This window comes from Hyaena hyaena, unplaced genomic scaffold (genome assembly GCF_003009895.1).
Source record: "Hyaena hyaena isolate Hyena2069 unplaced genomic scaffold, ASM300989v1 scaffold_1628, whole genome shotgun sequence".
Classification (NCBI taxonomy): Eukaryota; Metazoa; Chordata; class Mammalia; order Carnivora; family Hyaenidae; genus Hyaena; species Hyaena hyaena.
The window spans coordinates 199,476-264,005 of record NW_024082258.1 but is presented as its reverse complement, the minus strand read 5'-3'; the positions used below and the strand labels follow the sequence as shown (position 1 = coordinate 264,005).

The window sequence follows — 64,530 nt, the reverse complement described above, 5'->3', positions numbered from 1 at the left end:
GCTATAGAATATACAGAAAAGAAATGAGAAGGGACTTAAAACATTTTACATTAAAACAATCAAAATCAAAAGAAGACAGTAATATAGGAAATGGGGACCAAAAAGACATATGGAAAACACATAGGAAAATGACAGAAGTAAGTCCCTCATTATAAGTAGTTACTTTAAGTGTAAGTGTATTAAACTCTCCAATCAAAATAGTGAGATTGACAGAATGGATATTTAAAAATGATCCAACTAGGGGCACCTGGGTGGCTCAAGTCATGATGTCACAGTTCATGAGTTCGAGCCCCACATCAGGCTCTCTGCCCCTCCTCGCTTTCTGTCTCTGTCTCTCTCTTAAAAGTAAACATTAAAAAATAATTTTAAAATTCCAACTATATTCTGTCCACAGAAACCAACTTTACAGCCAAAGACACAAGTAGGTTGAAAGTGAAAGGATGGAAAAGCATATTCCATCCAAATAATAAGCAATTAGACTAAGGGTGGCTATATTAATATCGGATAAAATAGACTTTAAAAAAAGCTTTGAGACAAATTTAGACATTTTTATATTGTAATTAAAAGGTTCTATACACCAAGACGGTAGAATCATAAACATGTGTGAAACTAATAAGAGACCAAGAAAACATATAAAGCAAAAACTGATAGGAAGAAATGAAGTTTTACAACAGTTGGATACTTCAGTACCTCACTTTCAATAATAAAAAGTCAATAAGGAAATAAAGGTCTTGAACAACACAATAAACTAATCAGATCTAATGGAAATTTACAAAATACTCTAACCAACAACAACAGAAAACACACTGTTCTCAAGTACACATGGGATATTTCCATGTTAGGCCACAAATTAAAGCTCAATAGATTTTAAAAGATAGATATTATGCACAGTTTTTTCTCCAACCTCAACAGGATGAAGTTAGAAATTGATAAGAGGCAAACTAGAAAATCCATAAATTTGTGGAAATTAAACAGCACACATTTAATCAATGGAACAAAGGAGAAATCACAAGCAATCTTAGAGAAAATACTCAGAGATGAAAGAAAACAAAAACACAACATACCAAAACTTAAGAGATGTGGCAAAAGGAGTACAAAGGAAGCTTACATTATAAAAAGAAAGATCTCAAATCGACAATCTAACTTTACAATTTAAAGAACGTGGAAAGAACAAACTTAACTAAGAACTAGACAAAAGAAAAAAATAACAAAGGTTAGAAATTAAAGAGAGAGAATAGAAATATATTAGGGAAAAATCAACAAAACCAGAAGATGGTTCTTCAAAAAGATTAACAAAATTGACAAACCTTTAGCTAGAGTGACTAGAGAAGAGAAACGACTCAATTACTAAAATCAGAAATAAAAGTGGGGAGATTACTACCACTTTTACAAAAATAAAAAGGATTACAAGAGTACTATGAACAAGTATACACAAATATACACACATACACGCACACACAAAATGGAACTGAGATAAAATAGACTAATCCCTAAAAACACAAATCCTATCAGCACTGAGTCATGAAGAGAATATCTGAATAAACTTATAAGTAGTAAGTAAAATGAATGAACAACTAAAAACCTCCCCACAATAAATCAACCTCTGACCCAATAAGTTTATTGGTGAATTTTAAACATTAAAGAAATAGCAATGATCTTTGTTAAAAATTTTCAAAAACTTGAAGAGAGAACAATTCCTAATTTATTTTCCCTGATGTCAAAGCCAGAAAATAATACAAGAAATGTACAGACCAATATCCCTTATGAACACTGATGTAAATATCTTTAACAAAATACTAGCAAACAGAGCTTAACAGCATACTGAAAGGATTATACACCAACTTTGAGTGGGATTTATTCCTGGAATGCAAGGATAGTTCATATGGAAAGCAGTCAGTGTAATACACCACATTAACAGAATAAAGGAAAGAACACATGACCCTCTCAATTGATACAAAAAAGCATTTGACAAAATCCAGCACTCTTTCATGATAAAAACATGAAACTTATTGATATCTATCAAGATAGATACTATTCAAAAATTTTGTAAAAATATATTTTTAAGAAAAAAGTGTTGGTGAGGACGTGGAAAAATTAGAACCCATGTATACAGACGGTAGGAATGTAAAATGTTAGAGCAACTGTGGAAAACAATATGGAGGCTCCTCAAAAAAATAAAAAAATATAGGGGCACGTGGGTGGCTTAGTTGTTTAAGCATCCGACTTCAGCTCAGGTCATGATCTCATGGTTCATGGGTTCGAGCCCTGCGTCGGGCTCTGTGCTGACAGCCAACTCAGAGCCTGGACCCTGTTTCAGATTCTGTATCTCCCTCTCTGTCTAACCCTTCCATACTCATGCTCTTTCTCTCTCAGAAATAAATAAAACATTAAAAAAATAAAAATAATTAAAAAATATAATTGCCATAGGATCTAGTAATTCCACTTCAGGGTATATATATCCAAAAGAATAGAAAGCAAGGTCTCAAAGAGATATTTGTACACCTTTGTTCATAGTTGCATAATTCACAATGCCCAAAAGGTGGAAGTAAACCAAATATCCATTGAAAGATTAATGAATAAGCAAACTAGGACATAGAAATTCAATGGCATATTATACAGCCTTAAAAAGAAAGGAAATTCTGATATGTGCTATAAAACATGGATGAACCTTCAGGACATTATGCTAAGTGAAATAAACCAGTCACAAACAGACATATGCTGCACAATTCATTTATATGAGGCACCTGGAATAAATTTCACAGAGACAGAAAGTAGAATGGAGGTATCCAGGGGCTCAGGGGAGAGGGAACATTGGCATTATTGTTTAAGGGGTACAGACTTTCAGTTTTACCACATGAAAAGAGCTCAGGATGTGAACGGTGGTGATTAATAATATGTTCTTAATACCCCTGAACTGTGCACTTAAAGATAGTTACGACTGTAAATTTTGTTATATGTATTTTACCATATATTTTTTAATTAAGAAAATAAAGCATGAAAAATTATGATGAATTCACTCAATAGAACACTACTCAGTAGCAAAAGGAATGAACTACTCATACATACAGCATGGATAATTCTCAAGATAATTATGCTGTGAAGGAAAGCAGACCAAATATAGGGTATAAATACTTTATGATTCAAGTTGTATAAAATTCTAAGAAAGGCCAACAAATCTATGTTGAAAGAAAGAAAGGGTACATTTATGGTTTTCTGGGAAGGCAAGGAGGGATAATAAAGGGCACGAGGTAGCTTTGTGGGTGATGGATAGGTTCATTATCATGATTATGGTGTTGGTTCCCTGAGTGTACACATACTGAAAAACTGATGAAATTGTGCACATCAAATATATACAACTGTTATATGACAATTATGTCTCAATAAAGCATTTAAAGAAATTGTTGCACATAGAAATCTGATCTCTCATTCATTTTAGAAAATTAGAAGAATTAGCAACTTTGTATTGACTCTGACTCAGTCTCTCTCACCTTAGCAGCAAAAATGGCTGGTTATGTCACAAATGCTACATTCCTGGAGTACAAGATCTACCTTCTCTCAGCCCCCATTTTCTTGCCAATGCAGCAATGGCTGTGGCGTGAATGGTGCAGAGAGTCTTAGTACCCACAAAACCTTTAGATTTTGGCTCTACAGGTAGCCTATGTCATAGTACAGAGGTCTGGAGGTCCTGAGAATTTCTACAAAGGCTGAATCCTGCACAGCCACATTCAAGGGAACATCTGTGGATGCACTTTTAGAACAGGTACATTGCCTCTAGTTTGCTACATCCTCACCTACTCTACTATCACCCCTCCAGCGCTCCCATACAAATTGTGGTCTCAACTGGGTCCAGTAAGACTTAGTTAGGACACCAGTATACCAGATGCTAGACTTCAAGGCATATGGCTCCTTGGCAGGTGCCCAGTAAACAGTGTCTGCTCAACAGTACTAGGGAAAGTGAGGCATCCCCTGGAAACATGGGGCCCTGTTCATGCAGCTCCCAGATGCAATGGAGGCTATCACACCTGCCCCACCCTCAGGGTAATCTCTGGTTCCAAAACTTCATGCCATTCAGATCACATTTGTCCCACAAAGTCCTACGATGTTCCCCAGGAGGCCTTGCATAGCAACTTATAAAGGAGGCCAAATCTGGACCGAGAGCTGTTCTCCACCAACCTGCTGTCCCCTCTGAGGCAATATGTTTGGAGACCCTTTTAGTTTGGTAGACCTTAACTATTTTCTCAACCCACTTCACAGTGATCAAAACACATTAGATTAAAGGTGGCTTTATCAATAAGGCAATGAAAACTAGGTAGTTGTTGGGATGGGTAATGTGAAGTCTGGATAAATCCATCATGAGCATCACGGAGATCAACCATGTCCTTGAAAACAGGGAAACCTTCTGCAAGCTGCCAGCAGAACCCAGCTCAGGTCTTCCTGGTCAAAGATGGGTCATGTCCATAGCTACACTAGTCACAGAGGGAGGGAATGACATCTTTCTTTGGCCTCAGTCTACTAAGGATTCCCTCTTGGAACAAGAAGAAGTCCAAACACAGGGACTGGTTGAAACACACTCTTGGAGACCGGTCAGTGGAGAGAGCTGAAATGGCTTCTACCACAAATACTCACATTGACAAAGTCTGGTAAAGTCCATGGTGAGAAAATGCAACTTTGCTCCAGAAACCTTCCAACATAACTAGCATTCACAGGGAATCTGCCCAGTGTGAACATTGGGATGAACAAGGTTTAGCCTCTGCCCTCATAGCTTATTTCCACTGCACATGGCTGTGCTGGAGGTGGAAGCACATTCTCTGCATTCCTTTCTCTAATGTGAATTTTCTGATGCTGGAAAAGGGAAGACCTCTGGCTGAAGGCTTTTCCACATTCACTGCACTTATACTGCCTGTATGGTTTGTGAACCTCCTGGTGCTGCGTCAGAGTAGACCTTTGCTTGAAGGTTTTCCCACATTCAAGGCACTCATAAGGCCTCTCACCGGTGTGAAGTCTCCGATGGTTATTGAAACTGGAGCTTTGGTTAAAGAATTTCCCACATTCGGGGCACTGATAAGGCCGTTCGCCAGTGTGAAGTCTCCTATGGCTACTGAGGCTGGAGCTCTGGCTAAACAATTTCCCACATTCGCTGCACTCATAAGGCCGTTCCCCAGTGTGAACTCTTTGATGCTTCATGAGGTCAAAGCTTCGGCTGAAGGCTTTCCCACATTCACTGCACCCGTAAGGCCGTTCACCAGTGTGGACTATCTGATGTTGGATAAGACTGGCAATGTGGCTGAATAATTTCCCACATTCATTGCACTTATAAGGTCTTTCTCCAGTGTGAACCCTCCAATGTTTAATGAGTCTGGAGTTGCAGCTGAAAGATTTCCCACACTCGCTGCACTCATGAGGACTTCTGCCAGTATGAACCCTCTTATGATGAGTGAGGCTGGAGTGCTGGCTGAAGAATTTCCCACATTCGCTGCACTCATAAGGCTTCTCTCCAGTGTGAACTCTCTTATGTTCAATGAGGTTGGAGCTTTTGCTAAAGAATTTCCCACATTCGCTGCACATATAGGGGCTTTCCCCGGTGTGAACTCTCTGATGTTTAACGAGACTAGAGTGTTCACTGAAGAACTTCCCACATTCCCGGCACTCATAAGGCTTTCCTCTATTGTGATCTCTCTGGTGTTGAAAGAGGCCAGAGGCATGGCTAAAGAATATCCCACATTTGTTGCACTCATAAGGCCTTTCTCCAGTGTGCGTTGTCTGGTGCTGAGCAAGCGTGGGTTTGTCACTGAAAGCGTTCCTATTCTCACCGCACTTGTTATGGCTTTGCACAGTGTGACTATCCCCCATGCCAGTGTCCTGGGATGGCTCCTCCACTCTGTGAGTGACCTGATGCTGCAGAAAGCCGGATCTGGCCTTCCCGTCCACAAAGTCCTTTCCACCTTCCCTGACTGTGCAAGGTTTCTTTGATGCGTCATCTCTGCAGCTCTTCATGAGTGAGGCCCTGTCCTCCTCCCTTCTGATAGGTGTGTTTACATTCTGCTGCATCTGATGCTGGTAATCGTTTGCATTAGACTTGAACTCCCTCCTATATGCCTCACAGACATATGGCTTCTGCCTGGGATGTGCTGCCCGATGTTTACCCAGGGCCAAAATGTCTTTCAAGTGTAGGCCACACATGTCACAGGAGCAGTCCTTCTGCTCAGGACTACTGAGATTCTGGTCATGTGGCACTCCTTCTAATGATGCGCTATGCTCACCCTCCGTTCCAGAGCAAAAATCTGAAAGCAGAGAAATGCTGGTGAAATTAACAGGAACTCCACTGGAAGGAAGCAGCCCCATGACAAATGCATCCTGACCCAGGAATGAGTTGATGGGATTGCTGGCAAGATGAGAAGCCTGAGGTCATGGTAAAGAGTGGTCTGCTCAACAGTACTGTGTCTGGCAAGGTCACAAAACAGGGGAGGCCTTACCAGGACCAAGGACACAAGGATGGGGCCAAGTATTAGGCCTAAAGGCGGAGTCTCCAACTCACTTCTCTAAAAAAATTTTTAAATGTTTATTTATTTTTGAGAGACAGAGACAGAGTGTAAGCAGTGTAGGGGCAGAGAGGGAGACACAGAATCTGAAGCAGACTCCAGGCCCGAAGCTGTCAGCAGAGGGCCCAATGTGGGCCTCATATTCACAAACTGGGAGATCATGACCTGAGCTGAAGTCGGACACTCAACCGACTGAGCCACCCGGGCACCCCTCCAACTCACTCTCTATAAAGGCTTTTCAGCAGGGCATTGGCTGCTAGTAACACATGAGCCCTGTGCAGAAGGTGTGTCCGGATCCAGGAAAATCTGATGGCAACCAAGTAGCTTGTGTTTAAGGACTATTAAAGGGAATATGCATATATCATGACATAATGAGTGTAGGTCCATGTGGGAGACTGTCTCAGAGGAAGCTGTGGCAAGAGTGAGATGGGAAGAGGCAGACAGGTGGGGCCTAGCCAGGGTCCCCAAGTCACAGCAGAAATGACAGGTGGGAGATGTGTCAAGAATGGTAAGGAAAGGTCGAAGAGAGATATACCCTTTGGCTTTGGCATCCAAACAATGACGAGTACGAGAAAAACTGCAGTTATGATTTGAAGACATACTGATGTCACAGGCTCCCCCATCCTCCACTCACCAGAGCCAGACCCACTGTACACCCCTCTTGCCATGGCGGAAGTCATGTCCACTCTGTCAGGTACCCATGGCTCTGCTCCCATCTCCAGCCAGGCAACTATGTGAGACCTGAAAGATGTAAGTCCTACGGGAAAGATGGGGCAGGTGAGTGGCCTGCACTCAGCCAGACGAACTACCCGAGGACAGACCACAGGAAAGAAAGTGAAATATTACAAAAAAGAACCTACGAGGGAGGGATGGCAAGAACATCCCAGTGGTCCCAGCAGGGACCTAGCAGTCAGGACTCCTAGGAGACGTTAGCTGAAGGAAACGGTCACCCAGGTGGACAGTGGCAAGCTGGCCGGGACCCACTGGGCTGCCTGCAAGATTCCTCACTCCTGGCCCCTTCCCCACAAGGTTTCGGGGCAGCAGGTACTGGAGCCCCTCAGGGAGAGCGGGGGACACTGCACACACTTTAGCCCTGGAAACTGCATCACGCATCCTGGGAGAGAGGGGACGGATGCGGTGCTCAGGGTCTGGCCATGGGAAGGAAAAGGGGACAGGCGGAAACGAGCTCAGGACACCAGGTGGGTGTGAAGGCCTTACCCAGCGAGGCTACAAGTGCAAAGTTCTCCAGCATCACATCGCAGTACAGGAGTCTCTGAGCCTCATCAAGGAGCCCCCATTCCTCCTGGGAGAAGTAAATGGTCACGTCCTCAAAGGTCACACAGCCCTGCCATGATGGGGACAGTCCATTCCACGATCAGCTTCTCTCCTCAGGCCTCCCTGTCTGTCCCCTGCTCCCCCACCTCCCCAGCTTCCCAACTCAGAAGAGATCCGAGGCCCTGGTTCCACTGATGCTGGCTCCTTTCTCATGCCTCACCCTACCACTGTCAGTCCACAGCAGCCACACACAGGTGAGCAGGAGACACCAGCTAGGCTCTGGGCCTGAAGTGCAGGGCCCACCCCCCCTGCTGTGGGCCCCCTCCCATGCCACCCACGTCAGGCTTCCCACATACAGACAAACATGGACTCAGTCTTCTCCCTTAATCCCCAGTACCAGGCCCCGGGGGCCAACGGCTCACACTCACTCCTATACGCACATCACGTCCTGCACTGCACTTCGTATCCCCATTGTCCCTGTACCCTCCCCCCATCCCAGCCCACATCATAGCCATCTCCATGGACCCTCACATGTTACTCTGCACATGGTATCCAGAAAGTTCTTAGCAAATACAACCATGATCCCATCCAGACCCGTGGGTGGCTCCCACTGCCAAGGGCAACATCTACCATTGATTTGAAGGTCTCCCTGCTCAGCCCTTCAATCTGGCTTCAATCCAAGTCATGCAGAACCACACAGACATCAGATTCCCTTGGGCCTCCTTCCTGTACCTTCATCAGTCACACTCTGTGACTCTGGTTCTCACCCACTCAGGGTCTAGTGGCTCCCCCAGCTGACCCCATTTGCCCCTGAGCTAATTCCCAGCCCAACCGAAAACCTCGAGGCCCCATCAAGGGTCACTACAAAGGCCTGCTGGGAATGTAGAGGTCAATGAGCACAGCCCAGGACTCACTATAATATTACTTCCATTATAGTGAGCCTCCCCATCCCTCCCATGTCGATACCACCTGCCAGACTCCCCCCTCCTTACACAGCCTCCCCAGCTGCCCCCCCCCCGACCATGAGCACTACTCTTCCATGTCTCTTTTTTAAAAAAATATTTCTTTATTTTTGGGAGAGTGCAAGTCAGGGAGGGGGAGAGACAGGGGGACAGAGGATCCCAGGCAGGCTGTGCGCTGACAGGCTGACAGCAGCAAGCTCCATGTGGGGCTCACAAATCACGGGATCATGGCCTGAGCCAAAGTCGTATGCTCAACTGGCTGAGCCACCCAGCTGTCCCCATGTCTGTCTTTATGATGCCAAACAAGCCAACCATAGTGCGCCAGCAAGAAACCCTGTTCTCAGTTCTCAGGCCCCACTTTCCTCTTTCTCTCTAATGTCACTGCAACCATGACCTGAAGGTTCATTCACCCTCCTGAACTGCTCATATAAGCACACCATCGACCACATACCAGATGCCACGTTTTAGATGTTTTAACTGTGGAAATAAACAAAAACCAACCAAATAAGAAAAGCAAAGGCTATTTATACTGAGCAAGGGAGAGATCCACCATCACTTATGTTTGGCAGACTTGAAGGCAGGTAGAGGTGTGGGAAAGCTTTACAGAGTTAAGGGGAAGGCTTCAGATGTGCCCTGATTGGGGGCTGTGGGCACAGGGAAGGTGTAGGCAGGCTAACTAGAAGTGGGGCATCCTAGTGATGGGTTAGGGGTACATATTTGGCTTTCTCTCCTTGGTCCCAAGGTGGAAGCAGGAACAAAAATTAGAGAAGCTGTCAGTTATTAATCAAGCCCTGGAAGGGGCGCCTGGGTGGCTCAGTCAGTTAAGTGTCTGACTTCAGCTCAGGTCATGATCTCACAGTTCGTGGGTTCGAGCCCCCCGTCGGGCTCTGTGCTGATGGCTAGCTCAGAGCCTGGAGCCTGCTTCAGATTCTGTGTCTCCCTCTCTCTCTCTGACCCTCCCCTGCTCACGCTGTCTCTCTCCCTCTCTCAGAAATAAAAATTTTAAAAAAAATTTAACATTTTAAAAAATTCAAGCCCTGGTCATTTGGGGGCCGTTGTTACAGAAATTATTGTTCCTGGATTGTCACTAGAGATAGCGATCTGGCTTCCTGAAGTCTAATTTAAGCAGGCTGCTTCCTGGGTTGTTTATTGTAGATAAAGAGGTTGGTTTCCTGGGCAGGTCCCTGCAGGTTGTGGGTCAGAATCCCATTTTTATATATGGTCTGGCCTTTGTCCTCTTGTGTATTCAGTCTCTCATAACCTTAACTGTACCTCACCAAAACACCGCGGCTGGGGTCTAGCGCCCACTCAACTCCATTCAGGGGTCTCTAGAACATCAGAACTCAAAAGGGCCAAAGCCTCACTTCTGCTTTTATATCAATATTCCTTCTACACCCAACTTCCCCATCTCAGTTGATGGCAATCCATCCTCCCAACTGCTGAAGCCAAAAACTATCCCTTCTCTTTCTTACCTTCCACATCAGAAAATCTGGTCAGCCTGACTTAAAAGATAGATCTAGAATCCAATAATCATGTCTACCTCCAGCCACCTGCACTACTCATCCAAACTGCTGCAATAGCAGACTCCTTGGTCTTGTGCCCGAATCGCAAGTCCTGGAGACCACTAAGGAGCTGACACCGATGCAAGTACTTGAGAGTTTTTATTACAAGCTCGAGCAGGGCCTCACCCGTCAACTGGCTCAGTGGCAGCAGCGTGAAACCCTGAACAATAGCAAGCAGGGTTTTTATGGGGTAAGGGACGGGGGTGTTACGGTGCACACGTTGTGCGTATAGCATCATCACATAAGCACCAATCATAATTGTACAGCACCCATGGTAACAGTTTTGACCATTCAGTATCTGTGAGGTGTCCGTACTTTTGGCAGGACCCAATCATGACCTTTGAGAATCCTTTGAAAATGACCAATTATGAGGTGAGCTCAAAGGGCCTACTGGGGTTTAGGCAAGCGGTGACTGATTGGCTAGTTTGTACAAAGTAACTATCTGCAGTTCCCAGCTCTGATTCAGACCACAGGAATGTTACACATTTCTTTTGATTGGCTGATCCTAGGGCGGTCCGAGGGTGGCTTCAGCCTTGAGCAATCAGAGGCTTTTCTTGGAACTGGGGATACGTGCAGCCCGAGGTTGCTCGTAATGGAGGCCTTAATCTCAAAATGACGTTACTTAGGCTCCTCAGTCTCCCCTCCTCCGCCTCCACCCTTACCCCACGTCAATTTTCTACTCTGCATCCACAGGGGAGCCTGTCAGCACCCGAGTCAGGGGTCTCCTGTTTTACTCTAAACCGTCTGTGGCTCCCAACACCATCAGAATAGAGGCCAAGCTCCTCAACCCGCCATTCCCAGGCTCACTGTCTCCGACCTGCTCTCCGAGCACTCAGGTCAATTTCACTGCCAGACATGTGTACACCCCGATTCCCGTGCCTAGGAAACCCTTCCTCGCCTCCTGCGAATTAGGAAATGGAAAGCGCTGTGTATAATCGCCGGTTTGGATTCAGCACCGCAGGCATGGCGTGGCTCTCCTCCAGCGTCCCTAGACTCAAAAGCCGAAGAGAGGTTTTTCTGTCCTAGGAGAGAACAGAAGACAGACAAGGCCCACCTCCGCGTTCCAGGTGTGGGGCACGAGAGCATGCACTCACCTGCGCCTGGTCCCTGAGAGCCGCCGCCGCCGCCGCCATCGGGACCGAGTCTTGCAGCGGAGCCGCCAGAGACGAGTGACCCCCCAGGTTCCCCGCCTCGCCTGGTACTATATGCGGCGGGCCCTCAGGCTCCCGGCTAGTGCAGGCACGCGGGGCGCAAGGCACGGCCGGACCGAGCGGACTAGCGTCTCAGGCGCGCTGCAATGAGCAGGGTCCTGGCGCCCCCGGCTCGGGAAAAGCCGCGAATGACGTGGAGACGCACAGTCGACCCCAGCTAGGACTGGCTGGCCCGGAACGCAGGAAGTTCCGGCCCGAAGCGGCGCCGAGCTCAAGAGCTGTCATTGGCCCGGCGGCAAGGCGCGGACTCCTGACTCAGCCTATAGGCCCTGCGTTTCTCTTCCCGCCCACACCCGGCCCTGCCCCGCTGGAGGGCTGTGCGACGGGGCGGAGCTGCGATGGTGTGGGGGCGGTGCGAGGGGGCGGTGCTGGGGTGGTGCTGAGGGCGGTGCTGAGGGCGGTGCTGGGAGAGCGCGGGGGGCGGTGCTGGGAGAGCGCGGGGGGCGGTGCTGGGGGCGGTGCTGGGAGAGTGTGAGGGGGAGCGCCGGGGGCTGTACTGGGAGAACGCGGGGCCGGCGGTGCTGGAGGACGCTCAGGGAGTGGGGCGGTGGGAGGAGGAGTTGCTGGGGGTGGTGCAGGGGCAGGTGCGGTTGTGGGAGGCTGTGCTGGGGGCGGTGAGAGTGGCGATACTGGGGAGAGCGCGAGGTGGGGGATTCTAAGGGGCGGAGCTGGGGGCGGAGCAAGGGCCGTGGTTCTGGGGACGAGGCCGGCGGGCGGTGCTGGGAAGTGGGGCGGGGGCGGTGATTGGGAGTGGGGCGGGGGCGGTGCTTGGGGGTGGCAAGGGGGGCTGTGCGAGGGGGTGGTGCTGGGAGGGGTAGTGCTAGAGGAGGGGCTTGGGTGTGGCGGCGGGGCGGTGCGCGGGGTGGTGGAGCTGGGGGTAGTGCTGGGGGGGTGGGACGAGGTGACGTCACTGAGGTGAGTCTTTCGAGAGGGGCAGTAATTGTGGGGAGGGCGGGAGTGTGGGGGCGGAGCGAGGGGCGGGGTGCTCGGGTTGGTTCTGGGGGTGGTGCGAGGAGAGTGCTATTTGGGGGGGGGGAGTCGGTGCGAGAGGGCGGTGATGGAGGCGGTGCAGGGTGGTGGTGTGGAGCTGAGGGCCTTCCGAGAGGCGGTGCTGGGGCCGCCCTTCGGGGACCCTGGGGGTGTGGTGCGAGGGAGTGGCTTTGAGTGGGGGTTTCGGTTCAGGGGGCGGTGCTGGAGGGGGGTTGCTGGCGCGCGCTCGGGTTACCTGCTTCTCGCTGGTTCCTGCTGGTTCTCCGTGACAGCAGTGCGCGAGCTTTTCCTCTTAACGGGGCTGTCCCCAGACTTCTCTGTCTTTCTGAAGCCAAGTCCCAGTCGCCTTCAGGCGTCTCTCACAGGTTACCGATTTAAGCGTGCGGGGCAGAGGCAGGCCCGGCACTTCTCAGACTTTCCAGTAGGGGCCCAGGTTCACACTGACGATTGAAGGGAACACCTGATCTGGTCTCTGTACTAACCTTAAATGTAGTTCTAATTCAGTGCTTCTCAGCCCAGCGTCACCATCATCTGGGAGTTTCTTAAAAATCCTAGTTTGGGGCAACAACCCAAACCTAGGTATTCAGAAATTTTGCGGGTGGGGCGTTCTGCGTGTGAACAAGCCGTCCTGGGGAAGCCAGCCTGAGAAAAGGGACTCCTGGTAAATAACGGGTCCCAGCGTGTGCTTCCTGCTGAATACTTACAGGTGGTTATAGGGGCGCCCGGTTGGTCAGTGGGTTAAGCGTGGGACTCTTGGTTTTGGCTCAGGTCGTCTCCCTCTCTCTGCCCCTTTCCTGTGCGCGCGCTCTCTCTCTCAAAATAATAAATATATATATATATATATATATTTTAAAAAGAGCCATTATCGTCATCAGCATCATCACAAGTCACAAACCCTTTCGAAGGAGGGCAAATCAGAGACAGCTCTCTACAAGGTAACTTAGGATATTTGTCAAAATACTGAGTCTCATTCAGCAAGTAGCTGCATAGGTAATGATGATAATACATGAGAGCACACTTTTTACTATTTATCTTTTTAATTTTATTATTTGAAATACATCATGCAGGGGAATTTCATAAACTACAGGTAGGCCTATTGCACAAGGGACAGATGCTTATAGGCCACATGGTTTAACATTTGAGAACATCATGGTTAAATGTCCTCAGTGGACCATGGAACTGACATGGCTTCAGGTTCGTTACATAAGATGATATGTCATTACTCATCTCTGGTTCTCAGGCATTAAAGAAAAAATCATTAAAGACGCTTGTTGAGAATGATAAGGTGGACTTTATTCACGGGCCCTATCGTGTTAAGTATAAGGACCACAGCAGGAGGAGTTTGTGGTGCGAAACTTGTTCAACTCCAGGTAGAACAAGGAAAAGTGGGAATTTATAGGAGCACGTGGGAGGGAGGGGATGGGAAATTACTAAGAGGCTACATCAGGGAATAAGAGCGGTTCGAAATAAACCAACTTACAAGATTCTTGTTGAAGGCAGGTCAGGGTGATCAGACGTCACCTGGGGTGTGTTGGGGAATGAGGGACTGGATCAGATGTCACCAGTGATCAGAAATGGAGGGTAGTTCTGGTCAAATTGACTTAAGGGTTCTTGCTACAATTAGACAATGCAGAGAGGAACACGGAAGTCTGAAAGTCAGGGCCTAGTTGAGTAGAGAATTCAGAAGTGCCTAAGCGGAGGTTGGTCAAGGAGAATATTTTTGTCACAAGAACCAAAACTGCCCCCTCTCCTGACCGCCCTGTGGTATTCAGAGCAGACAGACCCAGGTACAAATATTTGATCCCGAGACATCTCAGCTCGATGTTCATCGGCTGGAGGACCTTGTCCTAATCAAGACAGAATCAGCCCACCACCGCCTGAGCCTGTAGCCCATCCAGGGGACAGTAAATCCTGGAGAGGTGAAAACTGAGGTCCAAAGAGGCCGTACCAGGAGGAGGCTCAAAATGAAGACAGAATGAAGACACTTCTGTCCATTTTTCATTGCCCCAAACTGATTTTTATGGTCCAAATGAAATGTAAGAGAAGCCGGGTGTACAGAAAGAGAAAAAGAGATCGGTGAGCATATGCAACCGATTTCAAAAACAATCCAACATTTTGGTAACCAAATACTCGTTTTGTATTTCTCCTGTGCATTCAACACTTGCTGCCCCTCTTTTCTCTGACAACCCAAAACCTCCCCCAGTCACCGCTGAATCTCAATCCTAGTATTTAGACTCCTGACCTGACCTAATAGCAGGAGACGATAACAAAATAGGTTACTTATCACCCCTCACTCTCACTAGACAGCTGTGGTTCAGGGACACTGCGAAAAGACCTTTTCAAACTGCTGAAGAAATTACCACCAACCTAGATTTCTATACATAGCAAAAGTGTGTCTCAAGAAAAAAGATATCTTAAAAAAGATTACTTCGATCCAAAAAAGAAAAGTTTAATGGGAAATTAACCCACATAAAAGCCAATGCTAACGATTATAATTAAGAACAAGGAAAAGGGATTCCAGGTGAAATCTTCAGGGTGATAGGAATGAGGATCTGAGAGTGGGGTGTGTCTGTGGGCTCAGCAACTGTTAATTCTCTGTATAAAACATAAATATATGTCTGGTGGGGTTAGAATGATGGCATCACCATGGATACCATAAAAATCATAGTAATTGAAATGGGACAAAGTGATCGGCTTTCCAAACTCCCTATATTGTCTGGGAGGAAGGTAAAGGGTTTTATAACTCTGTGTGTGAAAGGGTTAAAATAAGTATTTGCAATTTATCCCTTAAATATAATAAGTAAAATCAAAGAATATACTTTCCAAACTAGAAAAAAATTGGGGGCTGTAAATGCAGAGAAAGTACTTTTAAAGTAGTGAGTAAAGAAGAAGGGAGGCAAAGTAAAGCAGAAAACCCAAATGTATCAACTTTTACCTTAAATTGCTATCAAATAAACAATCACATTAGCAGTCAGAGATTTTTAATGGCTCAAAATGTCCCTGAAGGATTCATCTTAATTATTTTTTTTATTTGGGTGTAGTGGACACACAATGTTAGTTTCAGGTGTACAATGTAGTGACTCCACAAGTTTACCCATTGTGCCGTGCTCACCACAAGGAAGCTGCCATCTGTCCCTGTACAATGTGACCATAGTATCATTGACTATACTTCCCATGCCGTGACCCTCATTCCTGTGACCTAATCATTCCATAACTGGAAGCCTGTATCTCCTACTCCCCTTTCCCCATTAGGCCCATCCCTCAGCCCCCTCCCCTGTGGCAACTGTTAGTTTGTTTTCTGTAGGTCTGATTCTGCTTTTTGTTTGTTTATTCATTTAGAGTTTTTTTTTTTTTAGATTCCACATTTGGGTGAAATCATATGATATTTGTCTTTCTCAATCTGACTTGTGTTACTTGGCACAATACCCTCTAGGTCCATGCATGTTGTCACAAATGGCGCAAGCTCATCCTTCTTTGTGGCTGCATAATATTCCGCCCACATCTTCCCTATCCATCCGCTCGTCAGTGGACTCGTAGGTTGCTTCCATATGTTTGCTATTGTATATAATGCTGTAGTAAACACAGGGGTGCGTGTATCTTATTCGAATTAGCATTTTCATTTTCTTTGGGTAAATGCCCAGTTAGTGGAATTATTGCTATTTCTGTTATTTTAGGAAGTATTTCTATTTCTGTTTTTTGAGGAGCCCCCATACTGCCCATACTGTTTCCACAGTGGCTGTATCAATTTCCATCCCTACCTACAGTGCTCAAGAGGTCTTTCTTCTCCACATCCTTGCCAACACTCGTTATTTCCTGTCTTTTTTTAAATTTTAGACTATCAGACAGGCATAAGGTAAAGGATTAAATTTTAAAATTTAATAGAGCATATTAATAGAGTATATTTAGAGCAGTTTTAGGAACAGCAAAATTGACACAATTGTATAATTGACACATCAGTATTGAACAAAATTCATCCTCAGTTTACGTTAGAGTCCGCCGTTTGTGTCCGGGAAACAGAAGAGATCCTGTTAAAAAAATTTTTGCTCCTTTTCCTGCTTCCATTCTTGTGAGGACCCGCACCCTCAGCTTACACATGCCTTGCTGTATGTCCTCCTTGTGAAGGGCAAGGAGTTAATGATTTCTTTGGAGTCTTCTAGCATAATAGCTAACATCTAAAGGAGTGACCAGGTCGGGTGTCATGTACCTTTCCAAGACCACTGACTCCAGCCACCAAGACCAGGGCATAAGTGACTTATGGCGGACACCCAAGTACCCGTCTTTGTTCGACCAGGTCCTGGATACCCGAGACTGCATGTATACGAGACCACACTCTTCAGTAAAAACCCCAGACCCCAAACAAACATGAGAGTCATTATTCTTTTCCTTTCTGAGTCTCTCCCAGATGCTCCCTCTGTATCTGTTCTCACTACATCTTCAATAAACTCTGCTCTCACTTCCTGCTGTTTTGTGTTTGATTTCTGTCCTGCTCAAAGCCCAGGACCCTCGTGGCTGGACCTGTGGGACTCCCTGTGGGCCATCTCACCTGGCCTGCCTGCATCACTTTCTCTGGGCTTCAACAAATGTATAATGTCATGTATGCACCGCTATAGGTTCATACAAAAGACTTTCACTGCCCTAAAAAAAATACCCCAGGTTGCATCTATTCATCCATCCATCCCCTCCCTGCCCCCACAAACTCCTGGTAATCACCGAACTCTTTATTGCCTCCATAATTTTTGCCTTTCCCAGAATGTCATATAGTTGGAATCATATAATGTTTAGTCTTTTCAGAATGTCTTCTTTCACTAAAGAATATACATTTAAGTTTCCTCTCAGTCTTTTCATACTTTGGTAGCTCGTTTCTTTCTAGCACTGCATAACATTCCATTGTTTGGACGTACCACAGTTTATTTATCCATACACCTACTGGATTACTTGCAATTTCTGTCAATTATGAATAAAGCTGCTATAAAAATCCATGTGCAAGTTTTTGTGTGGACATAAGTTTACATTTCTTTCAAGGAATGCAATTGCTGGATTGGGTGGTAAGCAGCTGTTTAGTTTCCTAAGAAATTGCCAAATTGTCTTCCAAAGCAAATGGACCACTTTGCATTCCCCTCAGCAAGGAATGAGAGTTGCCCCACATACTCAGCAGCGTTTAGTGTCGTCAGTGTTTTGGATGTTAGCACTTCTAATAGGTGTGCAGTGGTGTGTCATTGTTGTGTTAATTTTCTTTTGCCCAATGATATCTGGTGTGTACATCTTCATATACTTATTTACCCTCTGTATATCTTCTGTTCAATCTTTTGCCCTTTTTAAAATTGGGTTGTTTGCTTTGTGTGTTAAAAGTCCTTTGTTTGTTTTAGCTCACAGTCCTTTATCAGACACACCTTTTGCAAAAAATTTCCTCCCAATCCGAAGGTTGTCTTCTTACTCTGTTAACAATGGCTTTCACAGAGCAGAAAATTTTAATTTTAATAAAGTTCAGTCAATCGATTTTTTCTTTCGCAGATTGTCCTTTAGTGCTGTTTATAAAAAGTCACAGCCACGTGCGCCTTGGTGGCTCAGTTGGTTAAGCACCCAATTTCGGCTCTGATCATGATCTCGAGGTTCAGGATTTCGAACCCCGTGTCAGTCTTTGTGCTGACAGCTCAGAGCCCGGAACCTGCTTCAGATTCTGTCTCCCTCTCTCTGTCCCTCCCCCACTCATGCTCTCTCTCTTTTTCTCTCAAAAATAAACATTAAAAAAATTTTTTTTAAAGTCACAGCCAACACCAGTTCATTCAGATTTTCTCCTATGTTATCTTCTAGGAGTTGCATTTGTGGTTTTGTGTTTTAAATTTAGGTCTGTGAACAATTTTAAAGTAATTTTTGTGCAGATTTAAAGTCTGTGTCTAGATTTGTTTTCCTTCTTTTTTTTTTTTTTAAATTTTTGTATGTGGATGTCCAGAACCATTTGTTAAAAAGGTTACTTTCTCCATTGAACTGTCTGCTCATTTGTCAAAGATAAGTTGACTCAATTTGTATGGGTCCCTTTCTTTCTTTTTTAAAAAAATTTAAATCCAAGTTAGTTATCATATAGTGTAACAATGATTTCAGGAATAGAATTTAGTGATTCATCACTTACATACAACATCCAATATTCATTCCAACAAGTGCCCTCCTTAATGCCCATCACCCACTTAGCTCTTCCCCCACCCACCTCCCCTCCAGCAACCCTCAGTTTGTTCTCTGTATTTAAGAGTGTTTGACGGTTTGTTTCCCTCTCTGTTTTTATTTTATTTTATTTTTGCTTCCCTTCCCCTATGTTTATCTGTTTTGTTTAAATTCCACATATGAGTGAAATCATACATCTGTCTTTCCCTGACTGACTTATTTTGCTTAGCATTATACATTCTAGTTCTATCCGCTTTGTTGCAAATGGCAAGATTTCATTCTTTTTGATAACTGGGTAATATTTCATGATATATATGTATATATGTAATGTATATGTACATACATATATGTATGTACATATATACATATATATATGTATATATATACATTATATATATATATGTACATATATACATTACATATATACATATACATATATACATGATATATATGTATATATGTAATTTATATGTACATACATACATATACATTACATATCTACATATACATACATATGCATATACATATATATATCCATTTCTGAGCTCTCCAAGCCCACCATGCAATTTTCCAATTCTCAGCAGACCCTGACTGGGTGTCCTACAAATCTGACTCAATTCTGACTCTCTCTACCTGGAGTTAGCATCATATCTGATGTAGTTGTAGAGCAGTGGTGGCAGTCTGGAGCCAAAGACCAGGAAAGAATTCTTGAGATGTCTTTGGTACAAAAAGGTGATTTTATGAAATCACGGGGACAGGACCCCTGGGCAGAAAGAGCTGCCCTGGGGTTGTGCAGAGTGACTGGTTATATACTATGGAGTGAGGGAGGTAAAGGCAAAATGGAAGTTTCCAAAAAGACTTTCATATGCTCAAGAGGACTTTTTAAGATACCCGAGGCCTTGCTATTGTCAAGCTACGGTTGTTTTCTCTGCAGTAAGGCTTTAACATCAAGACAAGACAGTTAGGAGTTTATTGGAGGAATGTTTTACTCTGCCAGTCTCAAATATTTGTCAATGGGCTGCAGGTTACAAAGAAATTTAATTTTATTATATTTTTGTCTTGTCTTTGTTCCCTACGTCACTATGGAAGGGGAGGGGTGATGTTAGGGCTTCAGGAAATTGAGTCTATGGGTTTCTGGAGGTTAGGCTATGGATAAGATTGCCTTTTTCTTGTCATTTACTAAGACATTTGTAAACTGATGGAGACTTGTGTCCTGCATGAGTGTAATCAATTAACCATTTGGTTTCTCCTTCTCTTAGCTTCAGGGCAGCCAGCAGTGCCTGAGGAATGTCACCTGTATCCCACTGGAGGCGGGGAGGGGGTTTGCAGGGTCTCAGCTTGCCTTACGCTCCCTCATCAGTATCCTGCAGGTTAAAGGCTCAGTCTCGCAAGGCTGTCCCCGCTTCAGACGCCAATTCCAAGTCTAGATTGTTACCTGTGCTACTGACTGACTGTAAATCAGAGGTTCCCACAACCTCCTCCTTGGATTTGATCACTTGTTAGAATGGCTCACGAAGCTCAGGGAAACATTTACTGACACTCACCAGTGAGTACTTCTTCTAAGGGATATTTTAAAGGATACTGGTGAAGGGTCAGACGAAGAGGTGCATAGGGCCAGGTCCCACATGCAGGAGCTTCTGTCTCCATGAAACCGGGGTGCACTACCCTCCAGACATGCAGATGAATTCACTCACCTGAAAGCTCATCCGATCTTGTTCAAGAGTTTTTATAGAAGGTAATCAGTAATGCACCCCTCTCCCTCCCTTCCCAGAGATCAATGGTTGGAGCTGAAAGTTTCAACCTTAAATCACTTGATCTTTCTGGTGATCAGCCCCATCCCAAGGCTATCTAGGGGCCCCATCCTAAGTCAGCTCACTGGCATAAACACAGGTGTACTCGAAAGGGGCCCCTCAAGAATAACAGAGACACTCTCTCTCTCTCTTTTTTTTTTAAGTTTTATTTATTTCTGCTGAAGAGCCTAAGTAACGTCATTTTGAGATTGAGGCCTCCATTAAGAGCAACCTCATGCTGCACGTAGCCCCCATTCCAGGAAAAGCCTCAGATTGCTCAAGGCTAAAGCCATCCTTGGACCACCCTCAGATCAGCTAATCAAAAAACATTCCTGTGGTCTGAGTCAGGGCTGGGAACTGCAGACAGTTATTTTGTACAAACTAGCCAATTACTCACAGCTTGCCTGAACCCCACGTGGGCCCTTTGAACTCAGCTCATAATTGGTCATTTTCAAGGGATTCTCAAAGGTCATGATTGGGTCCCACCAAAAGTAATGAATACCTCACAGTTACTGAATGGTCAAATCTGTTACCATGGATGCTGTACAATTGTAATTGGAGCCTATGTGATGATGCTATACGTATAACGTGTGCACTGTAACACCCCCGTCCCTTACCCCATAAAAACCCTGCTCGCTATTGTTCGGGGCTTCACCCAACTGCCACTACACTGGTAGATGGGTGAGCCCGGGCTGGAGATTGTAATAAAGACCCTTTTGTACTAGCATCGGTGTCAGCTCCTTGGTGGTCTCTGGAGACTCGCGAATCGGGCACAACACTGGGAGAGAGAGAGAGACAGTGTGAGCAGGGGAGGGTCAGAAAGAGAAGGAGACACAGAATCTGAAATAGGCTCCAGGCTCTGAGCTGGCAGTCAGCACAGAGCCTGACGCAGGGCTCGAACCCACAAACCGCGAGATCATGACCTGAGCTGAAGTCAGACACTTATCTGACTGAGCCACCCAGGCACCCCAAACAGAGACACTCTTATTACTCAGGGAATTCCATGGGTTCTAGGAGTTCTGTTCAGGGACCAGAGACAAAGACCAAATATGGTTCTTATTCTCGCGCAGTACCTTTGATATTATGTGGGGGAAATGACACTTGACCTCTATGATCTTCTTACCCAAGTCCTATAACTGCAGTCTAATTATGAGAAAATCATGAGATAAATTCCCATAGAGGCGTGTCCTACGCTAAACCTGACCAGTACTACTCAGAACTGCCAGGTTTATCCAAAACAAGGAAAGTTGGACAAACTATCATGGGCAAGAGGAGCCTGCAAAGATAGGACAACTGACTGCAGCATCCCGGATGGGAGTCTGAGACATGGAAAAGGCATTAGGTTAAGAGCTTGGGAATAAACTATGGGCTTCACTTAATAATAATGTATCAATATAAATTCATTAATCATCAAATGTATCATTTAATGTAAGATGTTATGTGCATTCAGGAGAGGTATGTAGGAAACTTTTGTACTTACCTGCTTGCCGGAGACCGAAACTGCACAGGTCATCCCTGATGGCAAGGCCCAGGGAAAAGACTGCAAGGCAGTCAGAAGAACCCCCAGAAGAATTCTTCTTCTCTACTTTGTCTGTACCTTTTACTCTCACTTCTGCTGTTAGTCTATTCTAGGGTTAATATGAAACCAGAATCGCCCAAAGTTCCCCCCTTCCTCCAAAATGGTATGTACCTAAATATCATGTCCGCCCCCTCAGTCAGATGTTGTCTAATGAATATTGTAGCATTTAGCAAAATTGGAGACAGTCCTGTATGCATTGGGTCTATAAGAGACCTAGAATTCATTTTCCTTGTATGGGTCTAATTGCCAGTAAGAATACATATTATGCCATAAGCAGAGACAAAAACAAGACGTACTAGTTGTGGAGGACTTTCTTGAAAAAGTGTTAGAGAAAATTTCCCTGCTGACCTCAAGTCTGTAAGGCAACTTATGGATTGTTCTGGCTAAAGAATGAGATTGGTAAATGCAGAGACCAAATTCTAGTTGATCCATGTAAAACATTTCCATACGTCATCTATGATAAATGTTGACATTGTTCTTTCTTAGTAAGGGGTTGTGAGAGTCTGTACCTACAACTGTGGGTACAAGTATATCCTGTTTTTGCATGCCCACTGAATTTAAACAATTAAAGGGCACCGTGATCTCATGTATTCTGGCAATATGCTTCACTTATCCTTAGATACCCTGTCATATGTAGTAAAGAATATATAAAACTCTGTTATGACTACCTGGTTAAATTTTATTGGTTGAAGTAGAAATTATGTACCGTGAAATCACTGTTGCCAAGAAAACTTAGAAATGCTAAGTCCTATGACTGTACTCAAAAATGTAAATTGTTTAAGCATGATTGTTTAAGTTTGCTATATAAAAACCCTAAGCTGAAAAATAAATTTGAGCAGTCCACCTGAAGAGGCTGGCTCTGTGTCTTCTTTCGCCAACGCCAACCATCACTCTCCGGGCCAACCCTGGCTTGCAGAGGCTGGTCCCCTGCACCTGCTCATTTTTTTTTTTCTGTAAATCTTAAAGTATTCCTCAAAAATTTTAAAAAACTCTGGGCTCTTTTAGAGTTTACAGGTATACTTGTGGACAGAGGGTAAGCGAAGAAATGTGTGGGGTTAGAGGGTCAGATCTACAGTGCTGTTGGGTGCAGGTAGGGAAACTGGGACTTGCATATATGAACCCTTCCGTTGAAGTTCAAGGTTACTTTTTTGATAGTGTTGTTTCCAGAGAACCAAATCTCCAAAGTCTATATGTGGGCTAGTTTAGATGGGAAGACAGGGGGAAAAACAGAATTAGCCTCTTGATAAGCATGGAGATAGTTAATAAGTCCATTGCAATATTTGAGAATGTCTGAATTGACCAAATTGGAGTCTTCTGTAGCCCATGCAATGTGTGGAATTCTCATAGATGTTCAAGTAAGTATCTCATAGAAGAAGAGTTGATGTGGATGGAGATTAGATGTCATCAAAACCAAAGATGAAACCTCGGACCACGGAAGGTCAAGTTTCTATGAGAGTTTTCCAATTCTAGATTTAATAATCCATTTGCTCACTCAGTCAAGACAGGGCAAATGCAACATCCCAGCTAGAGAAAAATTGTTCTAACAGAAATTTAGCAACAGGGGCGCCTGGGTGGCTCAGTCAGTTAAGTGTCCGACTTAAGCTCAGGTCATGATCTCACAGTTCATGACTTCGAGCCCCACATCAGGCTCTGTGTTGACAGCTCAGAGTCTGCAGCCTGCTTTGGATTCTGTGTCTCCCTCTCTCTCTGCCCCTCCTCCCCTCTTTCTCTCTCTCAAAAATAAATAAACATTAAAAACTTTTAAAAAATTTTAGCAACAGTAGTAGCAGTAGCTATCTTACATGGTGAAGCTTTGATCCAATGAGAGAACACGTGAATAATGACAAGGACATACTCATAACCATAACATATAGGAAATTGGATGAAATGGGATGGCCAATAGAGAAAGCTTGAGGTGGCTTTTTCGCTTGCCCCCATTAAAGCTCCCCCAGGATCATGTCCTCAGCAGACCGGGCAAAAGGATACCAGTTGTTCCGGGTGAAGAGTTACATTTTCCCACCACTACCACTGGAGGAGCTGATCTAGTTTTTCCTTCCCCTTTTGTGAAAGTCATAACCTAAACTTCAGGCAATGGATTGAAGAGATCCCAAATGGCCAACTGCGTGTCTCCAGTTTATCCGGATGCAAAAGACGTCCAGCTTGTTTCCAATTGACCTTTTAATCTTAGGGACTTTGAACTGAGAGCTTTTCATTTCCTCTGTTAGAGGGTCAGGCGATAGGCAGAGGAGATTAAATATTCTGTCAGCTGTGGAATTGGGACAGGTTTCTGAGCTGCTGACTTTAGCAAGTTCCCCCTTTGCTTATGGATCTTATCGTCCATATTTGTTTCTATTTTAAATATGTCCACTTCTTTTGGTAATAGTAAATCCTCTAAGTGATCAGCCACACACTTCCCATTCTTAGTTAGTGTGCCACTTGTAGTCATAAATGCCAATCATGTACTGCTAACCTTAAAAATAAAACTATTATTTTACCAGAAAAATGGGCTTATTCAGGAATAGCAAGGAATTGCAATTCAAGACATGCAAGCTACAGCAAAACCATAGGCACCCCTGTTGCTGAGCAGGGAGAAAAATCTTTCTGTCTCCTGCTGGGGTAGTAAAAATAGGCTTCTTCCTGCTGGAAAATGCAAGAAAAGTCTCTTGTGGGGTCTGCAAAGGGCTGTGAGGAGCGGTACAGCATGAGAGCTCCCCCTTCTGGCCTTATTTAGTTAGTTAGTTAGTTATAGAAACCTTGCTTTTTAAAAATATTTATTTATTTATTTTTAAAGAGAGAGACAGTGTATGCACAAGTAGGTGAGGGACAGAGAGAGAACCCCAAGCAGGCTCCACAGTGTTAGCGCAGAGCCCCTTTGGGGGCTCAGTCTCACGAACTGTGAGATCATGGCATGAGCCCAAATCAAGAGTTGGACACTTAATGGATTGAGCCATCCAGAGCCCCCCTTTTTTTAATTGAAGTTTTTAATTTATTTAAGTAATCTCTATACTCAGGTGGAACTCCACTTCACAACCCCAAGATTGAGAGTTGCATGTTCTTCCGACTGAGCCAACCAGGTGTCTTCCCAGTTCCATTTTATTTATTTTATTTTATTTAATTAATTAATTTTATTTTATTTTATTTTATTTTTTGAGAGAGAGAGAGATAGAGGGGGGTGGAGGGGTAGAAAGAGAGGTGAGAGAGAGAATCCCAAGCAGGCTGCATGCTGACAGCATGGAGGCCAACTCAGAGCTCAAACTCATAAACCTTGTGGGATGCCTGGGTGGCTCAGTTGGTTAAGTGGCCGACTTCAGCTCAGGTCATGATCTCACAGTTGTGAGCTCGAGCCCCACATCGGGCTCTGTGCTGACAGCTCAGAGCCTGGAGCCTGCTTCCAATTCTGTGTCTTCTTCTCTCCCTGCACCTCCCCTGCTCACACTGTCTCTCTGTCTCTCAAAAATAAATAAATGTTTAAAATAATCTTAAAAAACAAAAACAAAAACAAAAACAAACCTTGAGATCTTGACCTGAGCTGAAATCAAGAGTCAGTTGCTCAACTGTCTGAGCCACCTAGGTGCCTCCCAACTCATTTAAAATGACAGTCCCTTGATTCAGTCCCATAGTTCCAACTCAAAACCTACTGCTATCTGTGCAGATAATAATTCTCCTATTCTTAACCAAAGTGCAGACCCTCGTGAGAATCATGAGTTCTGCTGTCTGGAACGAATTCTGTTACTTGGTGATTTGGTGTGAGGCTGACACTCCTATTCATGCGGTTCTGGAAATCTGTAAGGGCATATCCTGCCTGAAATGTTCCTTCTGAAGCGAGGAGATAACATCCATCAACAAAGAAGGTGAGGTCCGGGTCTGTTAGGGGAACCTCTGAAAGGCCAGCATGAAGAAGGGCTACGTAGAGGTGGCTGCGATGCAGTCACGTGGTTCTCCTCCAGTCAGGAAAGGAAGAAGACTGGCAAGGTTAAGATTTTGAACAATAGAGGAGGGTAATGTGAGAAGGAGAGAGCAAAGGGATCTCAAGAGATGCAGGGTGAGACGTAAAAAAAAAAAAATATATATATATATATATATAGGGTGTTTCAGTTAGGAGAAGGATTTGGCCACATGGGGTACATAGAATTCAGGGTATGACCTAACCCAAGATCCATTGTAGTCTGAACCAAGTTTCCTGTTGCCACGACTGCTCGAAAGCAAGAAATGGCTTCAGCCACTCAGTCCAGCGTGAGACTAAAATACCCAACGGGCCTTTGGTTGCCATTATGCTTCCAAGATAAGGCACCTAAAGCATGTCCTTCTCTTTCATGAATGAATAAATAGTGAAAAGGGCAAAAGATACTTTGGGAGCCTCAAGATGGAAGCAGAGGAAAGGGAAGTTTTTAAGGATTTGAATACCATCATGGAACGTGAGTCCCACTGTAGAAAGTCAAGCATAGTTGCTTAAATTATGCCATATAAAAGGGGATGCTACATTAGAAAAATTTGGATTCCACTTTCTACAACATCCAGTTAATCCTAGAAAGTCCCAGAGTTGTCTTTTTGTTTCAGGCTGAAGGTAATTAAGAGTGGTCTTGCCAGCTCTGAGGACAAGGGTTTTCTCTCAAGGGAGACACCATATTCTAAATATTGCACCTGGACCGCAGCGTTGTATTTTGTCCCCTGAAACCTAATGCTCTCAAAAATGTGAAACTGAATAAAGAAAATGTCCTTTCTTTCTTTCTTTCTTTCTTTCTTTCTTTCTTTCTTTCTTTCTTTCTTTCTTTCTTTCTTTCTTTCTTTTTCTTTTTCTTTCAGTCTCCTTTAAAATGGAGTTGGAAGGCCAGAAGGGGGAGCTCTCACACTGTACCAACTCCTCACAGCACTTTGCAGAGCAAACAGGAAGGAGACACATCCCTTGCCTTCCCAGCAGGAGGAAGCCTGCTTTACTATGGGGGGGAGGGGGGAAGGGAGGGGGGGATGGAAGGAAGATTTTCTCCCTGCCCAACAACAGCCTAGCCAATGAGAGACAGTCACAACTCAGCCAATGAAAAGCCACTACATTTCGACTCCCAGTTCACTCCGAACAGACTTTTTGTTTATAACAGCCCCTCCCAACTCCCCCCTTTTCTCTATGAAAGAGCATTCCTCTCTGTTCTTTGGACTTGCTTATGGTTTTGCTGTAGCTTGCATGGCTTGAATTGTAATCCCCTGCTCTTCCCAAATAAAGCCATTTTTCTGGTAAAATAACTGACAGTTTTATTTTTAAGGTTAACACAAGCCAGAGTTTCCAATAAGTATTAAGTGCCTGTGAGTTACTGAACTTAGAAAAACGAAGAAGATCATTCACACACTGACTGAGGATTGAATTATAAGAGAAGCCTAGATTCTCCAGATTTACACTTAATATTCAGGCAAAATAAGTGGGGGCATTGGAAAATCCCTGGAGCATAACTATCCAGGTTTGGTTTTCCCACATGAGGGCGAAGAGGTATTTGGGAGTTAGGTAAAAGGGTCTGCGGAAGAAAGCAGAGCATATCAACAACGGTGAAGTAAGTAGTGTCAGAGGGTATAGGAGCCAAGATAGTGTTGCGGTTTGGGAAAGACAATATGTATTTTACAATTTTATTTATAGCCCACAATTCTTGGACAAATCGGTATCCCCTTCCATTAGTTTTCTTTAGGGGTAGAATAGATGTGCTGCAGGGGCTACATGTGGAGATCAGAAGCCCTTTGTCAAGTAATATATGAGTAATAGGTCTGAGACCATAAATTACCTCATTTTTAAGGTAGTGTATTGAATTAATTTAGAGAGAGACATAGAGGGGTCTGCATCCACCTTTAAAGGCTCTGCCTCTCAGCGGTGCTCTACATCTACCACTCCTTTAGCCAAGAGTGAGTCAGGACTGTGAATGGGCATCTCCTGCATGCAGGCCTTATCAAGGGCTTGGGGAGCTCTGGGGGTCAGAAAAACCTTGGTAATCTACCAAAGCTGTCAGAGGGCACAATGAGTGAGGTTGGAGCCTGAAACTTCAAAGGTTAGTCCCTTGGACGAACATTAAATATTAACATTACGATGAGAAATCAAGCCTTTGCCTGGTAGCTTAAAAGAGGTTGTGGAGCTTAACAGAAAAGGCGTGTTGGGCATCATGGGGTCTAAGAGACAAAGAAAGGGTTTGTTTTTTTTAAAGGGATAGATCCCGTGGTAAATTGTCTGACCTCACTACGGAGATGAGTTGTGTACTCTGAGGAATTGTGGTAGGGCGATCTGAGGTGTTGAGGGTGGGGTACATGGTGCCACCAGAAAGGTGGCAGTGTGCCCATGACTGTGACAATCATTTCACCCAGTGTATTCAAGGGTGTCTGGGGAAAGACAGAGACAGATTCCTCAGAGGGAAGTCATTGGGAGGAACAGTTGCAGAGGGAAGGTGAATTTTTAGAGGTTACATGGCCTCAGATAAGGTACGCAGAGATTATTGAATGACCTGATGAAGGTTTTACTATGAAGACCATTTTTCTTCTTCTTTTAAAAATTTTTAATGTCTGTTTATTTTGAGAGAGAGAGAGCAGGGTAAGACACAGAATCTGAAGCAGGCTTCAGACTCCAAGATATCAGCACAGAGCCTGATGTGGGGGTCAAATCCACGAACCACGAGATCATGACCTGAGCTGAAGCTGGACGCTTAACCAACTGAGCCACTCAGGCACCCTAAAAAGGCCATTTTTCAATTTCATACTAGTAGAAATTAGCAGACTATTTTTTTTAAGTTTATTTATTTTTGAGAGAGAGGGAGAGAGACAGAAAGTAACAATCCCAAGCAGGCTCTATGCTGTCAGCACAGGGCCTGATGTGGAGCTTGAATTCACGAACGATGAGATCATGACCTGAGCCAAAATCAGGAGTTGGACACTCAACCAACTGAGCCATACAAGCACCCCAGAGGGCCATTTTCTACAGGGGACTTGGGATCCTGAGGATCTCCAATGTGAGGAGACCCCAAGAACTCTAGCGATGATTGTAGCTCCAAATTATCCTTAGTGAAATTCTACCTTTTTCTGGAATGCTGGACTGAATTAGTGCTATAGAGGCAGAGCATGTAATCAAGAACAGAGGAGGAAAGGGGGCATCCAGGGGAAACGAGAATTTCCCATGGGATTAGATGTGTATTCAAATAAAAGAGGCTTCCCAGAAGAGCTGGGAAGATTCTTGCCAATCGAAAAACTTGCAAGATTCCTGCTCAACAGACAGAGTCAGAGATCAGATGCCCACTGGAGAGCCAAAGAAAAAAGTTTCCACTCAAAGAGAATCAAAATGACTCCTTACTTGCGCTACGACGGGCACATGTCCTGAGCACTGGATCAGGGGTTGTGATTGACAGTGCGGATCCAGATTTCCCCAATGCGGAAAGGACACAAAGGATACAAGAGGCTGGCATGAACACCTGGGTGAAGGTGGAAGAACCTGAATCATAACTCGCTTTGAGTCATGGCACCAGAAAACTGTCACACACACACACACACACACACACAAAATCCAAACTTACATAAAAAAAGACTATCCAGAAGTCTATTGAAATAGGCAGAACACTCCACTGTAAGATCTGTGAGCACCTGGGAAGGCTGAAGGGAAATGGCATTTCTTTTACAGGGAGGCACAGACAAGGCTGGAAAGAGCCAGGTGTGGGGTAGGCAGGTGAGCAAGTAGTGTCGTCAGGCAACTGAACAGGAAATGCTTTTCTCTGCCATCAGCCAGTCCTTGGAAGGTGCCCTTGAGGATGTCCTGCTTTCTAATGCTTGCTTTAGCTCAAGGGTGGGCTGAAGTTCAAGGGCCTGTGGAGAGGAGAGAAGCCTGAGCAGTTTGGTCAGAACAAGTTAGCAGGGATTTTGTCCAGATTGGTCATTTGAATTTCTTAAAATTTATTTTATTTTATTTTGAATTTCTTAAAATTTTAAATAGATGGAGTCATATAGTAGGAACGCTGTCTTCTCAGTCAGTATGACTGAGATTTGTATTGCATTGGAGAGCCTCCAAACTACCTTCGATTTTTCATATTTTTCCCAGTTTCCAAGTGTTTTTCTGTGGAAAGGTTGATCTGAAATGACGCACTCAACCACTGTGGGAAGTGCAAATCAGCTTGGTTATTTTGATTGCATACCCTCCTTCTATTTTTAAAATATTTATGGGAACTCTCTGGGACCTATAGTGAAGGTGCCTTCCTCCGGAGGAGTCATGTGTTTCTTTAGTATTTGAATTCAGCAGACTTTTCTTTTCTTTTCTTTTCTTTTTAAGTTTTACTTATTTATTTTTTTAGTAATCTCTATGCCCAACTTGGAGCTTGAACTCATGACCCCCGAAATCAAGAGTTGCACACTCTTCCTGCTGAGCCAGCCAGGAGTCAGCAGATGCTTTCTTTCTTTCCTTCTTTCCTTCCTTCTTTCTTTCTTTCTTTCTTTCTTTCTTTCTTTCTTTCTTTCTTTCTTTCTTTCTTTCGTTCTTTCATTCTTTCTTTCCTCCCTCCCTTCCTTCCTTCCTTCCTTCCTTCCTTCCTTCCTTCCTTCCTTCCTTCCTTCCTTCTTCTCTTTCTTTCCCTTTTCNTTTCTTTCTTTCTTTCTTTCTTTCTTTCTTTCTTGTTAAAACAATTTTTAATGTTTTATTTATTTCTGAGAGAGAGGAGCAGCGTGATCAGGGGAGGGTCAGAGAGAGAGGGAGACACAGAATCCGAAGCAGGCTCCAGGCTCTGAGCTAGCTGTCGGCACAGAGCCTGACATGGGGCTCAAACCCACAAACTGTGAGATCATGACCTGAGCTGAAGTCGGACTCTCAACCGACTGAGCCACCCAGGCGGCCCTAAAATGTTTTTTAAAGAAACCCACTGTTTGAAAATAGAAAATCATCTTTTGCCACATTGAATTTCTACCATCTTATTCTTTCCCCATTAATGTCTGTTGCGGATGAAATGACACAAAGGACAAGACACACACAAAAGACAGACACAGACACAACTCCGGCCGGAGGAACAATTCTACGCAAGCCCCTCTTGCGGTTTATTTTATACCCCGGTAACTGGATACAAACTGAAATTTGCAAAATGCATTCTTTTACAAAACAAGGGCAAGTAGCCAAACACATTCCAAGGACAGGGGGGAGCAAAGGGAGGAAGCGACCACAACATGTTTACTAAGAGGCCTGCTCACAATTCCAGCCTCCTCCTTACTTCTAAGGAGGGCATGTTCCCTCGTTTGCGAGCGGACCATTAAACTTGGATATCGTGTGCAGGCCTCCTGGCAGAGCATCCTGTTTGCAGGCATGATCTGCCCAGGCAGGGAGCCCCGTGTGCAGGCACATCCCCGCGTCCCTAACCACGCTTTCTTGTGGTCACTGTCGGGCTCCCACAATGTCAACATCGTTTTTTCCCGTAAAAGTCTATCATTCATATTGCTTTATTTCTTTAATTACATATTCATATATAATTCAAGTCTATTTTTTTTAATTACCATGGCTTCATAATATTTATATGCTAGGAACAGGAGGTGCCTCTTGATTATTTTATTATTATTAATGTTATTATTTTTATTTTAATTCCAGTATAGTTCACATATAGTGTTATATTAGTTTCAGGTGTACAATATACTGATTCAACAATTCCGAACATTACTTAGTGCTCATCAAGGTACATGCCCTCCTAAATCCCCATCACCTATTTCACCCATCCCCCCACCGACCTTCCCTTTGGGAATCATTAGTTTGTTCTCTATGGTAAAGACTCTGTTTCTTGGTTTGTCTCTCTTTTATCTTTGTTCATTTGTTTTGTTTCTGAAACTCCACATATGAGGGGTGGTTCTTGGGTGGCTCAGTCAGTTTAGCGTCTGACTCTTGATTTCAGCTCAGGTCATGTTCTCACAGTTCGTGGGATTGAGCCCTACATAGGGTTCTACACTGGCAGCATGGAGTCAGCTTGGGGTTCTCTCTCTCTCCCTCTCTCTCTGCCCCTCACCTGATCGCCCTCTTTTGCTCTCTCTCTCTCTCAAAATAAATAAACATTTTTTAAAATTCCACATGTGAGTGAAATCATATGGTATTTATCTTTCTTTAAGTGACTTATTTTGCTTAGCATTATACTCTCTAGATCCATCATGTTGTTGCAAATGGCAAGATTTCATTTTTGTATATAAGTATCACATCTTCAAGGCACCTGCGTGGCTCAGTCGGTTAAGAGTCCAACTCTTGATTTTGACTGAGGTCATGATCTCAGTTGTGGGATCAAGCCCTGAGCTGAGCTCTGCGCTCGTTAATGGAGCCTACTTAAGATTCTCTCTCCTTCTTCCTCTGCCCCTCCCCTGCTTGTGCATGCTCTCTTTCTTTCTTTAAAAATGTTTTAAAAAAATAAATACCACATCTTTTTTTTAGTTGAAAATCCAAAATGTAGGAAGAATTGAAAATTCTTTATTTGGGGGGGTACCTAGGTGGCTCCGTAGATGATGCATCTGATTCTTGGTTTCAGCTCAGGTCATGATCTCACAGTTTGTGGGCTTGAGCCCTACATCGGGCTCAGTGCCGGCAGTGTGGAGCCTGTCTGGGATTCTCTCTCTCCTCTCTCTGCCCCTCCCCTGCGCTCTCTTTCTCTCTCTCTCTCAAAATAAATAAACTTCAAAAAAAGAAATAACATTCTTTATCTGGTAAAATTAAGAATACATTGTATAACTTACGGACCACCAAAAGGGAAATGTGTGAAAGTGGTAACTGAAAGAAAGCAGAACTGATAATGCTCAAATTCAGCTGGGCCATCATGTGGCTAAAATAAAGTTCTTTCGGTTCCTTTTTTTAAATTTTTTTTTAATGTTTTATTTATTTCTAGGAGAGAGAGAGACAGCGTGAGCAGGGGAGGGTCAGAGAGAGAGGGAGTCACAGACTCTGAAACAGGCTCCAGGCTCTGAGCTGGCAGTCAGCACAGAGCCCGACACGGGGCTCGAACCCACAAACCGCGAGATCATGACCTAAGTGAAAGTCGGACGCTTAACCGACTAAGCCACCCAGGCGCCCCCTTTAGGTTCCTTTTGTGTCAAACATTTAAGCGCACAACAACAACAAAAAAATAAGACAATTTTGCTAAACGCAAAGATCCTTTAAATTTTTTAAAAAGAGGTTACCTAGAGGGGAACAGTGCTTAAGATTCTATAGCACTAAGCCTCAGTGGAGACCATGACCAAATAGGTCTTTAAAGCAGTTCTTTTGAGTCAAGAAAATATCCACAGGCAGATGATTTTTCTTGGCGTGCTTCTGCTTCTTGCTGAACAAGACCTTTATTCACCTTTGTATGTATCAAGTGTCTAGCTCAAGTACTTGAACTCTGAAGTATCTTAATGTAACTCACAGTCAAGTGATACTTTATCATATATGATACCTTCACATGGAAATAAGTTCTTCATGCCTTGTAAATTCATGATCCCCATGAACATTTCAGGTATGATAAATTATAAAATGGCAAGAAAGGTCCTTTGAGATCTTGAACTAAGAAAAAACTTGGGGTGGGGCGCCTGGGTGGCTCAGTCGGTTAAGCGTCTGACTTCGGCTCAGGTCGTGATCTCGTGGTTCATGAGTTCGAGCCCTGAGTCAGGCTCTGTGCTGACAGCTCAGAGCCTGGAGCCTGCTCCGGATTCTGTGTCTCCCTCTCTCTCTCTCTGTTGCTCTCCAGCTTATACTCTGTCCCTCTCCCTCTCTCAAAAATAAATAAAACATTAAAAAATTTTTTTTAACTTGAGGAAAGGATATGTTAAAGGGCTTCACAAATATGAAGCACAATCAAAAGCAATTTTTCCTAGATTCAGGGCTCAGGTCTGAATCCTTAAACTTCCCACCATTAACAAGACACCAGTTGTGAATGTTCTTTTTGGAAGCTCCAGTGAGCTCATATCATGCCAGGAGCAGGTGCCTCTCAGCCAGCGCCGGACAGGAGAGGCTTGGGATGTTTGCACCGATGCAAAACTCAGTATATTGTTGGCTCTTTCTGCCGGTGTGCTTACAGTCTGCAGTCCACCAGGTCCTGAGCCGCTTCTGGCCCAGCAGTAGTGAAAAGTGTATCCGGTTCATCTTTGTGAAGAACTAAACTCTAGTACCATCACCTCTTACATAGAAATTTTCAGACAGACGCTGACCTTTCTTTTTTTTTAATGCTAATTGATTGATTGATTGATTTTTAGTGATTTTTAAATGTTTACTTATTTTTGAGAGAGAGAAAGAGGTGGCGCGTGAGCCAGGGAGGGGCAGAGAGAGGGAGACACAGAATCTAAAGCAGGCTGCAGACTCTGAGCGGCAGACTCTGCGCTGTCAGACTCAGAGCCCAACGAGCAGTTAGAATCCCTGAACCATGAGATCATGACCTGAGCCGAAGTCAGACGCTTAACCAGCCGAGCCACCCAGGGGCCCCTGCCCTGACCTTTTTTAAGCCCAAGCTGAGCCATGTCATAGCGGCCATAATCTCGAAGAAACATCATCCCTCCGGGGCCCAGAAGCCTGCTCAGCCTGTTGAGAGCCTCCTGCATCTGGAAGAACTGCTGAATGAAGAAAGACGATCTCAAGACTGGCCATGGGCACTGGGTGGCTCTGATCTTCACCGCCCGGATCGTGAACAAAGGCAAAACACCGGCAAGGATCCTGTGCTAAATTTGTCTGAGCCAGTTCTACAGCCGTGGGAGAAAAATCGCAGCAATAAACAGAGTCCTGGGTCCCTGTTGGTCCGTAAAATCAGGAAGACCTTGTCTCCTACACCACAGCCGACCTCGAGTATTTGGGAGGTGGCTGAGGGACAAGGCAGCTCATCAGCACAGGTTCCCAGGAGATGGAGTTTCTGAGTTACATTTCCTTCAGCGGGAGCCGTCTGTGCTTTATGCCCAAGACTACCTGAAGAACACATGTGTTGGGTATTTTTTGGGTAAATACCCAGGAGTGCGATTCCTGGATCACATGGTAATTATATTTTTAATTTTTTAAAATTTAAATTAAAGTTAGTTAACATACAGTGTAGTCTTGGCTTCAAGAGTAGAACCCAATGATTCATCTCTTACATATAACACCCAGGGCTCATCCCCAAAAGCGCCCTCCTTAATGCCCATCACCCACTTACCCATCCCCATCCACCTCCCCTGTAGCAACCTTCAGTTTGTTCTCTGTATTTAAGTCTTTTATGGTTTGCCTCCCTCTCTGTTTTTACCTTATTTTTCCTTCCCTTCCCTTACGTCCAGTTGTTGAGCTTCTTAAATTCCATGTATACGTGAAATCATATGATATCTTTCTCCCGGTTATGCTCTAGTTCCATCCGCGTTGTTGCAAATGGCAAGATTTCATTCTTTTTTACTGCTGAGTAGTATTCCATTGTGTATATGTACCATATCTTCTTTATCTATGTCTATCATCTGAGGAATGGACATATTTTTAGTTTTTTGAGGAACCTCCACTCTGTTCTCCAGAGGGGCTGCACCAGTTTGCACTCCCACCAACAGTGCGTGAGGGTTCCCTTTCTTCCACATCTTCGCCAACACTTGTTGTTTTTTGTGTTTTTGATTTTAGCCAATCTGACTGGTGTGGGGTGATATTTTGTTGTGATTTTGATTTGCATTTGCCTGATGATCAGTGACACTGAGCATCTTTTCCTGTGTCTGTTGGCCATCTGGATGTCTTCTTTGAAAAAATGACTGTCCGTGTCTTCTAATGCCTCCTCGTGATTGGTTGTTTTCAAAGGATTACTATTTCCTCCTCAGTCATTCTTTCCATTGCCTTTCAAGTATCAAAAAACAATTCCTTCACATTTTTCATGAAACTTGATCCTCAGGGTGGTTGGGTCTGATGCCTTATTGTTTGTAGTGTAGAAATAGTACTTCTCAGGTTACTTTTAAAATTTCCCTAGGGGCTTCTACCTCTTTTTAGGTTTCCTCTCTCTTTTTCAGCCTATCTTTGTAAATTATAGATCCAAGATTAATGTTTGGCATTCGTATTTTTAATTTATTAGTGTATCATATACATCTTTAAATAACTTTGTTTTGATGCCATCTTAGGAGATGAAGGACAGCGATACTAATATCTAGATATCTGACGGGGCACCTGCGTGGCTCAGTCGGTTAAGCGTCCGACTTCGACTCAGGTCATGGTCTCACAGTTCGTGGGTTCGAGCCCCACGTCAGGCTCTGTGCTGACAGCTCAGAGCCTGGAGCCTACTTTGGATTCTGTGTCTCCCTCTCTCTCTGCCCCTCCTCCGCTCACACTCTGTTTCTCTCTCTCAAAAATAAATACACATTAAAAAAAAATATCTGGGTGTCTGAACTCAGGCACTGGTTGCACTCCTGGCTCCGCTGGTTGTTGGCTTATCTCAGCCTCTGCAGACCTTGCCCACAAAGAGCCTGCAGTGAGCTTTCAGAAAAAAAATGTATATAAAGCCATCAAGTAGCTGTCTAGTTTAGGTGAAGAGTGTACCTGATGTTGGTTCTTTCAAAACACGGATCTCTCTTTTACGAACGTCCTTGACCACGACTCCCTCAAACGACAGCGGCATCTGTTCGGGCTCCACGCCTATGACAGTATCCCAGACTGGAAAACCCCAAGCGACATACCAGCATTGCATGGCTTCTCAATGTCCTCTCCAAAAGCTCAGCCCGGCCATGCCATGCTCACCGGGACCAGTCTCTCAGGTTCCAGCCCCTGAGGATTAAATGGAGTCAGCAAGCTATTCACCAGTATTCTGTATCTTACTCTTCCCTCTCGTATAACTCAGCCACAGCACATGCATATCCCCTCAGTCAACTAGCCATTTTCTTATAACCTCTGAGGTGCCTTTCCCTTAACATGAGACCATGCAAAGCTGGGGTAATTCAGCCATCTGGCAGGATTAGACTTTGGGTTTAGTTTTCAGAAATCTCAACTCAGGAGCTAAGGGTGATAAGGATTTCTCTTAGGATAGTCATGAAAAGCTTTCTATTCCTTACCTTGACTTTGAGCTGAGAATTTAACACCCTGAGCTCATTTTCTTTCTGCACTTAAAAGCAACCAACAGGGGTGCCTGGGGGTGCTCAGTTGGTTAAGCATCGACTCTTTTTAAAAAAATTTTTTAAAATGTTTGCTTATTTTTGAGAGAGAGAGAGAGAGAATGTGTGTGTGCACCCACAAGCATGTGAGCAAGGGAGAGGCAGAGAGAGAGGGAGACACAGAATCCAAAGCAGGCTCCAAACTCTGATCTGTAAGCACAGAGCCCGTTACAAGGCTCGAACCCATGAACCTTGAGATCATGACCTGAGCTGAACTTGAACACTTAACTGACTGAGCCACCCAGGCACCCCAAGCATCCAATTCTTGATGTCAGCTCAGGTCATGGTCCCCTGGTTCATGAGATGGAGCCCTGCGTTGGGCTGTGCACTGACAGTGCGGAGCCTGCTTGGGATTCTCGGCCTCTGCCCCTCTCTCACTCGTGCTCTCTCTCTTTCTCACTCTAAAAACAAATAAATACACTAAAAAAAAAAAGCAACCAATCAGCCTCATTATACTCCTTTTAAATTTTTCATTAAAATGGCAACAACTACCTGGTCATCCAGAACTCTACTTCGGAGGCGCCTCATTACAGGTGTCGGTCGGGTTGGTCTCAGCCTGTCAAAGGTGATGTTCCCAGCCGGGAATACCTGGCTGCTCGCCAGGCCCATATCACAGACGTTCCCCCCAGCAGGGCCCGTGTGGTGGCCGGACTGGATCTTATAGCTCTTATCCTGACTGCACGATGTGTGTCAGTGAAAACCATCAGTGAACTTTGACAAACAAGACTAATTACTCCCAAGTCCTGGCCTGCCGGGGCCACAGAGCGAGGTCACAGAGAGAACGCAGACCTGGGGCTCTGCCTTCATTAGGGTCCGAGGGCGGGGTTTCTAGGGCGTCATGAGGGCATTTTATATTGATTAATTTGGAGCCAAAGAGCGGGATTTGGGGCATGAGAGACGAAAGGCAGGGCCACTCAAGGAGTGTTGATTTTCATGGTCACCTAGTGTTTTCTGAAAGGAAAATGTCATGGGTGTGGGGGCGCCTACTTACGTGGCTATGTTACCTGTAGCTGGGGCATCAGTCGGCAGTACGTTTATCTGCAGCAGGTGGCTTTTGAAATGGATGCCTTGCCAATCGACGCTTAATTCAGGCATTACACCACGACACTCACTTCCGCTACAACAGGCAATCATTTTTGTCATGATTTTGCTACTGTTGCCTGCCCCAAACACCCAGTGTCTCCTTTGCCATCAGGAACAGGGTCATGAGTGCGGTGAAATCTGGCAGATCAGAGAACCCGGTCCAGATTCCTATCCTTGCGTTTCTGTTCCCTGGAACCGCTCACAGCACCATCCCTGTCACCCGGCTGCATTCGGCCAGGGGACAGGAACCTCTCGGGGGATTCTGGGTTCAGGGATTGCTTGTAAGACCTGGACCTTACATGATCTCATGGTTCATGAGATCGAGCCCCGCGTTGGGCTCTGCGCTAACAGTGTGGAGCCTGCTTGCGATGCTCTCTCTCTCTGCCCCTCCCTCCCATCTCTCTCAAAATAAATAAATAAACATTTAAAAAAAAAACCCCAAAAACTAGACCATATACAACCGCTTCACTTTCACCAGCCAAATCTCATGAAAGTGCTTTCCCGGCCAACTGTAACCCAGAAGGACACAGGGCAAGGGCTGCTGAGGAAAATGGCTCGACTATAATGGGGGCAACGGGGTAGAGACTGCAACGAAGTCCACACAGTGCAGCTTAAATGTGGGGATGTTTAAGTGAATATGTTGAAATGAATTAGGTGAGTTTTCAGGGAAATTATTAGAATCCTGACACACATGTTTAATTGCCCACAAAGGATCTTAACTTATTTTTTAAATTTTATTTATTTATTTAATTATTAAAATGTTTTGAGATTTATTTATTTTTGAGACAGAGAGAGAGACAGAGCATCCGTGGGGGAGGGGCAGAGAGAGGAGACACAGAATCCAAAGCAGGCCCCAGGCTCTGAGCTGGGGCTCGAACTCACAAACTGCGAGATCATGACCTGAGCCGAAGTCGGAGGCTCAACTGATTGAGCCACCCAGATGCCCCAATTTTATTTATTTTTGAGAGAGAGAGATTGAGCTTATACAGGGAAAGGGCAAAGAGAGAGGGAGACACAGAATCCGAAGCAGGCCCCAGGCTCTGAGCTGTCAGCACAGAGCCCAATGCAGGGCTCGAACTCACCAACTGTATGATCATGACCTGAACTCAAGTCGGAAGCTTAACCCACTGAGCCACCCAGGTGCCCGGTCCACAAAGTATTTTAAAGGATGTTATAGAACTTGATCTTCACATTCATCTTCGAAATTACATCCATTTTATAGTCCAAGAGACTGAGTGATAAATTAAGAGAGTTGCCTGATGGTGCTTAGTTGATAAGGTGGGATTGGTCCGAGGTCTAGCTTTCCTGCTTCCAAACACTATGCTCTTTTCTGGGCACTGAGAACTCCTGGCCTCACTTCCTTAATAGTGTAGATGAGTCTCTGAGGACCGCGTCTTAACTCTCTCTTTTACAACCTCAATCTCACCGCTCCCTCCCATCATTTCATAAAAAGTTCTTGATATTTCCTCCCTCTGTACTTACTTTTTCATTCACTCTCTCATGAAATGTCTACTAACTTAAAATATTCTCCCTTTCCTACAGACCCCCTCACCCCCCCTTTTCACACACCTTGCTGATTCCCCAACATCCTTCCCAAACCTTCTCTCTCCTACAGAACTGCTTCCGTGGAAACATGTAACTTTTGTTACAGAAAAGTCTCAAGATTTGGGTTCTAATTCTGGATTCCACTCTCACGCGGGCCATTACTTTTCCCTCCAAGCTTCAGGCTTCTCGTATTTCAGCTGTGGGTTGACTGGGATCCTACAGGTGAGACCACTTTGCAAATCCTAAAGCACTAGGGAAATGCCATTAATTATCATTTCTAATGTGATTCTCAAATTTAAAAAATGATGCCGAAGGATCCACCAAATAAAAATATTGCTCGAGCGGGGAGGGGGGGATGGGCATGGAGGAGGACACTTGTGGGGATGAGCACTGAGTGTTATGTGGAAACTAATTTGACAATAAACTATTTGTAAAAAAAAATAAAAATAAAAATAAATAAAAAAATAAAAAATAAAAAATAAAGGGAAAAAAAAATATTGCTCGAGTTTATTAATGGGAGCAACAGACTCCTTGAATGCGATCAACCCAGAGCAGACCCAGAGGAAGCTCTGCCTACAAAGGAGCATGAGCGGACAGCAGGCTGGGTAGAAAGTGGGTGAGAGGAAAACACCAGGGAATAATTCTCCCTGGCTGCTCTGGCTTGGGTTCCCTGTGTGGAATGGCTTCTGCCCAGGCTTGGGTTCAGCCCTGGGGTGCGTGGATTGTCCAGAGTGGGTCATGGCCAAATTTTAATCCAGTATGGGCAAACACTGAAGAATAACGGGTTTTGGGTCTCGTAGGTCTGATTTGAATCCCCATAAAAACTGTGAAATGGCCAGGCCACCCAATTTCTCTGCGCTTCAGATTGCTAACTGCAACATCAGGGTGACAGGAAGGTGGGAAATAATTTACAGCTTTTGTGAAAACATATATTTCAATCTAAATGGTTTGACTCATGATAGGTGCTCAGTGAATGCTATCTGTGGTAAGAAATATTTCATTATATTAGCTCATTCAGCATAAGGGACATATCTTATTCATTGACATAAACCCAGATCTTGGCTTAATGCTAAGGCACAATATGGCCACAAGAAAAATCTTCTGAATGAACAAATAAATGGATGATACAGTAATTAAAGAAGTCATGATGCTAACTGTGATACGGAAAGGAGCCAAAAGTGCAAATGTTATCTGGGTTTGGGTGTGCAGTTGGTCAGTTGCAGTGTCCTGGCTTCTCTGAACCACAAGTTGCTGTGGAAAGCAGTACATGTATGTAGAAGACCATTGGCATTTCTGTCAAGATAAGGGAGGTTGAATGAGTTTTCTTATGTCTCAGGGATCTTAGATTTTCCTTTTCTATGAACTATCTCTTCATAGTTTTTGCCCATTTTTAAACTAGATTATTGCTTTTTTTCTTATTGACTTTTAGGAACTCTTTACATATATGTAACCCTTTGTTAATGTGAAGAGCAAGCATTTTTAGCATTTTAAATGTTTATTTATTTTGAGAGAGACACCGTGTGGGTGCACATGTGTTGGGGGTGGGGGGGCACAGAGAGAGAGGGAGAGAGAATCCCAAGCAGGGTCTGTGCTGTCAGTGCAGAGCCCAGTGTGGGACTGGATCTCATGAACCTTGAGATCGTGACCTGGTCTGATCAAGAGTCAGACACTTAACTGACTGAGCCACCCAGGAACCCCTATTTTTAGCATTTGTGTTTTATTTATGGCATTTAAAAAATGTGGGAATGTTTTTCTTTATTTTTATTTAACAAAAATTTTTAATGTTTATTCATTTTTGAGAGAGAGAAAGACAACATGAGCAGGGGAGAGGCAGAGAGAGAGGGAGACACAGAATCTGAAACAGGCTCCAGGCTCTGAGCTGTCAGCACAGAACCCAACAGGGGGCTTGAACTCACCAGCTGCAAGATCATAACCTGAACTGAAGTTGGACGCCCCACCAACTGAGCCACCAGGCATCCCCTTTTTTTATTTTTTAATGTTTATTTATTTTTATTTTGAGAGAGTGTGTGCATACGAGTTGGGGACGAGCAGAGAGAGAGGGGAAAGGGGATTCCAAGCAGGCTCTGCGCTGATGCTTCATTGACATTACTCAAGGGCATGCCTCCCATTTCCCTTATTTCTCACAGGAACACTCACTCAGAGCATTTCCCCATAGGCCGCTGTGCATGGACATTTGGAGACGTGTCTACAGTCTCCCCTCAGGGCACGGCCTCCGGTGGAGAAGGGCTCTGGCTCGGACTGCAGCTGTCCCCATGACTGCCGTCACCGTGGTGGTTACCTAGCCGGTCTTGCTGAGTTCCCCTCTGTTATGTGGGCGGGTAATCAAAGTGTGCCCGGCTCCAGGGCATGGAGAGCCTCTTCTTCTAGGTCTGGCACTGAAAACCACTGAAGGTGCGAACCCAAAGGTCCTGGGGGAAATCTGGTGTTCCAGAACCCAAACGGGTCTGGTTTTCTCGTGTGCAGTGTTTGGTTCTGGTTTAGGGAACACAAATTTGAAATGTGATGTGTGGCGGCGCATTGGGTGGCTCAGTCGGTTGAGTGTCAGCTGGATTTCGGCTCAGGTCATGATCTCGCAGTCCGTGAGTTCGAACCCTGCGTCAGGCTCTGTGCCCACAGCTCGGAGCCTGGAGCCTGCTTCGGATTCTGTGTCTCCCTCTCTCTCTGCCCCTTCCCCGCTTGCACTGTGTCTTTCTCTTTCTCAAAAATAATGAACATTAAGAAAAAAGAGAAAACTTTAGAAAAATAAATAAAATGCAATGTGTGAAGACAAAAGGAAATATCAGGGGTATGAAGGCAACGTTTGTGGGGAAAACAGCTTACGTTGTCACATGATATAAGTGGGTGGATGTGGGAGCAGAGAGGCCCGGCAGAGATACCCACGTGGCCCCAACTTCCACTGTTCTGCCTTAAGGTTCTTCCAATACCACTCGGCGCAGAAGTCCGCTTCCTCTCCTCCTGCCCTCCGGACGCGCCAATCAATCAACTGTGCGGGGCAAGACTTCTCAGCCTCCGACGCTGAGGGGCGTAAATGGCTTCTGATCTGACGATCCCGGTCCAGAACTGCCAGAGAAGGAAAGGCAGGAGGTGAAATGAAAGAAAGCCCTGGACCTGGAGGAAATGATTCTTCCTGCCACAGGAAGAGCCTGTACATCCTGAGGAAGCCGCATGTTTACAGAATCCGAGCTCAGCCTGGCCCGGGGGAGAGAGCATGAATTTGCAGTGTTCAGGGAGGGAACACATGTCTGAGGCTTTACCTGATTCAGACAGAATCCACCCGGGCTCCAGGGGACGAGACATACAGGGGTGAGGAGGACAGTCAGTGCTCAGCAATCACAGGTACAGACACACAGGAAAGAAGCCACCTGGCCAGGGGGAAGCTGAAACACTCCTTCACTTCCACGCAGGCCAGCGTGCTTGGACGACAACCCTGGTTACATGTGGCAAGCGTGGCCACACATTAGCCTGAGAGTGAGTGGGGATTCTGATAAAGAAGTGACACTTGGGCACCCAGAGGAGGGGTGGTGTGCTAGTTATCTATCGCTGCATAACGAATTATCCCAAGACTGAAGGGCCTAGACCGAAGGGCTTAGAACAACACGCGTTTATTATCCCCCAGTTTCTGTGGGTCGGGGGTCCAGGCACAGCTTAGCTGGGCTCCCCGCTCAGGCTCCCTCCTGACGTTGCGCTGGAGATGCCCGCCAGGGCTGATGTCTCTGTGCCCGGCTCAGCCGGGAAGGAGCCGCTTTCTTTTTTTTTTTTTTTTTTAAATTTATTTCTAGGAGAGCGAGAGAGAGACACAGCATGAGCAGGGGAGGGTCAGAGAGAGAGGGAGTCACAGGCTGAAACAGGCTCCAGGCTCCGAGCTGGCAGTCAGCACAGAGCCCGATGCGGGGCTCGAACCCACGAACCGCGAGATCATGACCTAAGCGAAAGTCGGACGCCCAACCGACTAAGCCACCCAGGCGCCCCAGGAGCCGCTTTCTAGTCCATTCCTTTCTCATGAGCTGTTGGACTGGGGGCCTCTGTTCCTCCTTGGCTGTTGGCCAGAGGCTGCCATCGGGTCCTTTTCTCCAACATGGCAGCTGCGTCGTCAAAGCATATGAGCCAAGAAGGCAATTGAGAGAGCTGGCTAGCAAGGCAGAAGTCACAGTATCTGTCATCTTATCATGGGAGCGACATCCCGTCACCTTTACCTTATTCTACCCATTAGAAGCAAGTCACAAGGTCAGGCCTACACTCAAGGAAGGAAGTTTTGCAAGGACACCAATGACAGGTGGGGGAGGGGTGCTGCAGTCCCTCTTAGAAGTCGCCCCCCCACCAGATGGGGAAGAATCTTCAGAAAAACACTCTTGAGAACTACTTAAGGAGACAACCTTTTAAATGAATGAAATGGCAAAGAAGAAACGTTATAAAAATGCCAGTCTTTCAAACACACCCGAGGGGCTGATTTCCTAATAGTTTATAAGCACTGGGCTTAACTTCTAAGGAGATGGCCTCATAAAAATAGTAAATAATGAAAAACAGGTGACTCACCTGTAATGCATTGCAACCAGAGTTTCCTCACCACCACCCCCCCACACCTGGTCAAATTCAGAGTATTGTCCCTGGGGGAGAGTCTGAGCGAGTGCCAGTTACCTGTTGCCCCACAACAATGAGCCAAAGTTTAGTGGCTTGACAACATTACATGGCTCACGGATCTGCAAGTTGGACAGGGCTCGGGCAGCGTCCGCTGGGGTGGCCTGAAGACGGAGCTGGAATTGTCTCAGGTCTCACTCACGTGTCTGCAATTGATACTGCTTCCCAGCTGGGGGGGAGGGGGCTGTGGCCAGGACACCTACAGGTGGCGCTGCTACGTGGCTGCTAGGGCGTCCTTGCACCATGGTGCTGTAAGGACACAAGTCGGAACCAGACTGACTCCATAATAGGCTTTAAGTTTCCCCTCTAAACTAGAAGGCCTAAGTTTCAGTTTCCCTGAAACTATCGGGCAGCTACACACTGCCCAAGGCCGAAGAAACTGCCCACCACTTCACTCCACCACACTACCTTGGCAACGCCCAATCAAGAAAGGCCAGCAACTATAGATAAATCTTAGCTACCTAATGTTAAAGTTAACCCGTTAGGCGCCGAACAAGACCCTAGGCTCGCTCTGTAATTGGTTGAATTTAAAAGTACTCTAAATGTTGTAATTGGGTCTTTTCAAAAGTAACTAATACTCTAGACAATGTGTATGGTTAAACTCTCTGTCATTTATTTTGTATAATTATGATTGGATCACTGTTTCCATGCCACAACTTCTGTAACTCCCCCATCACAAACCCCATAAAAACCCTACTCTGCCTTTGTTCGAGGCTCTCAGCACGGATCCACTGTGCTGGTGAGGTCTGGGAGCCCGAGCTCAAGCCCGTAATAAAGCCCTTTGCCTTTGCATGCGTGACTCGGTCTCCCCGGTGGTCTCTGGTCGTTGAGGATACTGTGATCTGGGTATAACAGTGCCTGGGCTCCAAGGAGGAGCATCCTGAGAGAAACTCGGGCAGGGTGTGCTGCCTTTTACAACTCAGCCTTGAAAGACACCTAATGTCACCCCCACCATAGTCTTGGGCCTGCTGGACGCAAGGGGAGGGAATGCAGATCTCTCATCTTTTTTTTTTTTTTTTTAAGTAGGCTTCACATCCACACTGGTGGAGCCCAACACGAGGCTCGAACTCAACACCCTGACATCAATCAAGACCTGAGCTGAGATCAAGAGTCCGACGCTTAACCAACTGAACTACCCGGGAGCCCCTCTCCCCCTTTTTAATAGATCCCACATCTTGATGGAGGAGTGCCTCTGTTGTAAGAAGGTCATATTGTGAGAAGAGCACGTAGGATGGGATTCATCTTTGGAAAATACAGTCTGCCACAGACAGCAAACCAGCCCCCACCCCGTCCTCGAGGTTTCATGAGTGTCAGTGACAACAGACCTGACGGGTGAACAGAAGTGTGTCGTCATGAGAAATAAGGCAGCAGGTGTAATGCTGATCAATAAGAAACACAGTCCTTTCTGCCTCTTCTCCCATTGAGTGGGAGGTTGGGAAAAGACCCATCAAAGACAATTGTGCAGGGCCACTGAGCCAAGCCCGTGGGCTTGACAGTCTCATTTGGCCTATTCTCGGAAAGCCTAAAAAGCTCCCTGTATTAACTTTCTGTTGCCGCATAACACAGCACCGCAAATTTAGCAGCTTGAACAATACCCATTTATTACTTCACAGTTTTGTAGGTGAGGAGTCCATGCAGGTTTGCATTCAGGTCATTGCAATGCCAGGATGAAGATGTCAATGGCCAGGCTCTGGGGAAGAACGTGTAAAGATTCTAGAAACTGAATCTGTGGGAGGAGAGGTCCCACCATCAGGTCTTCTCCGCTGGGTGATGCGAGGGAGATCCTGACCACCAGAGGGCGCGAGAACCTTAATCCCTGCCGCCTGGATTCCAGCTCCCGTCTTGGCCCAATATACCAGCAGCGTCAGCAACGCCTAGGAACCTGTTAGAAAAGTGGAAATCTCAGGCCCCAAACCCAGAGCAGCTGAGTCAAAACCTGGGTTTTGTCAAGACCCCCAGGCAATTCGTGTGCACGTGAAAGTTTGATGGGCACTGCAGCCCAGGAGTTCTAGCCCTTGACTGCAGCTAGAATCACCCCTGGAGCTTTGAAAATTCTGGTGCAGGTGCTCTCCCTTCCTCCCAGAGATTCAGATTTTAACGACCCTGAGGCCAGAATGTTAAAGGGCCCCATGAAGATTGTAGCGTGCATCGGAGGATGAGATTCTCTGCAAGTCCAGCTCATTGCCCGACTGTAAGAACCTGGTGTATGAACTGAGTTGTGCCAGAACTGGGGCACACCAGCTGGGCGCAGACACCGGAGAAGGCCGCAAAGCCCATCCTCAGAGGTCTCCTGGGATGCAAGACCAAGTCGGGACAAATGTGAAAGTGTGAAACGCTGAGGACGTGTTCTCTCATATTCAAAGTGCTTCTAAAACCCGGGTCAAACACCAGCTCCTCAGACAGAAATTCTAGATCATATGCCTGGTGCCTGGTGATAACACTTCTTGATCGGTGCCCTCTGATCGTGATGCTGCCTCCTGGTGGCCACCTTGAGAACAGGAAATGTGTAGATTCTCCCCTGAGGTGTTTGCTCCACCAAGCACCATCCACACAGCCCTACCTGGGCAGCACCCCCACCCCCACCCCCGCTGATGGTGGAACCGGTAAGCTGGACTTCAAGAAAGGCAGTATCTGGAGGGCGGAGGAGCTCAGCAGTGTTAAGAGAGACTTTTAAAAACGTTTCTCCATCTCCATTTAAATGGCGCTTCCCAGGCCCAATGCACTTTTCTGTACACTACCTCATTTTCACTATACCTACCCCCACCGCGTTAGCTTAGACCGGGTTAACGGTGCAGATGTGGGAAACAGAGTGACCAAGGGGTGAATGGATATGCTGAAGTCCGCAGGGTGAGACAGGCCGAATTAGGACAAGAAACCACCTTGCGAAATTTCCTCATTTGCCAAGTGCTATTTCCAGGATGTGGCAATATCTGACTTCTGACTCTTCTTTCCTCACCATTTGGGGGCATTTCTAGGTATCTTATCGTTGTTCTTCCTTCTCTGTTCTCCTCCCCCAAACTGAGGGTTTGTTTTATCATTTTAGAATCCTCAGTTAATCTCTTGTTAAAAATATCCGCTGACTTCTATGATTTCTCATGTTCGAGAGAAGATTCCCCCGGGGGTGCAGTGAGGTCTCACTATATACTAACAATAATGACAACGATTTCAAAGTAGCCTTCTTGAATGCAAGGAACTGATTTCCTGCTGTATCTCCAGCACTTTCACAAAAATATTTGTGGAACGAAAGAATCACGGATGAAGAGGTGGGATTTGCCAAGTGGATTTGGAGGGAGGGAGGAAGCCGATAGAGAAAACCAACGCAGCCGGGGTCACGCAGGCGCTGTGGCACGCGCGCGGGCCAACCTCGGACCCAGAGCCGTGAAGGATGGTATGTGTAGACGCACTGTCGGCACCGCGGGGAGAGAGCTGGGTTCATCTTCTCAAGTAATGGCGCACGCACTGCATCCTACGCCTTTTTCCTGTTCCTCTCTATGGTGCCGAAAAAGGAAGTTTAAGTCTGCATGCATTTCCTGCTCAAATGGAATGCTGTCAAGTTCTTTGAAGAGTCCAGTGACTCTCCAGATGTTGGCTCCTACCATAAGGGCCCTCCAGCTCTCCTCTGTCAAGTGCATTGCCGCCCTTGGGTAGAAACCCTTCTGCTTCCTGGGTCCTCCAAGGGCTTGCAGTGCTTGCCCAGGGCAGTGCTGTGGCCCCGAGCCATGGCTCGGGCTCACCCCCACTCACCCTGGCGCTGAGAATCAGTGTCCAGCAGCCACGGTGCCTTCTGTTTACTCTTGGTCTATGCTTAGGGCCACATGAGGGGGGAGCAATGGCGAGTGAGGAGGCCGGCACCGGCGACACCCAGGGCTGGCAATGGGAGGCCAAGGGAAGTGTGCTGGTGGCAGGTGGGAGCACAGCGGGAAGGGCATCCCAGCAGGAGAGAAAAGCTTTGTTTCTCTCACAGATCACAGGGAGGAAGCTTCCATGAGTGCATGGATGAAAAGACAAGAGTTTTATGAGTGGAGATGATGCATTTAAAAATGTATCCCAGGGGCGCCTGGGTGGCTCCGTTGGTTAAGTGTCCGACTTCATCTCAGGTCATGATCTCACCGTTTGTGAGTTCAAGCCCTGCGTCAGGCTCTGTGCTGACAGATAGTGCCCGGAACCTGCTTCGGATTCTGTGTCTCCCTCTCTTCTCTTCCCCCACTCATACTGTGCGTATCTCTCTCTCTTAAAAATAAGTAAGACATTTTAAAAATGTAAAATGCATAATAATGTTTTTTCTGTACATTATTAATAGTTCCATCACTTAGATTCTTAGAATTAAAATTCTTGGGCCTAACAACTGCAGGCTTTTTAAATTCTCGTGTTGATCACTTATACCCACCCACAGTAGGAAAGGTAAAATAATTCAACGTGCAGTCATCTTCTCTACCCCCATGCCTTCTCATCCTTGATTCTACTCTCCAGAATCAGCCACTCCCTTTTACTGGGAGCCTTCAGTCTTAATCTTCATGTTTACAGATAGCAAGTTTATACCCATGCTTTATTTTTTAGTTTTATATGTCACCTATGGACTTTTTACTGGATGACGATAAATTAGCTCTTACACACATATTTACATATTACACACATCCTTTCCTACACACCTCTTTCCTTCCCTTCCATCCACCCTCCCAAGGCTGTTACTTGATGATTTTTATGGAGTCAACATTCAGTGATTCTATGATTATAAGGAAAATGTTAGTCAGAGCTGAGCTATGTAGTGTGCCGGGATTTACATTCCTGCCTCCAGTCAAGCTTTTGTTTTTCTTTACAACTGGAGTTAACATTGCTTCCCCTCCCCCTCCCCCCCTTGAATAATTTAACCTCCAACATCTCTGTTCTTCTGCCCCCATCTGGACTGGCTGCAGAGTTCCCTCACTGGGACTTCCCTTTGGCATCTTGCTGGGTTGATTCCCCCATTTTCTCCCTCCTCGTTCACTCCCTTGTTTTTGGTAGAAATATGTTCTAGAAGCTTCTTGAGAATGAGTGCGTGGGAGGCAATTTTTTGAGACACTGTGTCTGAAAATGTCTAATCCTGCTTCCTGTTGATTGATAGCTTGATGTCCTTCCCCCTATAATCCTTTAACTGTGATTTGTTTTCTTTCTGGAAACTTTTGGAACTGATGTTCTGAAATATTATTATCTTTTAACAATTGTGCTCCATACCCTGTAGGCCCCTTCCAATTTTCAGTTGTGGGATTTTTCATGTAATATTTCTTTAATACTTTCTTCACTATTGTGTTTTCTGTTTTCTATTTTTTGGAATTTCTGGATTTATCCTCTAATTTTCTTATCTTTTCTCTTACTATCCATTTTGTCTTGTATTGTCCTTTCCAGGAGTCTTTCTTTTAGTTTAACACTTTTATCAGTTAGAGGAAGTGCTTTTCTATTTCCAGCTTGCTAGGAGTTTGTTTGTTTTTTTAAGTTTATTTATTTTGAGAGAGTCAGAGACAGGGTGAGTAGAGGAAGGGCAGAGAGAGAGGGCGGGAATCCCAAGCACACTCTGCACCATCAGCACAAAGCCTGATACGTGACTTGAACTCCCAAAACTGTAAGATCATGACCTGAGCAGAAACTGAGAGTCGGACACTTAATCAACTGAGCCACCCAGGCGCACCCAGCTTGCTAGCAGTTTTTAATCATGAATCAATGCTGAATTTTCTGAAATGCTTTTTTGAATCTTTTGATCTCTTAATATGTTAAATTACATTCACTGATTTTCTTTGTTAAACCATCCTTGCATTCCTGGCATAAACCCAACTGTGGGATTCAGTCTGCTAATATTTTCTTTGGGATTTTTTGCATCTATGCTTACGAGTATAATTTTCCTTTCTCATAATGAGATTGCATATTTTAATACCAAGGTAATGCTAGCCTTGTAAAATGAGTTGGAAGAGCTTTCTTCACTTTTCTTTCTGGAAAATAGTTTGTCTGAGGTTGGAATTACTTTTTTCTTGTATGTTTGGCAGAACCCTATGTTAAAAACCATTTGGTCTGTGTTTTTGCGTGTGTGTGTGTGGTCTAATGGGAGAAGTTCAGGGAGCAGAGTTTTTAACCAGCAATTGAACTTACTTCATTTACTTGGTGAATTACAGTTTTTCCTTGGGAATTGGCCCATTGCATCTAAGTTTTCAAATATATTGACAAAAAGTTGATATAATATACTCTGTCATTTTAATATCTGTAACATCGGTATCTTTGTCCCTTTTACTCATTTGGAAAATTTGCACCTTCTCATTTTGTTTTCTCCCTAACCCATCTTTCCAAAGTTTTATCTTCTTTTAAAGTGTTTATTATTTTGAGAGAGAGAGAGAAAGAGAGAGAGAATGAGCATGGGAGGGCCAGAGAGAGAGGGAGACACAGACTGTGAAGCAGGCTGACTTTGACTCAGGTCATGATCTTGCAGTTCATGAGTTCGAGCCCCGTATCAGGCTCTATGCTGACAGCTTGGAGCCTGGAGCCTGCTTGGGATTCTGTGTCTCCCTGTCTCTCTGCCACTCCCTTACTCATGCTTTGTCTCTCTCTCAAAAATAAATGGACATTAAAAATATGGGGTGCCTGGGTGGCTCAGTCGGTTAAGCGTCCGACTTCGGCTCAGGTCATGATCTCACAGTTCGTGGGTTCAAGCCTCATGTCAGGCTCTGTGCTGACAGCTAGCTCAGAGCCCGGAGCCTGTTTCATATTGTGTCTCCCTCTCTCTCTGACCCTCCCTTGCTCGAGCTGTCTCTCTCTCTCTCTCTCTCTCTCTCTCAGAAATAAATAAAACATTAAAATTGTTTTAAATAATTAAAAATAAAAGAATGTATATTCTTGTTGAATCACTATGTTGTATACCCAAAACTAATGTAATGTGTGTCAAAAATACTTCAATTTTTGAAAATGTCTATTCTTTTCCTTACTCAATACAATTGGCTTATTAGTGCACTCAAGCTTAGAACTGTTATATTTTCCTGGTGACTCGAACTTTTGTATCGTTAGGTTGTAGCCATCTTTACCTTTAAAAATGGGTTTTGCTTTACATCTTTGTTGTCTGATATATTAGAGCTACACTACCTTTCCTCTGATTAGTATTTTCCTGATAAATCTTTGTCTATCCTTTTACTTTCAACGTTCCTTTATCCTTATTTGTTGGTTATTTGTCTTGTAAAGAGCATGTGACTACCTGTTTTTCTTTGTCTAATTTGGCAATGTTTGTGCTTTAACAGGAGTAGTCTTTTTACCTGTATTATAATAATTGATATACTTGTTAGATTTCAGCCATAATATTGTGTACACTTTCTTTTTATTCCACTTTTTCCATGTTTCTTTTACGTTTTGGGCCTTATTTTGGATCGAGGGTTTTTCTTTTCCATTTTCTTCCTTCTACTAGTTCAATGGTAGACATTCTCTTTCCTTTATTTTAGATGCAGGTTTAGTGTCTCAAAGTTTCTTATCAGCACCTTTATTCCCCTTGAGCAACACAAGAACATCGGAGGAGGCAAGGAAGGATTGTGCCCTAGAGCCTCCGGAACCCCTCGACTTCAGGCTTCTGAACTCCAGAACTCTGAGATCATAAATTTCTGTGGTTCTAAGCCCCCCAAGTTCATGGGAATTAGTTATGGCGTCTCCAGGACACTCACACAGGTGTCATTTAAAATTTAGCTTTATTGATACCCATTTAAACTTGTTTGTAATGTGCACAACATTCCAAGTGAAATATTCAAAAATATTTTGCGTGCAGACCAAGTCAGACTGATTTTTTTCCTCCCATTTCTGAGAATAGGTAGTGTTTTGCTCGGTGTAGGAAAGAGCTGAGAGTGGCCCCGACGGGCTTGTGGAGTGGATCTGCGAACCTCATCGGTCTCTGCGGGGCCACCCTGACAGCCATGTCCCCTCCCGGAAGTATCTGTTCCCATAGCAGCTTGCAAGCCTCCCTCGTGCGGCCAGTCTCCCTCTTCCTGTCCTTCCTTTCCCTCAGGCTTCCAGGGTCAAGGCTAGTTGTTTCCTATTAGATTAGCTATACTTAACTTTTTAAAAATATTTTTATTTTTAAATCTTTGTTATTTTTTTATTAGAGAGAGAGAGAACACGTGAGCGGGAGAGAGGGCCAGAGAAAGAGAGAGAGAGAGAGAGAGAGAGAATCTTAAACAGGCTCTGTGCTCAGCATGGAGCCGATGTGAGGCTCAATCCCCTGACCCTGGGATCATGACCTGAGCCAAAATGAAGAGTCAGCCACTCTACTGACTGAGCCACCCAGTTGCTCCTAAAACATATATATATGTATTTTAAATGTTTTATTTATTTTTGAGATAGAGACAGCATGAGCAGGGGAGGGTCAGAGAGAGAGGGAGACACAGAATCCGAAGACAGGCTCCAGAACAGAGCCCAATGCGGGGCTTGAACCCACGAACCGTGAGATCATGACCTGAGCTGAAGTTGGACGCTTAACCGACTGAGCCACCCAGGTGTCCCACCTAAAACATATTTTTAAATAAAACCAAAAAGGTGTGTAATTTCAGTATATAAAACAGAAAAAAGAAAACCAAGAACCCAAAGCTGCCATGTTTGGAGGGCTCTCTGCCTCACAGGGCTGACTGTGGAGCAAAATGAAATCTTTCTAGTTCCTCCCTTGGCCTCTGCAAGGGAACGTCAGTTTCCCATTTTAAGAATTTGCCCAATAAGTGATGTCGAAAAACACTCTGTGCTAAACCAAACCAACATGGGGACATGACGAGCATTCTAGAATTCTTACATTTCTCTTCACCCTATTTCCTCAGCACCACCTGGTTTCCAGCATCTTGGTGGTGCGGTTGTTGAAATCATGAGCCACAGATGCTCCTTTGACCCCCATCCCCACCCCCTGAACATATAATAGCTACTAAAACATTGATTGGGCTTTCACTGTGTGCTCCAGCCCAGCCTAAGCATTTTACTTATATTCTCTCATCAGAATCTCTCAGAACCCTTGAGGTAGGGGCGTCAGCATATCCCACACTTCACAGAGGAAGGCCGGAAACTCACTGACTACAGGGATTTTGTCTCTGTCCGTGGCTCAATCCCCATTTTCCAGAAGAGCGGCCGACGGTGGGTGGGGGGCATCCTGGGAAATCATCGCAGTTTATCAAACAGCACATCATCATTGCTGCGGAAAGGAAGCCCCCAATCTGGAAGTTTCCTCGAAGAGTTCCCAGTCCAGGTGAGATAGAGGTGGAAGCGCCACTGGGCATAACAGAGCCCTCCCAAGGCAGGTATTTTCTACAGAAAATGTTGTCTTTGTTCCCAACAACTCCTTGTAGAAATGAACCCAAGTGGTCAGAAAAATGTGATTTTTCAGGCTTTGAGAAGCAGAACAGGCCACTTTCTCTTAGACTGTGTTTTGGGCCCTTCCTTTCGGTTTTTAGGATGGGAATCAAATATGTAAAATCAGAAGGCAAAATGGAAAGCTAGGTGCTGGGAAGGAAGCTGGGGAGAAGGAAGAAACCGTTGGGGGTTTCTGGGTGACAAAATGCAAAACAATCCATCTTCATCCCTCCTGCACTGTTTTTGTCAAGGTGCCTATCTTTAGACAACTCAAGGTAGAGCAAGCTTCCTCCCCAGAGAGCCCCAAGTTTCAGGGCAGGAAATGGTCTTGGCCTGAGTGTTTTTGCTGTGAGGGGATAGCACTGACATTTCCATCCAAGATGCTGGAAAAACAAAGCAGAAGCTCATGAGAAACAGAGGCCACAACAACACTGACCAGGATGTCAAGGCAGAGGGTGGCCGCCAGGGAGCTGTCCAGCTTGCCCCACACCCCCACCACGGCAGCTGGCCGCCACCTGGTGCACATCTGTTCTGTAGAAATGGAACTCAGTCTGGCCCAAAGGGAGAAGTCTCAGGATGCAAACAAGGAATTGAAGGGGAGGACATCAGAGAATTTGGGACTTTCCAGGGTGAAGAGTGTGGGAAGGAATTTGCTAAAATCAGACACACTGGGGAAGAAATCTTACGTATAACAGAGAGTGTGGGAGAGATTTGGTGAGGAGTCAAAATTTACCAGGCCCACGTGGGCACGCTCAGAGAGGAAACCAGAAGTCACAGTTCATGGAAACGGATAGATACTGGCAGGAAATCTTGAAGTATCTGGGGAGTGCAAACATCACATTATTGCTTATTATTCGTCAGAAATACAGAAGCCCACACTCTCTTCAGCACCCACGTAGGGGTAGAAAATGGAACAGTCAGCACAGATTCTATCTGTACACCAAATCTCCAGGTGGAAAAATACTACAGAAACAGCACAAAGTCTGGAATCCTCAACCCACCATCACATCCCAGTTGGGAAGAGACTCCAGTGGGTAGTGCTCCCCTGGATGAGGAGAAGGCAGAAATAATGGACCGGAAGCAGGTGGTTTTCATCCACAGAGCTTTTAGGATGGAGAAACATGGAGGGAGTCTCACATGGGGTGTTCTTAAGTAGCCTTGCTCTGTTTGAGATTTCATTTCCACACACCAGCCCTTCCCATGTTTCCAAGGACATTAGGTTCTAATGAGTTTCCTTCTCACCACCAACCATGAACTTGACTGAGAAATCTGTGTGCAAAGGCAGAAATCAGGAAAGGGACAAACAACACTGACCGCAAGCCCAATTCCCCCATGTAACCTCAACCCCTAAGAAAGAATCTGACGCCAACCTTGATGTTTCTTGAAGATGATAATCCTGTGCAGGAAGAGAAGGGTGGGCTCTGGGAACAGATGTGCTGGGGGAGGTGAAGGACATCTTGATAGCTAGATTTCTTGGGATGGGTGACCTCCACCAACACGCTGGGGATGCCCAGACCAGCCCTGATCTTTGTTTGTGCAGCTGCTGACGGAACCTGGTTCTCTAGGGGTTCTGTGAGCACATCTCCAACAACAGAACTCTTGATGTGCTTCAGCAAAACATTTTCTTATTTCGATCATCCAGCGACCTTTCAGTTTTAAACTACAGGCTGCACTTCACACTGGGCCCCACTCCTATCTGTGATCTGACAGGCAGGGATCATGCACAGTTGAGGAAAGCATCCAACAGGAAGAGTCAAAAGACTCTAAAAGAAGAGCACGGTGGGAGGTCTTTCCATCCCAGATATCAAGACTAATTATAAAACTATACATATAATTAGGATAATTAGGAATATATAATTAAGATAGGGTGAATTTTGCACATGGATAGACAAATAGACCAAGGAAGCTCTGAAACACCCAAAGATGGATGGATGAATGGATTGGTGGATGGCTGGATGGCTGGATGGATGGACAGATGAGTAGATGAATGGGTGGCTGGATGGTGGATGGATAAATGGATGGATGAATGGGTGGATGGACGGATGGATGCATGCATGTATGGATACCTGATGTCTGACAAAGAGGAATGTAAGGAGACATGTAAAGGAATGTTCATAGCAGCATTATTTTTAATAGTCCAAACTGGGAAGCCCTCAAATGTCCATCAACATAATTGATAAGTAGTGGTATTTATCCACAGTTTATTTCATTGATACGATATCTGTACTATACAATATTAAAAATGAACAAATTACAGCTATTCACAATAAGGTGAATAATTCACAAACATACGTTAAATGAAAAAAATCCAAATACAAAAGAATTCAAAGTGTGTTATTCTATTTGTATGAAGTTCAGAAACAATCAAAACTAAACTAGGGTTTTGGGGGATACATGCTTAAGTGGTAAAACTAAAGAAAAGCAAAGGAAGGGATTTTCAAAGAAGTCATGGTGTATATAATTAAGATAGTGTGGGTTTTGCACAGGGATAAACAAACAGACCAAGGAAGCTCTGAAATACCCAGAGATGGGTGAGTGGGTGGATGTCTCAATGGGTGGGTGGATGGGTGGACAGATGTATGATGGATGGATGGACGGGTGAGTGGATGGATGGGTAGATGGACAGTCATCATTGACCATAGTCAATGCCACGGTGTGACAGACAGGAAGGTTCTTAAGAGACTAGATCCTAAGTGGTCTCACCACAAGGAGAAAAGTTTTTCTTTTTTCTTTTCTTCCTGCTTTTCTTTTTATTGTATTTATATGAGAAGGTGGACCTTACCTGAACTCTACTATGATCATTTCACAATAAATGTGTCAAACCACATACTATACCTGCTAAGCCACACAGTGAGGTACGCCAACTATTTCTCAATGAAACTGGAAAAAAAAAAAGATATGAAAGAACTTTACAAGAGCAATTATTTTTCAAAAGTACCTAAACACGTGGTGGTATGGCTGCGTAATGTTGAGTATTGTTGATGCTACAAAACTGTACACTTAAAAATGGTTAAGATGGGGGACACCCGGGCGGCTCAGTCAGTGGAGCGTCTGGGTCATGATCTTTCACCCCGCATTGGGCATGGAACCTGCTTTAAAAAAAAAGATTAAGATGGTAACTTTTATGTGTATTTTGCCACAATTAAGAAAAATTCCTAAACACCCAGAGAGTGACCTAAGTACTAGGAAAGTGACCCCATGTGGACATTTTGGAAAAGTCAGTAAAGATATCAATTGTTGGTTATAGCAAGCCAGGGAGTGGCTGGGCAATCAGTGGGACGCTGGTTTACCCAGGAGTTACCCAAGGAATATACCCTGGGACTTTAAGGACAGCCTCATTCATCAGAGCAGAAAACCAGAAACAACCTGCTGTCCATGGGCAGGTAAGATGGATAGGCAAAGTGTGGTGTATTCTGACAATGGAAGGTAGCACAGTAGCAAAAACAAGTTACATGTAGCTACCCTTATTGCTGAATCTCAGAACTCACGTCGAGCGAGAAAAGCAAGTCGCAGGTGACACATGGTATGGTTCAAGAGCTCAAAGGCAAGTAAAACTAAAAAAATATATTGTTTAGGGATGTATAGCAATGTGATTTAAAAAAAACTACTAAAAGAAAACTATTAAAGGGGTGCCTGGGCAGCTCAGTCGATCAAGCGTCCAACTCGTGTAATTTTCTTTTAATTTTTTTAAATGTTTATTTATTTTTGAGAGAGAGAGAGAGAGAGAGAGACACGGTGTGAGTTGGGGAGAGGAGACACAGAATGCCAATCAGGCTCCAGGCTCTGAGCTGTCAGCACAGAGCCTGACGCGGGGTTCAAACTCATGAACCCGATGTGGGACTCGAACTCACGAACCGTGAGATCATGACCTGAGGCAAGTCAGATGCTTAACAAACTGAGCCACCCAAGCACCCCAAGCATCCAACTCTTTTTTTTTTTTTTTGGCTGAATTGATTTATTTTATTTTTTATTTTTTATTTTTATTTTTATTTTTTACAAATAGTTTATTGTCAAATTCGTTTCCACATAACACTCAGTGCTCATCCCCACAAGTGCCTTCCTCCATGCCCATCCCTCCTCCCAGCCACATCCATCAGTCCTCAGTTTTTGTCAGCATTCAAGAGTCTCTCATGGTTTGCCTCTCTCCCTTTCCCCCACCATTTCTCCCTTCTTCTCCCCCTTGTTCCTCCGTTAAGTTCCTCCTAATCCTCCTATACGTGCAAACATATGATATTTGTTCTTCTCTGCCTGACTTATTTCGCTCAGCATAACACCCTCAAAGTCCATCCATGTTGCTACACATGGCCAGATTTCATTGTTTCTCATTGCCATGTAGTATTCCATGGTATAGATAAACCACATCTTCTTGATCCATTCATCTGTTGATGGACACTTAGGCTCTTTCCATGTTTTAGCTATTGTGGAGAGTGCTGCTATGAACATTGGGGTACATGTGCTCCTATGCCTCAGCATTTCTGTATCCCTTGGGTAAATTCCTAGCAGTGCTATTGCTGGGTCATAAGGGAGTTCTATTGTTAGTTTCCTGAGGAACCTCCACACTGTTTTCCAGAGGGGCTGTACCAGTTTACATTCCCACCAACAGTGTAGGAGGGTGCCCGTTTCTCCACATCCTCGCCAGCATCTAGAGTTCTCTGATTTGCTCATTTTAGCCACTCTGACTGGCGTGAGGTGGTATCTCAGTGTGGTTTTGATTTGTATTTCCCTGATGAGGAGGGATGCTGAGCATCGTTTCATGTGTCTGTTGGCCATCTGGATGTCCTCTTTGGAGAAGTGTCTGTTCATGTCTTCTGCCCATTTCTTCACTGGGTTGTTTGTTTTTCGGGCGTGTAGTTTGGTGAGTTCCTTATAGATTCTGGATATTAACCCTTTATCTGATATGTCATTTGCAACTATCTTTTCCCATTCCGTTGGTTGCCTATTAATTTTCTGGGTTGTTTCCTTGGCTGTGCAGAAGCTTTTAATCTTGATGAGGTCCCAACAGTTTATTTTTGCTCTTGATTCCCTTGCTTTTGGGGATGTGTCAAGTAAGAAGTTGCTGCGGTGGAGGTCAAGGAGGTTGTTTCCTGCTTTCTCCTCTAGGGTGTTGATAGTTTCCTGTCTCACGTTCAGGTCCTTTATCCATTTTGAGTTGATTTTTGTGCATGGTGTGAGAAAATGATCTAGTTTCATTCTTCTGCATGTTGCTGTCCAGTTCTCCCAACACCATCTGTTAAAAAGGCTGTCTTTTTTCCATTGGATATTCTTTCCTGCTTTGTCAAAGATCAGTTGGCTGTATACTTTTGGGTCCACTTCTGAGTTCTCAATTCTGTTCCATTGGTCTATGTGTCTGTTTTTGTGCCAATACCATACTGTCTTGAGGATGACAGCTTTGTAGTAGAGGCTGAAGTCTGGGATGGTGATACCTCCCGTTTTGGTTTTATTTTTCAGTATTACTTTGGCTATTCGGGGTCTTTTGTGGTTCCATACAAATTTTTGGATAGTTTGTTCTAGTTTTGAGAAGTATGCTGGTGCAATTTTGATTGGAATTGCATTGAATGTGTAGAGTGCTTTAGGTAGTAATGACATCTTAACTATATTTATTCTTCCTATCCATGAGCATGGAATGTTTTTCCATTTCTTTGTGTCTTCTTCAATTTCCTTCATAAGTTTTCTATAGTTTTCATCATACAGATCTCTTGTATCCTTGGTTAGGTTTATTCCGAGGTATTTTATGGTTTTTTGTGCAATTGTGAATGGGATCAGTTTCTTGATTTCTCTTTCTGTTGCTTCATTGTTGGTGTATAAAAATGCAACCGATTTCTGTACGTTGATTTTGCACCCTGCAACTTGGCTGAATTCTTGGATCAGTTCTAGTAGGCTTCTGGTGGAGTCTGTCGGGTTTTCTATGTAGAGTATCATGTCATCTGCAAAGAGTGAAAGTTTGACTTCCTCTTTGCCAATTCTGATGCCTTTGATTTCCTTTTGTTGTCTGATGGCTGATGCTAGGACTTCCAGCACTATGTTAAACAACAGTGGTGAGAGTGGACATCCCTGTCGTGTTCCTGATCTCAGGGGGGGAAGCTCTCAGTTTTTCCCCATTGAGGATGATGTTAGTTGAAGGCTTCTCATAGATGGCTTTTATGATGTTTCAGTAGGTTCCTTCTATCCCAACTTTCTCGAGAGTCTTTATTAAGAAGGGATGCTGTATTTTGTCAAATGCTTTTTCTGCATCTATTGACAGGATCATATGGTTTTTATCTTTTCTTTTATTGATATGATGTATCACATTATTGATTTGCGAATGTTGAACCAGCCCTGTAACCCAGGAATGAATCCCACTTGATCTTGGTGGATGATTCTTTTTATACCAAGCATCCAGCTCTTGATCTCAGCTCAGGTCTTGATCTCAAGGGGTCGTGAGTTCAAGCTCCACACTGGGCTCTGAGTGGACGCGAGGGCTACTTAAAAATAAAAATGAAAATGAAACAAAAAATTTAAAAAAATTTAACTATTAAAAATGTGAAGCCGGGTGGGCTGGGGGATGAGCCTAAGGCAATCACCAGTAATGTGCTGATTCTCAAACTGGGTGGGGGGTTAAGGGCCTCGTTTACTGTTATCATTTTTAACTCACGTCTATGATGCAGACACTGTTTAGTATGTGTCAATTATTATGCAATAAAAATGGAAGAGCAAGAGGAAAGTGCCCAGACCTAAGCCACGGGGAATGCTATTTTCTACTGGTAGAGGAGAGGAGAGGGGTGTGCACAGAAAGGTGAGCCGGTGCTGCCAGTGAGGCAGGAGGAGAGCCAGAAGCTGGGGCGTCTCAGGGGCAAAGAGAAGCTTCCAGAAGGAAGAGGGCTCTCCCAGGTTGTGGCGTTTAAGAGCAGGGCAAGAAGACGAGGACTGGAAAGTGCCCCAGGTTTGGTCACTGAGGGGTGACCCCTGGGCTTGGAGGAGCAGTTCTGGGGGAATGGCGGGGACACGCAGGAGCTGCACTGTGGCTAGCTGCTGGCCAGGAGAGAGGGCCCAGTCGCCGCCTAGGGGAGGACAGCTCCTTCCTCAGCGGGGCAGTCACGAGGGCAAGACAAGGTGGCTGACCTCACCCTCCACTGTGGTATGGGAGCCCCACCCCCACTCTGTCCCTTCTCCCAGGGACAGCTGGTCAGAGGGGAACACGACTCCAGCCGGACATGCTATTCTGGCCGCAAGGTTGTGACTCTTCAGTCCAGCCAGGACTCCTGGGGGGAGGGAAGGGCCTGGTCTCCTGTCCTTATCCTGGAAGTCTGAACCCTGTGGGGACAGAAGGAGGAGGAAACCAGAAGGTACGGGTGTTGGGGTGTCTGGGAAGGACCCTGGGGTCCGGGCTGGCCTGTGGGGGTCAGGGTGTCTTCCCCAAGCCAGGGGACACCCTCTCTGGGTCCCACAGGTCTCCCTTCCCTATTCCCTGGGCAGCTGGATACCAAGCAGCCCTTGCTGTGCTCTGCTATGTGGACAGACACTGATTTAATCTCCGCAGACCCAGGTGGCCTGAAATGCCACAGCGGCGGTGCGAGACCTGGCCTGCCACAGCCGGCCACCTTCCCTTTGTTTGTCTTGGGAGGGGCAGTTGCTGAGCAAACAGGGAGGGGAAATCCTGGATTCTGTCTCCTCCGCGCCATCAGCCGGGATCAGCCGTTACCTAGGCCCCCGGGCCTGTGGGGCCCGCTCAGGCCTGGCGTGTGTGGAGGGGAGCTAGGCTGGCTGGTGTATAGAAAACCCAGGGCTTGGCCATGGTGAGTGCTCAGACAAAATAAACCCCAGCTCAGGGGCACGCGCACAGGTTCACGGAGCACTTACTGTGTGCTGGGCCCTGGGCGCCTCCCCCGCCCAAAGTCAGAGCTGTCTGACATGACCCAACCACCATAGGAGGTGGGCGTCAGGCTCTCCGGTTTCCAGAAGAGGAAACTGAGGCTCAGGGTCACGAGGAGAGGACATTGACAGCGGTGGGATTCCCACCCAGACCTCTCTCACCCCTACTCTGAACCTCACCTGGGCTGTGGAGCAGTGGGGGTGGTGAGAGGCAAGGCTTCTCCCCTTCACCTCTCTTTTTTCTCCCCCAGAGACTGTGCGGTTATCCAAGGCCCCAGAGCCGGCAGGCGGAGCCCTTCCCATGGCCCAGCTCCTGCCCCAGCCCCCGTGGCCGTCCCCGGCTGAGGGTGGTGTCCAGGACCCTTCAGTACCCGCAGCCGAGTGGCAGAATCAGCAGCCACAAGGTGGCAGAGCGGAGGGCCTGTCCCCTGAGCCCTGGAGGATCCTGGAGGTGCCCTCCATTTGCATAACACCATCCAGTGATGGAGAGTCACCCCCTTGCACCCCGAGCCCCCAGCGCCTACGACTGCCGAGGACCCCAGACCTGGAGAATCTACCCCAGGACAGGTCAGACCCAGGTGTTGGGACAAAAGAGAGGTGCTGTCTCTCTAGGGACCCGTGCTGGAGGGTGGCTGGTACTGTCCACGTGCGGGAGCTGAAGGTCAGTTGGTGTGGCCGGGCTGGAAGTTGTGAAATAGGTACACAAATAAAACCAGGCAACTGGGACCATGTGCAGGGACAGCACAGCTGAGCTGTCTGCTCCCGGCTGAGTACTGCCTGCACGGGGGATGCCCCTTTGACACACCCAGTGCTTTTCGTTTTTTCTTAAAAATTTTTAAATGTTTATTTATTTCTTTTTGAGAGACAGAGAGAAAGAGAGAGGCAAAAAGAGAAGGAGACACAGAATCCCACGCAGGCTTCCTGCGGACGGTGCGGAGCCGGACATGGGGCTCGAACTCACAAACTGTGAGATCGTGACCCGAGCCCAAATCAGGAATTGGAAGCTTAACCAACTAAGCCACCCAGGTGACCCTCTAGTGTTTTTCAAACTGTGGATCATGATCATTTAAGGGCTGTGAAACCAAGGTAGTGCGTTGCAATTAGCACTTTTTCCAAACAGAAATAGGGTAGAATTGAAAATACAATGTACGAGGCATAGTGAATAAGTGTGGTTCCTGCAACTTTTGTGACATTACATATATTTATATTACATACATATCACAGGTTTCTTGTACTGGAGGCCAGGTGTAGAAGGTATGTCTTGCTGTCGCTCATGGGAAGCACAAAAAATAGAAAAGAAATTGAAACAAAACTTCTGCGAATAAACTCTGACTCTGGCACAAGGAGACAGAACTGAAGGTTCAAGGCTGTGGGGGGGTGGAAAAGAAGAAAGAACTATACTGGCTCTGAGTAGAAATGTCCACTGTGGTTTCTTCTGACAATGGATGCTAGATAAGAGTTAAGGTTTATGAAATACAGCTCTGTGTATCTGTGTGGAGAAATCTCCTAAACAACAATGATGCAGACAGCAAATTGTAAAATGATACAGTAGGAGCCTAATCGTTTGTATCTTTCAAAAGACATTGAACAATAGGGTATATTGTTGACAGATGCATCCTGATGTGAAAAAAATGATGGGAAAGGGCACAGGAGGAACAGGCATCAGCTTCAGAGAGGTGGGAACCTCCGGAATAGGACCCAAGAAAGGAGGGATGGGGAGTTGGGTCTTTAGCTGTGCCTGTAATCGTTTATTTCTTTAAAAAAAATTTTATTGTTTATTTGTGTTTTGAGAGAGAGAGAGAGAGAGAGAGAGAGAGCAGGGGAGGTACAGAGAGAGAGGGAGACACAGAATCCGAAGCAGCTCCAGGCTCTGAGTTGTCAGCATAGACCCTGACACGGGGCTCTAAACCACAAGCTGTGAGATCATGACCTGAGCCAAAGTCGGCCCCCAAATGACTAAGCCACCCAGGCGCCCCTCGTTTATTTCTTTAAAAAAAAAAAAAGAAAGATCCAAAATGAAAATGGCAAAATATCCACATCCATTGTATATGGATGGTGGGGATGATCGTTTTATTTTTTTTCCTGTTTGAAATAAGTATTCCCTAATTAAAAATTTAAAAGTACTTCAAAAGAAGAAACAGGCAAAGAGAAGTACAGTTGACCTTTGACCAAAGCGGGGGGGGGGGGGGTTAGGAGGCACTGACCCATTATTCAGTCAAAAATCCAAGTGTGACTTTTGACTTTTCAAAAATTTAGCCACTAATAACCTGTTGGCCAGAAGACTTCCCTGTAACATACACAATCAACACATATTTTGTATGTTATCTGTATTATACACTGTATTCTTACAATAAAGCTAGAGGAAAGAAAATGTTTTCAAGAAAATCATAAGGAAGCCAAATACAGGTGTACTACTATACTGTAAAAAAAAAATCCATGTATAAATGTATCCACGTAGTTCAAACCCATGTTGTTCAAAGGTCATCTGTATAGAGAAAGAGAGCTTTGAAACAGAGGGAGATGGTGGAAGGAGGGCCCAGGATCTGAGAGAAGAACACAGCGCAGTGGCAGCGGGAGCAGCAAGTGCAAAGGCCCCGGGGCAGGAATGTGTCTGGTGAGTTAGAGGAACAACAGGGAGGCTGGGTGGTGGGGAGTTATGCAAAAAGAGGAGAAGGAGGAGGTGAAGTCAGAATGGTGACAAGGGCCACGAGGCCCTTAGATTCTGGGAGATTTTGTGGGTGGGGTGGATAGGAATTGCTGAGAGATTTGTATGTAGATGTGAGGGAAAGAGAAGGGTCAGAAAAGATGAAGCTTTGGGCCTTCCATCAACCAAAATGGAGAAGTGGAGCGGGTTTTGGGCAGGGGTGGGGGGTGCTGCAAAGGTGTAGAGAGAGATAGGAATGGAATTTTTTCAAGAGGTGGGAACAGAATGTCACAAGGCAGGGTGGGGAGC

The 64,530-nt window shown here is 45.2% G+C and overlaps 2 protein-coding genes and 1 pseudogene across 7 annotated transcripts in view; 1 reads left to right on the top strand and 2 right to left on the bottom strand.

The window, feature by feature from the left end:
- Positions 1-4,595: 4,595 nt before the first annotated feature.
- Positions 4,596-11,576, bottom strand: ZNF792 (zinc finger protein 792). Its single transcript, XM_039224376.1, has 4 exons — positions 11,433-11,576; positions 7,758-7,884; positions 7,174-7,296; positions 4,596-6,281 (listed from the first exon to the last, which is right to left on the bottom strand). The coding sequence occupies exons 1-4, from the start codon at positions 11,469-11,471 to the stop codon at positions 4,744-4,746; spliced, it is 1,827 nt and encodes a 608-aa protein (XP_039080307.1). The 5' UTR covers positions 11,472-11,576; the 3' UTR covers positions 4,596-4,743.
- A 22,406-nt stretch (positions 11,577-33,982) lies between these two features.
- LOC120226196 lies at positions 33,983-34,963 on the bottom strand (annotated as a pseudogene).
- Positions 34,964-60,967: 26,004 nt separating this feature from the next.
- Positions 60,968-64,530, top strand: part of GRAMD1A (GRAM domain containing 1A) — a 25,389-nt gene continuing 21,826 nt past the window's right edge. Inside the window, exons 1-2 of one of the 6 annotated variants that reach the window (XM_039224400.1) lie at positions 60,968-61,051; positions 61,829-62,144. In XM_039224400.1, the coding sequence (XP_039080331.1) occupies positions 61,879-62,144 (266 nt within the window). In that variant the 5' untranslated portion in view covers positions 60,968-61,051; positions 61,829-61,878. Of the gene's footprint in view, positions 61,052-61,828; positions 62,145-64,462 lie in introns of those variants that run through there. The other 5 variants (XM_039224395.1, XM_039224396.1, XM_039224397.1 and 2 more) reach the window with 5 other exon arrangements.

What these genes read in the sequence shown, in the direction of transcription:
- ZNF792 (XM_039224376.1), bottom strand. Translation starts at nt 11,471, where the DNA reads ATGGCGGCGGCGGCGGCGGCTCTCAGGGACCAGGCGCAG. An exon ending in TGCACTTGTAGCCTCGCTGG is followed by an intron (nt 7,297 to 7,757) that starts GTAAGGCCTTCA and finishes TCTTTCCCGTAG; the next exon opens with GACTTACATCTTTCAGGTCT. An exon ending in GTACAGTGGGTCTGGCTCTG is followed by an intron (nt 6,282 to 7,173) that starts GTGAGTGGAGGA and finishes CTCTGCTTTCAG; the next exon opens with ATTTTTGCTCTGGAACGGAG.